Source organism: Orbicella faveolata, unplaced genomic scaffold (assembly GCF_042242905.1).
Source record: "Orbicella faveolata isolate gen_17 unplaced genomic scaffold, um_ofav_v1 contig_50, whole genome shotgun sequence".
Classification (NCBI taxonomy): Eukaryota; Metazoa; Cnidaria; class Anthozoa; order Scleractinia; family Merulinidae; genus Orbicella; species Orbicella faveolata.
The window spans coordinates 228,708-300,796 of record NW_028301581.1 but is presented as its reverse complement, the minus strand read 5'-3'; the positions used below and the strand labels follow the sequence as shown (position 1 = coordinate 300,796).

The 72,089-nt window shown below is 38.4% G+C and overlaps 2 protein-coding genes, 2 long non-coding RNA genes and 1 pseudogene across 8 annotated transcripts in view; 3 read left to right on the top strand and 2 right to left on the bottom strand.

The window, feature by feature from the left end:
* The first annotated feature begins 19,558 nt into the window (after positions 1–19,558).
* LOC149095488 (uncharacterized) lies at positions 19,559–20,818 on the top strand (annotated as a pseudogene).
* A 5,367-nt stretch (positions 20,819–26,185) lies between these two features.
* On the bottom strand, positions 26,186–31,769 carry LOC149095487 (uncharacterized). Its single transcript, XR_016204857.1, has 2 exons — positions 31,224–31,769; positions 26,186–26,281 (listed from the first exon to the last, which is right to left on the bottom strand). It is a non-coding gene; the product is annotated as an uncharacterized LOC149095487 (long non-coding RNA).
* A 13,547-nt stretch (positions 31,770–45,316) lies between these two features.
* On the top strand, positions 45,317–51,274 carry LOC149095486 (uncharacterized). Its single transcript, XM_089281867.1, has 3 exons — positions 45,317–45,650; positions 48,261–48,527; positions 50,444–51,274. Exons 2-3 carry the CDS (start codon positions 48,459–48,461, stop codon positions 50,729–50,731), a joined length of 357 nt encoding a protein of 118 aa, XP_089137993.1. The 5' UTR covers positions 45,317–45,650; positions 48,261–48,458; the 3' UTR covers positions 50,732–51,274.
* Positions 51,275–51,326: 52 nt separating this feature from the next.
* Positions 51,327–59,555, top strand: LOC149095485 (uncharacterized). 5 transcript variants are annotated; one of them, XM_089281862.1, is made up of 7 exons: positions 51,334–51,918; positions 52,293–52,349; positions 53,055–53,102; positions 53,349–53,395; positions 55,830–55,872; positions 57,643–57,690; positions 58,946–59,555. In XM_089281862.1, the coding sequence occupies exons 1-6, from the start codon at positions 51,790–51,792 to the stop codon at positions 57,658–57,660; spliced, it is 342 nt and encodes a 113-aa protein (XP_089137988.1). In that variant the 5' UTR covers positions 51,334–51,789; the 3' UTR covers positions 57,661–57,690; positions 58,946–59,555. The 5 variants fall into 5 exon arrangements, with proteins under 5 accessions (XP_089137987.1, XP_089137990.1, XP_089137989.1 ...); XM_089281864.1 differs by lacking the exon at positions 53,055–53,102 and having other exon boundaries at positions 51,329–51,918; XM_089281863.1 differs by lacking the exon at positions 58,946–59,555 and having other exon boundaries at positions 51,332–51,918; positions 57,643–57,691.
* A 12,261-nt stretch (positions 59,556–71,816) lies between these two features.
* Positions 71,817–72,089, bottom strand: part of LOC149095484 (uncharacterized) — a 4,724-nt gene continuing 4,451 nt past the window's right edge. The window contains exon 2 of the long non-coding RNA XR_016204827.1: positions 71,817–72,089. This exon is cut by the window's right edge and continues 1,666 nt beyond it. This is a non-coding gene — a long non-coding RNA (uncharacterized LOC149095484).

Below are 72,089 nucleotides of genomic sequence, written 5' to 3'. Positions count from 1 at the left end.
CCACTGGGCTTTCCCTAATAGTTCTCACTTTATTTCTTGCGCGTAAGAAACACATAATCCACTGGACTTTCCCTAATCGTTCTCACTTTATTTCTTGCGCGTAAGAAACACATAATCCACTGGATTTCGCTAATCGTTCTCACTTTATTGCTTGCGCGTAAGAAACACATAATCCACTGGAGTTTCCCTAATCGTCCTCACTTTATTTCTTGCGCGGAAGAAACGCATAATCCACTGGACTTTCGCTAATCGCTCTCACTTTATTTCTTGCGCGTCAGAAACACAAAATCCACTGGACTTTCCCTAATCATTCTCACTTTATTTCTTGCGCGTAAGAAACACAAAATCCACTGGACTTTCCCTAATCGTTTTCACTTTATTTCTTGCGCGTAAGAAACACAAAATCCACTGGACTTTCCCTAATCGTTCTCACTTTATTTCTTTCGCCTAAGAAACACAAAATCCACTGGACTTTCGCTAATCGTTCTCACTTTACTTCTTGCGCGTAAGAACGAGATACTCCACTGGACTTTCCCTAATTGTTCTCACTTTATTTCTTGCGCGTAAGAAACACAATATCCACTGGACTTTCGCTAATCGTTCTCACTTTATTTCTTGCGCGTAAGAAACACAAAATCCACTTGACTTTCCCTAATCGTTCTCACTTTATTTCTTGCGCGTAAGAAACACAAAATCCACTGGACTTTCGCTAATCGTTCTCACTTTATTTCTTGCGCGTAAGAAACACAAAATCCAGTGGACTTTCGCTAATCGTTCTCACTTTATTTCTTGCACGTAAGAAACACAAAATCCAGTGGACTTTCGCTAATCGTTCTCACTTTATTTCTTGCACGTAAGAAACACATAATCCACTGGACTTTTCCTAATCGTTCTCACTTTATTTCTTGCGCGTAAGAAACGCATAACCCACTGGACTTTCGCTAATCGTTCTCACTTTATTTCTTGCGCGTAAGAAACACATAATCCACTGGACTTTCGCTAATCGTTCTCACTTTAATTCTTGCGCGTAAGAAACACAAAATCCACTGGACTTTCGCTAATCGTTCTCACTTTATTTCTTGCGCGTAAGAAACACATAATCCACTGGACTTTTCCTAATCGTTCTCACTTTATTTCTTGCGCGTAAGAAACGCATAACCCACTGGACTTTCCCTAATCGTTCTCACTGTATTTCTTGCGCGTAAGAAACACATAATCCACTGGACTTTCCCTAATCGTTCTCACTTTATTTCTTGCGCGTAAGAAACACAAAATCCACTGGACTTTCCCTAATCGTTCTCACTTTATTTCTTGCGCGTCAGAAACACAAAATCCCGTGGACTTTCCCTAATCGTTCTCACTTTATTTCTTGCGCGTAAGAAACACATAATCCACTGGATTTCGCTAATTGTTCTCACTTTATTGCTTGGGCGTAAGAAACACATAATCCACTGGAGTTTCCCTAATCGTCCTCACTTTATTTCTTGCGCGGAAGAAACGCATAATCCACTGGACTTTCGCTAATCGCTCTCACTTTATTTCTTGCGCGTCAGAAACACAAAATCCACTGGACTTTCCCTAATCATTCTCACTTTATTTCTTGCGCGTAAGAAACACATAATCCACTGGACTTCGCTAATCGGTCTCACTTTATTGCTTGCGCGTAAGAAACACATAATCCACTGGACTTTCCCTAATCGTTCTCACTTTATTTCTTGCGCGTAAGAACCACAAAATCCACTGGACTTTCCCTAATCTTTCTCACTTTATTTCTTGCGCGTAAGAAACACAAAATCCACTGGACTTTCCCTAATCGTTTTCACTTTATTTCTTGCGCGTAAGAAACACAAAATGCACTGGACTTTCTCTAATCGTTCTCACTTTATTTCTTACGCGTAAGAACGAGATACTCCACTGGACTTTCCCTAATTGTTCTCACTTTATTTCTTGCGCGTAAGAAACACAATATCCACTGGACTTTCGCTAATCGTTCTCACTTTATTTCTTACGCGTAAGAACGAGATACTCCACTGGACTTTCCCTAATTGTTCTCACTTTATTTCTTGCGCGTAAGAAACACAATATCCACTGGACTTTCGCTAATCGTTCTCACTTTATTTCTTACGCGTAAGAACGAGATACTCCACTGGACTTTCCCTAATTGTTCTCACTTTATTTCTTGCGCGTAAGAAACACAATATCCACTGGACTTTCGCTAATCGTTCTCACTTTATTTTTTGCGGGTAAGAAACACAAAATCCACTGGACTTTCCCTAATCGTTCTCACTTTATTTCTTGCGCGTAAGAAACACATAATCCACTGGATTTCGCTAATCGTTCTCACTTTATTGCTTGCGCGTAAGAAACACATAATCCACTGGAGTTTCCCTAATCGTCCTCACTTTATTTCTTGCGCGGAAGAAACGCATAATCCACTGGACTTTCGCTAATCGCTCTCACTTTATTTCTTGCGCGTCAGAAACACAAAATCCACTGGACTTTCCCTAATCATTCTCACTTTATTTCTTGCGCGTAAGAAACACATAATCCACTGGACTTCGCTAATCGGTCTAACTTTATTGCTTGCGCGTAAGAAACACATAATCCACTGGACTTTCCCTAATCGTTCTCACTTTATTTCTTGCGCGTAAGAACCACAAAATCCACTGGACTTTCCCTAATCTTTCTCACTTTATTTCTTGCGCGTAAGAAACACAAAATCCACTGGACTTTCCCTAATCGTTTTCACTTTATTTCTTGCGCGTAAGAAACACAAAATCCACTGGACTTTCCCTAATCGTTCTCACTTTATTTCTTGCGCCTAAGAAACACAAAATCCACTGGACTTTCGCTAATCGTTCTCACTTTACTTCTTGCGCGTAAGAACGAGATACTCCACTGGACTTTCCCTAATTGTTCTCACTTTATTTCTTGCGCGTAAGAAACACAATATCCACTGGACTTTCCCTAATCGTTCTCACTTTATTTCTTGCGCGTAAGAAACACAATATCCACTGGACTTTCGCTAATCGTTCTCACTTTATTTCTTGCGCGTAAGAAACACAAAATCCACTGGACTTTCGCTAATCGTTCTCACTTTATTTCTTGCGCGTAAGAAACACAAAATCCACTGGACTTTCCCTAATCGTTCTCACTTTATTTCTTGCGCGTAGGAAACACAAAATCCACTGGACTTTCCCTAATTGTTCTCAGTTTATTTCTTGCGCGTAAGAAACACATAATCCACTGGACTTTCCCTAATATTTCTCACTTTATTTCTTGCGCGTAAGAAAAACATAATCCACTGGGCTTTCCCTAATAGTTCTCACTTTATTTCTTGCGCGTAAGAAACACATAATCCACTGGACTTTCCCTAATCGTTCTCACTTTATTTCTTGCGCGTAAGAAACACATAATCCACTGGATTTCGCTAATCGTTCTCACTTTATTGCTTGCGCGTAAGAAACACATAATCCACTGGAGTTTCCCTAATCGTCCTCACTTTATTTCTTGCGCGGAAGAAACGCATAATCCACTGGACTTTCGCTAATCGCTCTCACTTTATTTCTTGCGCGTCAGAAACACAAAATCCACTGGACTTTCCCTAATCATTCTCACTTTATTTCTTGCGCGTAAGAAACACAAAATCCACTGGACTTTCCCTAATCGTTTTCACTTTATTTCTTGCGCGTAAGAAACACAAAATCCACTGGACTTTCCCTAATCGTTCTCACTTTATTTCTTTCGCCTAAGAAACACAAAATCCACTGGACTTTCGCTAATCGTTCTCACTTTACTTCTTGCGCGTAAGAACGAGATACTCCACTGGACTTTCCCTAATTGTTCTCACTTTATTTCTTGCGCGTAAGAAACACAATATCCACTGGACTTTCGCTAATCGTTCTCACTTTATTTCTTGCGCGTAAGAAACACAAAATCCACTTGACTTTCCCTAATCGTTCTCACTTTATTTCTTGCGCGTAAGAAACACAAAATCCACTGGACTTTCGCTAATCGTTCTCACTTTATTTCTTGCGCGTAAGAAACACAAAATCCAGTGGACTTTCGCTAATCGTTCTCACTTTATTTCTTGCACGTAAGAAACACAAAATCCAGTGGACTTTCGCTAATCGTTCTCACTTTATTTCTTGCACGTAAGAAACACATAATCCACTGGACTTTTCCTAATCGTTCTCACTTTATTTCTTGCGCGTAAGAAACGCATAACCCACTGGACTTTCGCTAATCGTTCTCACTTTATTTCTTGCGCGTAAGAAACACATAATCCACTGGACTTTCGCTAATCGTTCTCACTTTAATTCTTGCGCGTAAGAAACACAAAATCCACTGGACTTTCGCTAATCGTTCTCACTTTATTTCTTGCGCGTAAGAAACACATAATCCACTGGACTTTTCCTAATCGTTCTCACTTTATTTCTTGCGCGTAAGAAACGCATAACCCACTGGACTTTCCCTAATCGTTCTCACTGTATTTCTTGCGCGTAAGAAACACATAATCCACTGGACTTTCCCTAATCGTTCTCACTTTATTTCTTGCGCGTAAGAAACACAAAATCCACTGGACTTTCCCTAATCGTTCTCACTTTATTTCTTGCGCGTCAGAAACACAAAATCCCGTGGACTTTCCCTAATCGTTCTCACTTTATTTCTTGCGCGTAAGAAACACATAATCCACTGGATTTCGCTAATTGTTCTCACTTTATTGCTTGGGCGTAAGAAACACATAATCCACTGGAGTTTCCCTAATCGTCCTCACTTTATTTCTTGCGCGGAAGAAACGCATAATCCACTGGACTTTCGCTAATCGCTCTCACTTTATTTCTTGCGCGTCAGAAACACAAAATCCACTGGACTTTCCCTAATCATTCTCACTTTATTTCTTGCGCGTAAGAAACACATAATCCACTGGACTTCGCTAATCGGTCTCACTTTATTGCTTGCGCGTAAGAAACACATAATCCACTGGACTTTCCCTAATCGTTCTCACTTTATTTCTTGCGCGTAAGAACCACAAAATCCACTGGACTTTCCCTAATCTTTCTCACTTTATTTCTTGCGCGTAAGAAACACAAAATCCACTGGACTTTCCCTAATCGTTTTCACTTTATTTCTTGCGCGTAAGAAACACAAAATGCACTGGACTTTCTCTAATCGTTCTCACTTTATTTCTTACGCGTAAGAACGAGATACTCCACTGGACTTTCCCTAATTGTTCTCACTTTATTTCTTGCGCGTAAGAAACACAATATCCACTGGACTTTCGCTAATCGTTCTCACTTTATTTCTTACGCGTAAGAACGAGATACTCCACTGGACTTTCCCTAATTGTTCTCACTTTATTTCTTGCGCGTAAGAAACACAATATCCACTGGACTTTCGCTAATCGTTCTCACTTTATTTCTTACGCGTAAGAACGAGATACTCCACTGGACTTTCCCTAATTGTTCTCACTTTATTTCTTGCGCGTAAGAAACACAATATCCACTGGACTTTCGCTAATCGTTCTCACTTTATTTTTTGCGGGTAAGAAACACAAAATCCACTGGACTTTCCCTAATCGTTCTCACTTTATTTCTTGCGCGTAAGAAACACATAATCCACTGGATTTCGCTAATCGTTCTCACTTTATTGCTTGCGCGTAAGAAACACATAATCCACTGGAGTTTCCCTAATCGTCCTCACTTTATTTCTTGCGCGGAAGAAACGCATAATCCACTGGACTTTCGCTAATCGCTCTCACTTTATTTCTTGCGCGTCAGAAACACAAAATCCACTGGACTTTCCCTAATCATTCTCACTTTATTTCTTGCGCGTAAGAAACACATAATCCACTGGACTTCGCTAATCGGTCTAACTTTATTGCTTGCGCGTAAGAAACACATAATCCACTGGACTTTCCCTAATCGTTCTCACTTTATTTCTTGCGCGTAAGAACCACAAAATCCACTGGACTTTCCCTAATCTTTCTCACTTTATTTCTTGCGCGTAAGAAACACAAAATCCACTGGACTTTCCCTAATCGTTTTCACTTTATTTCTTGCGCGTAAGAAACACAAAATCCACTGGACTTTCCCTAATCGTTCTCACTTTATTTCTTGCGCCTAAGAAACACAAAATCCACTGGACTTTCGCTAATCGTTCTCACTTTACTTCTTGCGCGTAAGAACGAGATACTCCACTGGACTTTCCCTAATTGTTCTCACTTTATTTCTTGCGCGTAAGAAACACAATATCCACTGGACTTTCGCTAATCGTTCTCACTTTATTTCTTGCGCGTAAGAAACACAAAATCCACTTGACTTTCCCTAATCGTTCTCACTTTATTTCTTGCGCGTAAGAAACACAAAATCCACTGGACTTTCGCTAATCGTTCTCACTTTATTTCTTGCGCGTAAGAAACACAAAATCCACTGGACTTTCGCTAATCGTTCTCACTTTATTTCTTGCACGTAAGAAACACATAATCCACTGGACTTTTCCTAATCGTTCTCACTTTATTTCTTGCGCGTAAGAAACGCATAACCCACTGGACTTTCGCTAATCGTTCTCACTGTATTTCTTGCGCGTAAGAAACACATAATCCACTGGACTTTCGCTAATCGTTCTCACTTTATTTCTTGCGCGTAAGAAACACAAAATCCACTGGACTTTCGCTAATCGTTCTCACTTTATTTCTTGCGCGTAAGAAACACATAATCCACTGGACTTTTCCTAATCGTTCTCACTTTATTTCTTGCGCGTAAGAAACGCATAACCCACTGGACTTTCCCTAATCGTTCTCACTGTATTTCTTGCGCGTAAGAAACACATAATCCACTGGACTTTCCCTAATCGTTCTCACTTTATTTCTTGCGCGTAAGAAACACAAAATCCACTGGACTTTCCCTAATCGTTCTCACTTTATTTCTTGCGCGTCAGAAACACAAAATCCCGTGGACTTTCCCTAATCGTTCTCACTTTATTTCTTGCGCGTAAGAAACACATAATCCACTGGATTTCGCTAATTGTTCTCACTTTATTGCTTGGGCGTAAGAAACACATAATCCACTGGAGTTTCCCTAATCGTCCTCACTTTATTTCTTGCGCGGAAGAAACGCATAATCCACTGGACTTTCGCTAATCGCTCTCACTTTATTTCTTGCACGTCAGAAACACAAAATCCACTGGACTTTCCCTAATCATTCTCACTTTATTTCTTGCGCGTAAGAAACACATAATCCACTGGACTTCGCTAATCGGTCTCACTTTATTGCTTGCGCGTAAGAAACACATAATCCACTGGACTTTCCCTAATCGTTCTCACTTTATTTCTTGCGCGTAAGAACCACAAAATCCATTGGACTTTCCCTAATCTTTCTCACTTTATTTCTTGCGCGTAAGAAACACAAAATCCACTGGACTTTCCCTAATCGTTTTCACTTTATTTCTTGCGCGTAAGAAACACAAAATGCACTGGACTTTCCCTAATCGTTCTCACTTTATTTCTTGCGCCTAAGAAACACAAAATCCACTGGACTTTCGCTAATCGTTCTCACTTTATTTCTTACGCGTAAGAACGAGATACTCCACTGGACTTTCCCTAATTGTTCTCACTTTATTTCTTGCGCGTAAGAAACACAATATCCACTGGACTTTCGCTAATCGTTCTCACTTTATTTTTTGCGGGTAAGAAACACAAAATCCACTGGACTTTCCCTAATCGTTCTCACTTTATGTCTTGCGCGTAAGAAACACAAAATCCACTGGACTTTCGCTAATCGTTCTCACTTTATTTCTTGCGCGTAAGAAACACGTAATCCACTGGACTTTCTCTAATCGTTCTCACGTTATTTCTTGCGGGTAAGAAACACATATTCCACTGGACTTTCGCTAATCGTTCTCACTTTATTTCTTGCGGGTAAGAAACACAAAATCCACTGGACTTTCCCTAATCGTTCTCACTTTATTTCTTGCGCCTAAGAAACACCTAATCCACTGGACTTTCGGTAATCGTTGTCATTTTCTTTCTTGGGCGAAAGAAGCACAAAATCCACTGGACTTTCCCTAATCGTTCTGACTTTTTTTCTTGCGCGTAAGAAACACAAAATCCACTGGACTTTCGCTTATCGTTCTCACTTTATTTCTTGCGCGTAAGAAAAACATAATCCACTGGACTTTCCCTAATCGTTCTCATTTTATTTCTTGGGCGAAAGAAACACATAATCCACTGAACTTTCCCTAATCGTTCTCACCCTATTTCTTGCGCGTAAGAAACACATATTCCACTGGATTTTCGCTAATCGTTCTCACTTTATTTCCTGGGCGTAAGAAACACAAAATGCACTGGACTTTCGCTAATCGTTCTCACTTTATTTCTTGCGCGTAAGAAACACATATTCCACTGGACTTTCGCTACTCGTTCTCACTTTATTTCTTGCGCGTAAGAAACACATATTCCACTGGACTTTCCCTAATCGTTCTCACTTTATTTCTTGCGCGTAAGAAACACATAATCCACTGGACTTTCCCTAATCGTTCTCACTTTATTTCTTGCGCGTAAGAAACACATATTCCACTGGACTTTCGCTACTCGTTCTCACTTTATTTCTTGCGCGTAAGAAACACATATTCCACTGGACTTTCCCTAATCGTTCTCACTTTATTTCTTGCGCGTAAGAAACACATAATCCACTGGACTTTCCCTAATCGTTCTCACTTTATTTCTTGCGCGTAAGAAACACATATTCCACTGGACTTTCGCTAATCGTTGTCGTTTTCTTTCTTGGGCGAAAGAAGCACAAAATCCACTGGACTTTCCCTAATCGTTCTGACTTTATTTCTTGCGCGTAAGAAACACAAAATACACTGAACTTTCGCTTATCGTTCTCACTTTATTTCTTGCGCGTAAGAAAAACATAATCCACTGGACTTTCCCTAATCGTTCTCATTTTATTTCTTGGGCGAAAGAAATACATAATCCACTGAACTTTCCCTAATCGTTCTCACCCTATTTCTTGCGCGTAAGAAATACATATTCCACTGGATTTTCGCTAATCGTTCTCACTTTATTTCTTGCGCGTAAGAAACACATATTCCACTGGACTTTCGCTAATCGTTCTCACTTTATTTCTTGCGCGTAAGAAACACAAAATCCACTGGACTTTCCCTAATCGTTCTCACTCTATTTCTTGCGCGTAAGAAACACATATTCCACTGGACTTTCGCTAATCGTTCTCACTTTATTTCTTGCGCGTAAAAAACACAAAATCCACTGGACTTTGCCTAATCGTTCTCACTTTATTTCTTGCGCGTAAGAAACACAAAATCCACTTGACTTTCCCTAATCGTTCTCACTTTATTTCTTGCGCGTAAGAAACACATATTCCACTGGACTTTCGCTAATCGTTCTCACTTTATTTCTTGCGCGTAAGAAACACATATTCCACTGGACTTTGCCTAATCGTTCTCACTTTATTTCTTGCGCGTAAGAAACACATATTCCACTGGACTTTCCCTAATCGTTGTCACTTTATTTCTTGCGCGTAAGAAACACATATTCCACTGGACTTTCGCTAATCGTTCTCACTTTATTTCTTGCGCGTAAGAAACACATATTCCACTGGACTTTCGCTAATCGTTCTCACTTTATTTCTTGCCCGTAAGAAACACAAAATCCACTGGACTTTCCCTAATCGTTCTCACTTTATTTCTTGCGCGTAAGAAACACATATTCCACTGGACTTTCGCTAATCGTTCTCACTTTATTTCTTGCCCGTAAGAAACACAAAATCCACTGGACTTTCCCTAATCGTTCTCAGTTTATTTCTTGCCCGTAAGAAACACATATTCCACTGGATTTTCGCTAATAGTTCTCACTTTATTTCTTGCGCGTAAGAAACACATAATCCAGTGGACTTTCCCTAATCGTTCTCACTTTTTTATTGCACGTAAGGAACACAAAATCCACTGGACTTTCCCTAATCGTTCTCACTTTATTTCTTGCGCGTAAGAAAGACAAAACCCACTGGACTTTCGCTAATAGTTCTCACTTTATTTCTTACGCGTAAGAAACGCATAATCCACTGAACTTTCCGTAATCGTTCTCACTTTATTTCTTGCGCGTAAGAAACACATAATCCACTGGACTTTCCGTAATCGTTCTCACTTTATTTCTTGCGCGTAAGAAACGCATAATCCACTGGACTTTCCCTAATCGTTCTCACTTTATTTCTTGCGCGTAAGAAACACATAATCCACTGGACTTTCCCTAATCGTTCTCACTTTATTTCTTGCGCGTAAGAAACACAAAATCCACTGGACTTTCCCTAATCGTTCTCACTTTATTTCTTGCGCGTAAGAAACACATATTCCACTGGACTTTCGCTAATCGTTCTCACTTTATTTCTTGCGCGTAAGAAACACCAAATCCACTGGACTTTCCCTAATCGTTTTCACTTTATTTCTTGGGCGTAAGAAACACATAATCCACTGGACTTTCCGTAATCGTTCTCACTGTATTTCTTGCGCGTAAGAAACACAAAATCCACTGGACTTTCCCTAAACGTTTTCACTCTATTTCTTGCGCGTAAGAAACACAAAATCCACTGGATTTTCCCTTATCGTTCTCACTTTATTTCATGCGCGTAAAAAACACAAAATCCACTGGACTTTCCCTAATCGTTCTCACTTTATTTCTTGCGCGTAAGAAACACATATTCCACTGGACTTTCGCTACTCGTTCTCACTTTATTTCTTGCGCGTAAGAAACACATATTCCACTGGACTTTCCCTAATCGTTCTCACTTTATTTCTTGCGCGTAAGAAACACATAATCCACTGGACTTTCCCTAATCGTTCTCACTTTATTTCTTGCGCGTAAGAAACACATATTCCACTGGACTTTCGCTAATCGTTCTCACTTTATTTGTTGCGCGTAAGAAACACATATTCCACTGGACTTTGCCTAATCGTTCTCACTTTATTTCTTGCGCGTAAGAAACACATATTCCACTGGACTTTCCCTAATCGTTGTCACTTTATTTCTTGCGCGTAAGAAACACATATTCCACTGGACTTTCGCTAATCGTTCTCACTTTATTTGTTGCGCGTAAGAAACACAAAATCCACTGGACTTTCCCTAATCGTTCTCACTTTATTTCTTGCGCGTAAGAAACACATATTCCACTGGACTTTCGCTAATCGTTCTCACTTTATTTCTTGCGCGTAAGAAACACCAAATCCACTGGACTTTCCCTAATCGTTTTCACTTTATTTCTTGGGCGTAAGAAACACATAATCCACTGGACTTTCCGTAATCGTTCTCACTGTATTTCTTGCGCGTAAGAAACACAAAATCCACTGGACTTTCCCTAAACGTTTTCACTCTATTTCTTGCGCGTAAGAAACACAAAATCCACTGGATTTTCCCTTATCGTTCTCACTTTATTTCTTGCGCGTAAGAAACACAAAATCCACTGGACTTTCGCTTATCGTTCTCACTTTATTTCTTGCGCGTAAGAAACACAAAATCCACTGGACTTTCCCTAATCGTTCTCACTTTATTTCTTGCGCGTAAGAAACACAAAATGCACTGGACTTGGGCTAATCGTTCTCACTTTATTTCTTGTGCGTAAGAAACACATAATCCACTGCACTTTTCCTTATCGTTCCCACTTTACTTCTTGCGCGTAAGAAACACATAATCCACTGGACTTCGCTAATCGTTCTCACTTTTTTGCTTGCGCGTAAGAAACACATAATCCACTGGACTTTCCCTAATCGTTCTCACTTTTTTCTTGCGCGTAAGAAACACAAAATGCACTGGACTTTGGCTAATCGTTCTCACTTTATTTCTTGTGCGTAAGAAACACATAATCCACTGCACTTTTCCTTATCGTTCCCACTTTACTTCTTGCGCGTAAGAAACACATAATCCACTGGACTTCGCTAATCGTTCTCACTTTTTTGCTTGCGCGTAAGAAACACATAATCTACTGGACTTTCCCTAATCGTTCTCACTTTTTTCTTGCGCGTAAGAAACACAAAATGCACTGGACTTTGGCTAATCGTTCTCACTTTATTTCTTGTGCGTAAGAAACACATAATCCACTGCACTTTTCCTTATCGTTCCCACTTTATTTCTTGCGCGTAAGAAACACATAATCCACTGGACTTTCCCTAATCGTTCTCACTTTTTTCTTGCGCGTAAGAAACACAAAATCCACTGGACTTTCCCTAATCGTTCTCACTTTATTTCTTGCGCGTAAGAAACACATATTCCACTGGATTTTCGCTAATCGTTCTCACTTTATTTCTTGCGCGTAAGAAACACAAAATCCACTGGACTTTGGCTAATCGTTCTCACTTTATTTCTTGTGCGTAAGAAAGACAAAACCCACTGGACTTTCGCTAATCGTTCTCACTTTATTTCTTGCGCGTCAGAAACACAAAATCCACTGGACTTTCCCTAATCGTTCTCACTCTATTTCTTGCGCGTAAGAAACACAAAATCCACTGGATTTTCCCTATTCGTTCTCACTTTATTTCTTGCGCGTGATAAACACATATTCCACTTGACTTTCGCTAATCGTTCTCACTTTATTTCTTGCGCGTAAGAAACACAAAATCCACTGGACTTTCGCTAATCGTTCTCACTTTATTTCTTGCGCGTAAGAAACACAAAATCCACTGGACTTTCCCTAATCGTTCTCACTTTATTTCTTGCGCGTAAGAAACACAAAATCCACTGGACTTTCCCTAATCGTTCTCACTTTATTTCTTGCGCGTAAGAAACACAAAATCCACTGGACTTTGGCTAATCGTTCTCACTTTATTTCTTGCGCGTAAGAAACACATAATCCACTGCACTTTTCCTTATCGTTCCCACTTTATTTCTTGCGCGTAAGAAACACAAAATCCACTGGACTTTCCCTAATCGTTCTCACTCTATTTCTTGCGCGTAAGAAACACATAATCCACTGGACTTTCCCTAATCGTTCTCACTTTATTTCTTGCGCGTAAGAAACACCAAATCCACTGGACTTTCCCTAATCGTTCTCACTTTATTTCTTGCGCGTAAGAAACACAAAATCCACTGGACTTTGGCTAATCGTTCTCACTTTATTTCTTGTGCGTAAGAAACACATAATCCACTGCACTTTTCCTTATCGTTCCCACTTTATTTCTTGCGCGTAAGAAACACAAAATCCACTGGACTTTCCCTAATCGTTCTCACTCTATTTCTTGCGCGTAAGAAACACATAATCCACTGGACTTTCGCTAATCGTTCTCACTTTATTTCTTACGCGTAAGAAACACATTATGCACTAGAATTTCCCTAATCGTTCTCATTTTATTTCTGACCCGTAAGAAACACATCATCCACTGTACTTTCCGTAATCGGTCTTACTTTATTTCTCACCCGTAAGAAAGATATCATCCACTGGACTTTCCCTGATTGTTCTCACTTTATTTCTTACGCCTAAGAAACACGTAATCCACTGGACTTTCCCTAATCATTTTCACTTTATTATTCCTTGCGGGTAAGAAATACATAAGCCAGTGGACTTTGCCTAATCGTTGTCACTTTATTTCTTACGCGAAAGAAACAAATCATCGCCTAGACTTTCCCTAATCGTTCTCACTTTATTATTTCTTTCGCGTAAGAAGCACAAAATCCACTAGACTTTCTCTAATCGTTCTCACTTTATTTCTTGCGCGTAAGAAACACATAATCCACTGGACTTTCGCTAATCGTTCTCACTTTATTTCTTGCGCGTAAGAAACAAATCATCCACTAGACTTGCCCTAATCGTTCTCACTTTATTTCTTACGCGTAAGAAACACATTATCCACTACACTTTCCCTAATCGTTTTCACTTTATTTCTTACGCGTTAAAATCACATCATCCACTGGACTTTCCCTAATCGTTCTCGCTTTATCATATCTTACGCGTAAGAAACACAAAATCCACTGGACTTTCCCTAATCGTTCTCAGTTTATTTCTTACGCGTAAGAAACACATCATCTACTGGAGTTTCCTTAATCGTTCTCACTTTATTTCCTATCCGTAAGAAACACATCATCCACTGGCCTCTGCCTAATCGTTCTCACTTTATTTCTTACGCCTAAGAAACACGTAATCCACTGGACTTTCCCTAATCATTCTCACTTTATTATTCCTTGCGGGTAAGAAATACATAATCCAGTGGACTTTGCCTAATCGTTGTCACTTTATTTCTTACGCGAAAGAAACAAATCATCGCCTAGACTTTCCCTAATCGGTCTCACTTTATTATTTCTTACGCGTAAGAAGCACATAATCCACTAGACTTTCCCTAATCTTTCTCACTTTATTTCTTAAGCGTAAGAAACGCATCATCTACTGGACTTTCCCTAATTGTTCTCACTTTATTTCTTACGCGTAAGAAACACATCATCCACTAGACTTTCCCTGATCGTTCTCACTTTATTTCTTGCGCGTAAGAAACACATAATCCACTGGACTTTCCCTAATCGTTTTCAGTTTATTTCTTACGCGTAAGAAACACATTCACCCTATTATTTCTAAAACCTTAGAAACGCATCGTTCTTATTCATCATATCTCTTCTCAAACTCTACTTTATTCGTTTGATGCTTCATATTTAGTTTATGTGGGACTATATACACCAACAAATAATATTCTAAACAATACGGACAGAACCAACGTGTAACTTCCATATATATTACTTTAATAATCGGTTCAGTTTATTCCAAAATGATTCTTTTTTGTATACAAAGTAGAACCTTTTATTCGAAAATTTACTTGATACAAATGAGTATACTTCATACTTGTTCATACAATATTGGCACATAATTTTATCCATTCTATTAATATGAGTCAATCATGGGACACAAGTCAATCAAGCCAAAGTGTAAGCCAATCGAGCCAATCGAGCCAATCGAGTCAATCAAGTCAATCAAGCCAAAGTCAAACCCAGAGACTAAGTCAATCAAGCCAATCAAGTCAGAGTTCAATTTGGGATTCTCAACCTTCGGGTGAAGAATGGTTGCCATCAGACTACGAAGAAACTGATTCAGACTAAAAACATATGGAGAGAAAACAAGATATATTATTGGTGATGGAATTGAGTGAAACAAATAAGTTTAATTGTGGAAATGTTATCCACGAAGAAATGATCAAAATGGACTACATCAATTGTCCATTTTGCGATGAAGAATTACAACAGCCAACAATTAAAATAGTGTCATGTTGTGAAAAACAAGACATGATAAATAGCAAGGGTACAAATGTATGCCGCAATTGTGGTACAGTAAGTGGTTATGATACAGCCAGTGAGTACGTTGATTTTCATGAAAACAAGTACAAGATTGTCAAGAAATCGATTTAACAAAGAAAATATCATTTAGACAATGTGTTAAACGATATCACTAGTAAAAAATGGATGGCAGTTATCAGTACACAATAAAAATAGAATACATGATATTTTCCGAAAAATAGACAGGATAATGCCACAAATTAATGGTGATCGTAAACGAATGATTAACATTAATTTTATTCTAAAAAAATTTTCGAATTTTTGGATTTACCGACTGATAATATACCAATAACGAGGTCCAAAAAACTTTGCTGATGTTGAATATTATTGGAGTAAAATAATTAATCTTATTCACTTGTGAACAATTTATTAAACTTATCCTCAAACTTGTCGTATAATGGACACATGTCTATTATGATAGTATTTCTACAAAGCTTTCAACTCTGATATCTCAGCTTCGGTTAAATTGTTATCGATATGATTGAAATTGAAAGCAGTCTTTGATGCTTTCATATATATGGTTTAGATATTATTTAATCCAATTCAAAATATGTCCCCAACCTTTTTTTTCTGCTGCTACCATAGCGTGAAAAGCATCTCCACCAATTGCATAAAGGTTTGTTGTGAACCCCATTCGATATGTATTTTTGAAGATGTAGGTTGAGGAAAACAACGTGTTGTTGTTATTGTACCAGGCATTCCTGCAATTTCGGCATTTATATTTTCACCGTTTTTAACAACCCATATCATGAATTGTTTATTTTTGAAATTATTTGTTATATGGATAAATAGTTGTTCGTTACGATTGAATGTGATTGTAAGTCGGTAAGTTCTACCACCACTACCACTACTGTCTAAACGATTCAGTATTCTTACATAGAATATGTCTCTCTGAGTATTTACAAACGCGCCAAAATTCTCTGAAAAATTAGTATCATGTTTGATAACGAAAAACATGGAGAAATCTTTCTGGACGTCGATATTGACATTCATTTCGCCATAGAAACCACGGAAACGGTAAGTTAAATTGAAAACAGAAAATGGTATACTACTTGGTGAACCAGTCCGAGTAGTCACTTTCAAATCGTCCAACGCAGTCACACTAGGACCACTTCTTTTGAACTCTTCTGGATCTAACAAGTCTGCGTAAAATTCGAATAATCTTTTTAACACCTCGTCGTGCAATGCCACTCGGGCTATTTGTTTTTCAGCAACGTATACTTTTGTTGTCAGTTCAGTGATGTTGTAGTTGAAAGGATCGATTTTGGTTTGCATTTCTCTTCTGAAAAATTTTACAAGATTATCTTCAAACTCATTCAACTGTTTGATATTCACAGTATCATTATTTTCGACACCGTCTTGGACATTTTTTTATCTGATTTTTCATGTCAATATTTTCATTAAAGTTTGCCGTTTGAAATTCAACAGCAGTTTTGAATGTCAGTTTGCCATTTTCTAAATAATACAGCTCATCGAAGACATCTTAGCTCAGAGCGCTCTGTTTTCCCTCGATCCCATAAATAACCAAATGACCACGCCCCTGAGATGGACTGTTTGTAATACCCTGACATTTCAAGTCAACGTTGAATATGAACTCGCAGCGTGTTACACTACTTGTCCTCTTAGATTTAAGCGCTGCTTTTGACACCGTGGACCACGCGATTTTGCTAAAACGCTTGACCACTGATTTTGGTATAGGCGGGAAGGCTTTAGAGTGGTTCTCGTCGTATTTGTCGGGACGCAGCCAGCGTGTTTTGTTTGAGGGGGCTACATCTGGTAGCTTCGATCTGCGTTTTGGTGTCCCGCAAGGCAGCTGTCTCGGCCCGCTTCTGTTTGTGGTTTACGCCTCCAAGCTCTTTGAGATAGTACAAGTCCACCTGCCGAATGCGCACTGCTTCGCTAACGACACGCAACTTTACTTGTCTTTTAATCCTAACAGGCCTATGGATCAAGTGAAGGCATTGGAAGCTATGGAGCGATGCATTAGTGACTTACGTAAATGGATGTACCGGGACAAATTAAAGATCAACGATGATAAGACTGAATTTCTTGTTATCGGATCGAGACAACAGTTGCTGAAAATTAATCACAGTTCAGTCCGTGTTGGCATGATCGATATTAAGCCTGTTAAGGTAGTGCGTAATCTAGGCGCCTGGTTCGACTCGCATTTTTCTGTGAAGGTGTTTTATTAAAGCATCCTTCGGGGAGAATGAAAAAGTCATTTGGTGACAGATCCTTCACTGAGTGTGTCTGCGCCCACTCTGTGTAACGCTCTTCCTGTTAGCCTCCGCATGATCAAATGTATTTCCACGTTTAAGTCAAATCTTAAAACTTATCTTTTTAAATTAGCTTTTAATATTTCTTTTATGTTTATTTAATATTTTAATATGTATATATAAATAAATGATGTAGTGTTTTTTTAATTATTTTTAAATTTTATTGTAGATTTTTAATACTTGTATAGTTTTAGGTTATTTATTGTTGTAATGCGCTTTTGATCAGCTGGTATGTTAAAAAGCGCACTATAAATGAATAAATTATTATTATTATTATTATTATTAACGTAATTGTATTCAGGTGGAGTTACATCGTACTTATGGAAGTGAATGATGAATCCACTATATTTCGAAAACAGCCTGATTGTTTGTTGACTGATACTCAGTTAGGAAGAAACAACTGACACTGTCACCTGATCCATAGCTGGTGGGAAGAATTCAATCACCAAAGTGAATTCACCCTCAGGAAGTAGATACATGTTGAATCCCAGTCGAAATGCATACCAGTTTTGTGCGTCTTTTCCAATTCTGAAACTGTAAGCTTTTTTACTAATATCATGAGGTGAATCAGAAAAGTCTTCGATACCATCAACAATAATGTTACTCTCACGTGTTGATTGATTAACATCATCCATAAGATATTGGAAAACACTTTTTTTGTTTGTTGAGTCGCTGATATGTGAGTCATTTATTTTTTTTGTAAAACTATCAGTCAGCGTTATAATCATAGCCCCGTTGACTTGGTTTACGTACCTGATATTGGTGGCTGACAGCACGTTGTGGGAGTCAGTGGATAAGTTGATGATTTTGTTGTTACTCCTGTCTAAATCAGCAGCCATTTTATTTGAACCATCAAGTAAAAGCGTTTCATTTTCGTTTGCTTTGGTTGTTAACTGTTGATAATTGACTGCATCATTGTTGTCGCTGCCAGGTGTAATGTTTATTATTTTGTTGTTCCCCATATCTAAATCCACATATTCATGGAAGTTCCACCGTTAATATTCAATTTATGACCAGTCTGACAAAAAGATGATGACGATGATAAAAAAGATGGTGATGATGATCTTGATAAACATCCAATAATTTTAAAATTTCAGTACTCCACCTACAGAGTATTAATAAAATTGAAAACAGGCTACCAACTAGATCTCACCCAATCAAATTTTCACGAGCTCGTTGGCTTTCTTAAAGATGCTGAAAATTATGGGTCACGAATGCCTGATTTAAGTCAAGATACAGAAATGCTAAACATACACTGTGATTTGGTTAATATCAGCCTTGTTAATGGAGGAGATACAGATATAATTTAATCTTTCTCAACCAGTATCCTCAAACCGTCATTTAGTTTCACTATGGAACCGCAAAGAGTCACATTTAATCCTGTGAATAAGAACACCATTTCGAGAATGAGAATATATATAACCGATGGCAAAAGACGACAGATAAATCTTAATGGCGCAGATACAGCTTTTAGCTTACTGTTGAAAAGAATTGTCGAATTTATTTATATGAAATCGTATGAATTCAAAAGATTTTACCATCCTCAAATGGGTAAATTTGTGTAAAAACACAAACGAAACGGTTTGATTGTTGACAATATATTCAAACCGATAAGAAGTATAGCATCATCTGTATTCCAAAATGTTGCCAAACCAATCGCGAAAAAAGCAATAAAATCTGGCCGGAGTAGAACACGCTGGTGAGCGTTTGGGTAAAAAAAGCAGCAGAGAAATCAGGTGATCTGATGATGAAACGACTAAGAGGTGTGAAACAAAAAACACCAACACTTCCAACGATAAAAGAAGAAAGTAGAGATATAATATTGAATCGTTTAATATCAGGAGAAGGTGTAAGGAAAAGGAAAGGAAAGGGACTACTGCTCGGAAAAACAGTCCATTCAACTCAATTCCAATACTTGGTCAAATATTATAAAACACGAATTTTTATCTAAACTAATAGTATAATGGCTTTTAGATCAAGTCAAATGTTACAACGAAATGAGTTTGTAAGATACCAGTCAGATGATGCAATCAGAGCACCAGCTAATGGTGAACACCAAGATAAAAATGGATACAAATTTACAATCAATGACAGATCAGCGTTTTACGATTGGTATAATGCTTATTTTAAAAATTCTGTTTCAAGTACCAAAACTCGCTGATGGAACAGCTTATGGTGGAGGTGATAGAATTACGGTCATCAATGGCTCACACTCTTTCATCAATCATCTGATGATCAAATCTGCTGGTAAAATCGTATATGATACAGATAATCTCCACAAGGTCAGTTTTGTGAAGAATCTATTGGAGTATTCTGATGATTTCAGCAGATCAGTTGCAAAAAACGGTCTTTGGTATTTGGATACTAGCCATCAGATTGCTAATGCTAATCAGAATGCAGGATTTGAAGCAAGACGAAGGTTAACAGTGGGAAATGCTGATGTCAATGTTATTATTCCTGTCAATAGATATTCATTCTTCGAAGTGTTAGAAGATAAGATGCTAATACCAATGCAATTACAATTCAATATAACACTTCAGAATGATGATGAGCTAATTCAAAAAGCAGATGCTGCCGATGATGGAAGAGTCGCCATTAATCGTTTTCTATTATGGGTGCCCAAATTAATTCCAAAAGATAGTCTATATGACAATTTTGTCAGCTCATTTTTGAAAGAAACTAAATGGTCCTATCTGAGATCGTCTATCAAATGTCCGCTCCAGCACAAGCAAGTGGTTTTGATCAGATTTCAGCAAGTGTGGATTATGTTAAGCATATATTTGTATATCTCCAAAGAAATAAAACAAATGTCGTGGCAGAAAATCCTTACTTATTTGATACTTATAAATTGAATGCCGCTGATGCTAATAGTTATCTGACGACATGTACATTAGAATATGGAAGTGGAATATTTTATCCAGAAACTGAGTATGATACAGAAACTAAGGTGAGAATTTTTAACGATTTGTCTTATGCTGCAAGAAGAAATGATTTTAATACTGGTACACAACTGAATCTTGCAAATTTTAATGGTCTTTATGGTATGATATATTTTGATTTAACAAACCAAACAGAAAAAGTTACAAGGGATCCCAAACAGTTAATTTTCAGATACAAAATAAATGCTGCTCCAGCAGCTGCATTCAATGTTGACGCAATTGTCTTTTACGAAGAGATGCTGGTTGTGATTAACAAAATTGGTAATGAGTTAGTTATTGTGTAAATAAATAGAATAGCAAAGATAGAAGTTAGTTAGTTATTCCTCAATACGAGGATGTTTTTCAAAATACATATTTTATATAATCTATATAATATATGACGCAATTATTTGAAATAAAGGTGAAATTATCACCAAATCAGAAAAAGAATCTTGCTAGTGCATTTCATAAGCGTGAAACCATTGTTCTCAGGCTTTCAAAAGATGCACTAACTGGAAATGACGTTTTGTACGTTGCACAAAATGTGCCGAAACGATTGCACAAGAATAAACAGCTGAATAAAGGATTGGACATCAAACTTGCTAAGACTAATATCAGAAACGAGGTTCGAGGTAGTCTGTTGACAAGCATATTAAGTTTAGGTCGTACTTTTGCACCTACCATAGCAAAGAAAACCTTGCAAGCGATTGATTGGGGAATTAAGAAAGCAACTCCTGTTATTCAAAAAGTTGGATCTGAAGCAATTAATTAATTATCAACCAAAGTGAGATCAAATTACAAATATAAAACTGACAGAATGGATCTTGATGCTGACATGTACAAAGGAGGTGCAATTGATATCCAAAAAGCGATTGGCAAAATACCAAAACCAAAGGCTGGATGGACACCAGGAAAGTACAAATAAATGGGACCATATAATCCATTGAATAAGCAATTAGAATACAACCCATGTACCGGTGAGTTCTCAAATGGTACGTACAACCGTGCAATAAGGTGGATGAGATAGCTGCTGATCACGATATTTGTTATGATATGGGAAAAAAAAAACAAAGGTGATTGTGATTGGCAAATGGTTTCATCACTGGATGAAATACCATATGGTGAAATGCCAAAGAGGGGATCAACAGCACGATTCTTGATTGATCGATAAAAAACAGAAACTGGGTCTTGGGGTATCAAAAAACGGAAGAATCCGTCGAGTGAAGTGAGCTGGCAAGAAAAATTAGCTGATGAATTACACAAACCAGTAAAACGTAACTTTACTCGACGGCGTGTAACAGTCAATCATATTGATGAAATATGGTGTTCTGATTTAGTTGAAATGCAGCAGTTCAGCAAGTGGAACAAGGGCTACAGATATCTTCTGATGGTTTTAGATGCGTTTAGTAAATACGGCTGGATTGTACCGTTGAAGGATAAAAAAGGTGAATCTGTAACTGAAGCATTCAAATCCATTATCAGAGAGGGAAGAAAACCTGAGTACTTATGGACTGATGAGGGTAAAGATTATTATAACAAGCATTTGAAGGACTTGTTGGATAAGAATAACATAACACTGTATTCCACGGTAAATGAAGAAAAATCATTGTGAAAGATGGAATAAAACAATAAAAACCAAAATGTGGAAGCAGTTTACTATTTGGGGTAATACAGTAATCAGTATTTGGATATTCTACCCAAAATATTAGAACAGTATAATAACACCAAACATGGTTCAATAAAAATGACACCTGTTGAAGCTAGTCAGGAAAAAATGAAGGAATTGTATACTTTAATCTGAATAGTAATACAGAACCATCATCAAAACCGAAGTTTAAAATCGGTGATAAGGTTAGAATAAGCAAAGGCAAGAGAAAAGTATTCGACAAAGGATATACCCCTAATTGGACTGAGGAAGTATTTACAATTGATAAGATCCAATATGCGAATCCAGTCACTTACAAATTAAAAGATCTCCACGGTGAAGAGATAACAGGCAGTTTTTATGACCCTGAGCTGTTAAAAGCCAAACAGCATATATTCAGAATTGAAAAAATCATAAGGAGAAATCATAAGAAGAAGCAAGCGTTAGTAAAGTGGAAGAGATACAGTGATGATTTCACCAGTTGGGTACCACTAAAGGATGTGCTGAAAATATAAACGTTAATCGAGTAATGTATATTAGCGACATTACTTGGTTGTGGTGAAAATAGTATAGCCTATATATACAGATAGATCGTCTATCAGATGTGTTATTTTTGCCATATCTGCTTTTGCTATTATGATAGCCAAAAATACTATTGTTTCTGGCTATATGTATATTTTATATAAAGCCATATATTCAAATGAATACTTGGAGCCGTCTAACTTTGAAAAGGCATATTTATAGCCATATTTTTTTATCGCAAGTCATTTTCACTGAACCAGCACTAGCATGAAGCTTTTTTCCAGCACTGGATAAACTTTTGAAAATCATAATCGTCCCATCGGAGCGGTTTATTGATTTGACTTTTTTCTTATTCAAATGATTATACTTCACAAAAGAATAATCTCGATTTTTTGCTGCTTTCTTACTATTCTCACTTTGTGATAATAATTGTAAATTACACAGTCTATTATCAGTTTTCACATCATTAATATGATCAATGACTTTATCACTCGGAATTGAACCGTTGAGACATTCCCATATAAATCTGTGAGCTAGCATTGAGTTTTGTTTGAATCCCAGCCCGCTGACAGAACAACGATTATATCCACAATGATTTAAGCTGCACCCAGCTATTTTCATTGTTCTGGTATTAATAACCTTGCCAAGATTCGACGCGGCATATTTATTATACAAAGGATGAACCTTATATATTTCAATTTCATTTTTCATACTCATACTACCAATATATCAATAACGTTTCTCTGTTATATCAAATTCAAAAGCTCTGTTTTGCCACTTGGTGAATAAGTTTTTGATTTGCAGAGGCCTGAGATAGCCTAATTTATGCTGTTTCTGGCTAAAGGAGTTTTTTGATTTCCAGAGGGGTGGCAAGAGTACTTTTTGGTCATGACCCGACTTCGCGAAGGGTTTCTAGTAGAAGGATTTTTTTTGATTTCTAGAGGGTTGGGAGACATGAAATTTGCCAATGAGAGGGCTTAGGACAAAACATACCCTAAGAGGCCTGAAAATGCATTTTTCGAGTTGAGGCCCGGCGAGGGTATTTTTTGGGTTTCTAGGGGAGTGGGTATGCCGTTTTTTGCATAATGTCCTAGTACCGCCATTTACTATACTACTTTCGGTTTTCAAAAAAATCGCCAGAAGAAAAACGTTTTGAAAACTTACTTATGAGCAGTCTGGCCGAAATATTAACTCACTTAGTGACTATAACTAGAAAGTTGCCGAGACCGGGCTAGGCACAGCGTAATTTTGACCAACTTTGGGTCGATTTCCAGGAATTTCCCAGCCCTAAGGTCTCTAAGCTGATTGGAGAAGACTTTGGTTTTAAGTGAAATGGCCAGAAGAAAAATTTTTGAACGTTTACTTATGAGCAGTCTGGCTGAGATATTAAGTCACTTAGTGACTATGACTGGAAAGTCGCCGAGAGCGGGCTACGCGCAGCGCTATTTTGACCAACTTTGGGTCAATTTAGAGGAACTTGGGTGATATTTCCCAGCACTAGGGACTTTAAACTAATTTTAGTAAGACCTTGGTTTCTAGAGAAATGGGCAGATAAGAATTTTTGACCACTTACTTAGTAGCAGTCTAGCAAAAATATTAACTCACCTAGCAACTATGACTAGAAATTCGCCGAGATTGGGCTACCGGCAGCGCGATCTTGACCAACTTTGGGTGGATTTCCAACAACTTGGGCGATATTTCCCAGCGCTAGGGACTCTAAACTAATTCGAGAAGACTTTGGATTCTAGTGAAATGACCAGAAAAATATTTTTGAAGTTTTACTTATGGACAGTCTGGCCAAAATATTAACTTACTTAATGACTATGACTAGAAAGTCGCCGAGACCGGGCTAGGCGCAGCGCGATTTATACCAAGTTTGGGTCGATATCCAGGAACTTGGGCGATATTTTCCAGTCCTAGGGACTCGAAACTAATTCCAGAAGACCTTGGTTTTCAGTGAAATGGCGAGAAAAGGTGTTTTGAACGCTTACTTATGAGCAGTCTGGCCGAAATATTAACACACTTAGTGACTATGACCAGAAAGTCGCCGAAACCGAGCTACGCGCAGCGCGATTTATACCAACTTTGGGTCGATTACCAGGGACTTGGGCGATATTTCCCAGCCCTAAGGAGTCTAAAATAATATGAGAAGACATTGGTTTTCAGGAAAATTGCCAGACGAAAAATCTTTGGACGCTTACTTATCAGCAGTCTGGCCAAAATAATAACTCACTTAGTGACTATGACTAGACCGGGCTACGAGCAGCGTGATTTTGACCAGAAGAAAAATCGACCAGAGGAAATCGACTAAAAGTTGGTCAAAATCGCGTTGCGCGTAGCCCGGTCGCGGCGACTTTCTGGTCATAGTCACTAAGGGAGTTATTATTTCGGCCAGACTGCTCATAAGAAAGCGTTCAAAACTTTTTCTTCTGGCCATTTTATTGAAAACCAAAGTCTTCTCGAATTTGTTTAGAGTCTTTAGGGCTGGGAAATATCGCCGAAGTGTTTGGAAATCGACCCAAAGTTGGTTGATTGGTTGATTGTTGAGTTGTTGAGTTCTTTTCCATAAATAACCAGAAGAAATGTTTGAAATTCATTACAAAACTGATTGGGGGCGAGGTCTATAATCACGGTGAAAAATGGTTAAGGGCTCTTTTCATGACTGGATATGTTGTATGCAAGCTCACTAACAAGATTCAACATCTGAGACGTTGTCAGATGTGATACTGTCAAGCAAACCCAACTCTTTAAACAATGTGTGGCCATAAATTTACTTTGACTTTTATCCAGAATGCCTGGGATTTAATGGGCCGGACGTCCATAAATTTCTACAAGTAATTAGGCAACAAGAATTGCAAGCTTCGTTAATAAGGGATTTATTACGCAACTGAAAATGTTCAGAAAAATGCCACGATCACAAACTGGAGAAACATTGCAAACTTCAAACGCGCAATTCTGGTTGAAAGCCGACTAGTCGCATACTCACGCCTGATGTTAAACAAAACAGAAGGGAAAAAGAGTTGGAAAGAAAACAAAACGAGTGTTTCGTGTGATCAAAGCAAGCTCTTTCAGAAACGCCATAACACTAACGAAAATCTTTAACAGTGATCGTGGGGGATCATTCTGGACAGTGCCCGGTCCAATACTTAGGGAATACTGTGCCAGCAATGAAGCAATTTGATTGGTTAATCTGAGTTCTTAACCCTCTGAACTAACTTAGTGATGAAATATAAACTAGTTATGTAACGTTTTCTCTTGCTATACATTGGAATATCCCACTTGTATTCACTTGGTATATACAAAGAAAATACAAGTGACACAAGAGAAAGCGCTGCATAAGCGTTGCGTGCGAAAGGATACCCCCTATTCCCTCCCCGTTTACACCTGCTATGCAGGATGTATACATGGCTTATCATTATAAAAATAACAAAAATATCATTACAGCCGTAAGATAATGTTTTCAGTGACACGGCTGCAAAGGTAACAGAAAAGAAATACCACAATGTACAGCAAACACAAATTAATTTTTATTCCTAAAACATTCCAAAGCAAACAGAGGATGGTAATATTATCTAAAAAAAAGCTGGAAACACATCCATATCTACGAAGAGGAAAACAAAAGGAGCAATGTCAATAACAGGCCAAAATACTCAATACTTCTCATGAACGCTACTATTAAGCTGCATTTAGCCAAGTCTTGCCATCACCTCGAGTATTCGTTTTTTTTTTTTCAATAAAAGGTCATTTACAATGCGAAACAGCATCTCGGTAATCGATCAACAGATTATTACAAACAATTCCTGCTCTAGCCAGTGCCAGAACCTAAGGATTAATTCACCATGCATATGGAATGTCATTCATTTTTATCTTGTTCAGTGTCAAGTAAACTGCAATATTAATTCTCAATACTGATGTTCATTGAGCTCCATCTTGCTCATTTCAGAACTAAGATAGTAATTCTCCACATTAATTGTCATTCAGTTTTATCTTGCCCAGTGTCAGAACTTAAATAGTAAATCTCCATACTGAATGTCGTTCAGTTTTATCTTGTCCGTTGGCAGAACTGATATTGCAATTCTCCATACTGATTGCTGTTCAGTCTTATCTTGTCCAATGTCAGAATTGATATTGCAATTCTCCATACTGATAACTGTTCAGTTTTATCTTGTCCAGTGTCAGAACTGATATTGTTGTAATTCTCTATAATGATTGTCGTTCAGTTTTATCTTGTCCATTGTCAGAACTGATATTGTTGTAATTCTCCATACTGATTGTCGTTCAGTTTTATCTTGGTCAGTGTCAAAAATGATATTGTTGTAATTCTCCCTTCTCATTCTCATTCATTTCTATCTTGTCCACTGTCAGAATTGTTATTGCAATTCTCCATACTGATTGTCGTTGAGTTTTAACTTGTCCACTGTCAAAACTGATATCATTGCAATTCTCCATACTGATTGCTGTTCAGCTTTATCTTGTCCAGTGTCAGAACTGATATTGTTGTAATTCTCCACACTGACTGCCGTTCAGTTTTATCTTGCTTAGTGTCAGAACTGATATTGTTGTAATTCTTCATACTGATTATCATTCAGTTTTATCTTGTCCAGTGTCAGAACTGATTTTGCTTTAATTCTCCATACTGACTGCCGTTCAGTTTTATTTTCTTCGTTGTCAGAACTATTTTTTTTAATTCTCCATACTGATTGTCGTTTAGTTTTATCTTGTAAAGTGTCAGAATTGATATTGCAATTCTCCATAGAGATTGTCATTCAGTTTTATCTTGTCCAGTATCAGAACTGATATTCTTGTAATTCACCAAACTGATTGTCATTCATTTTTATCTTGTCCAGTATCAGAAATGATGTTGTTGTAATTCTCTACACTAACTCCTGTTCGGTTTCATCTTGTCCTCTGTCAGAACTAATATTGTTCTAATTCTCCACGCTGACTGCGGTTGAGTTTTATCTTGTCCATCACCAGAACGATTGTTTTAATTCTCCATAGTAATTGTCATTTAGTTTTATCTTGTCCGGTGTCAGAGCTGGTATTGTAGTAATTTTCCATACTGATCGTCATTCAGTTTTATCTTGTCCAGTGTCAAAACTGATATTGTTGTAATTCTCCATCCCGACTGTCGTTCAGTTTTACCCTGCCCATTGCCAACACTGATATTGTTCTAATTCTCCATACCGATTGTCAGTCATTTTTATCTTGTCCAGTGTCAGAACTGGTATTGCTTTTCTCCATAGTGACTGTCCTCCTTTTTTATCTTGTCCAGTGTCAGAACTATTCATGTAATTCTTCATACTGCATGTCGTTCAGTTTTAACTTGTCCAGTGTCAGAACTGATATTGTTGTAATTCTCCACAGTCTCCCGTTCAGTTTTATTTTAATCAGTGTCAGAACTGATATTGCTGTAATTCTCCATACTGATAGTTGTTCAGTTTTATGTTGTCCAAGTTGGAACTGATAGTGCTGTAATTAACTTTGTTATATCTCTTAGTTAGTACACGTGCTGTGATTGGTCAATTTATCAGGCCGTACTCTCCTGTACAGCACACTAAAATTTAAAGCTGGTTTTGTTGAAAAACTGTTTTGTGATTTATCGCCAAGTGTTCCTGACTTTTATAGCAAGTAAACATTTAAGACTTTTTTTACTCTAAATTGTGTATTGAAGCATGCTAACAACTTAAAAACAATTTCAAATTGACTTGTTTTGATTTTGAGGTGCATCAGAAATTTGAAGGCATTCCGCTTAAATAGAAATCATTCCTGAGCCCGTCATACACACAATGGAGATATAATAAATATCTTACTAACCTCGTTCTCTCGGTCTGTACCGTAAGTTACGGATCCTCGTTTTTTCCCCTTCGATTTATGGCCTGCGTGCTTTGCCCTTGAGCCATAAATTAAAGGGGGAAAAAACTCGGTCCGTAACTTATGGTACGGCCCTCAAACTCGGTTAGTAAGAGGTATATACCGATTGTCATTCATTTTGTATTTTGTCCAGTGTCAGAACTGACATTGTTCTAATTTTTCACACTGACTGCCGCTCAGTTTTATCTTGTTCAGTGTCAGAACTGATATTGTTATAATTCTCCATACTGATTTTTATCCAGTTTTATCTTTTGCAGTGTCAGAGCTGATATTGTTGAAATTCACCATACTGATTGTCCTTCATTTTTATCTTGTCCAGTGTCAGAACTGATATAGTTGTAATTCTCCACATTGACTCCAGTTCAGTTTTATCTTGTGCCGAGTCAGAACTGATAATGTTGTAATTCTCCGTACTGACTGCCGTTCAGTTTTATCTTGTCCGTTGTCAGAACTTTTGTTGTAATTTTCCATACTGATTGTTGTTCAGTTCTATCTTCTCCAGTGTCAGAATTAATATTCCAATTCTCCATACTCATTATCCTTCATTTTTGTCTTGTCCATTGTCAGAACTAATATTGTTGTAATTCTCCGTACTGACTACCGTTCAATTTTACCTTGCTCGTTGTCAGAAATCATATTGTTCTAATTCTCCACAATGACTGCCGTTGAGTTTTCTCTTGTCTGTTATCAGAACTATTGTTGTATTTTTCCATACTGATTGTCGTAAAGTTTTATCTTGTCCAGTGTCAGAACTGATATTGTTGTAATTCTCCATACTGATTGTCGTTCTGTTCTGTCTTGTCCAGTGTCAGAATTAATATTACAATTTTCCATACTCATCCTTCATTTTTATCTTGTCTATTGTCAGAACTGATAATGTTGTAATTCTTCATACTGATTGTCATTCAGGTCTATGTTGTCGAGAGTCAGAATTAATATTGCAATTCTTTATACTGATTGCCCTTTGTTTTTATCTTGTCCAGTGTCAGAACTGATATTGTTGTAATTCTCCCTACTGATTCTCATTCATTTTTATCTTGTCCAGTGTCAGAGTTGATATTGCAATTTTCCATACTGATTGTCCTTTAGTTTTGTCTTGTCCAGAGTGAGAACTGATATTGTTGTAATTCTCCATACTGATTGTGTTGTTCAGTTTTATCTTGTCCATTGTCAGAACTCATATTGTTGTAATTCTCCATACCGATAGTCATTCATTTTTTATCCAGTGTCAGAACTGATATTGTCCGGTGTGAGAACTGATGTTGTTGTAATTCTCCATGTTGATTGTCATTCAGTTTTATGTTGTCCAGTGTCAGAACTGATAATGTTGTACTTCTCCACACTGACTGCCATTCAGTTTTATCTTGTCTGTGTTCAGAAGAATTGTTGTAATTCTTCATACTGATTGTCCTCCAGTTTTATCTTGTCAAGTGTGAGAATAAATATTGCAATCCTCCATACAGGTTGTCGTTCAGTTTTATCTTGTCCAGTATCAGAACTAATATCGTTGAATTCACCATCCAAATTGTCATTCAATTTTATCTCGTCCAGTGTCAGAACTGAGATTGTTGTAATTCTCTCTACCTAGTGCCATTCAGTTTTGTGTTGTCCAGTCTCAGAACTGATAATGTTGTACTTCTCCACACTGACTGCCATTAAGTTTTATCTTGTCCGTTGTCAAAAGAATTGTTGTAATTCTTCATGCTGATTGTCGCTCAGTTTTATCTTGTCAAGTGTGAGAATAAATATTGCAATTCTCCATACAGATTGTCATTTAGTTTTATCTCGTCCAGTGTCAGAACCGATATTGGAATTCTCTATACTGATTGTCCTTCATTTTTATCTCGTCCAGTGTCATAACTGATATTTTTGTAATTCTCCTCACTGACTGCCATTCAGTCTTACCTTGTTCCTTGGTTAATCATTTTAACCTTAGTTGGAAGTAGATTTTTAATCCTAGTTCTAGTTTAAAACCTTAGTTTTAGTCTCACGTTTTTATTTTTTATTACTTCTGTATTTTAGACATTAATTTTAATGTATATTTTAGACTTGTATTTTTTAGAGGACCCTCCTGGAAACCACCTTTAGGTGATTGGAGGCCTCCTTTTAAAATATTAGTTTATTATTATTTTTTTATTATTATCATTAAATCCTCAGTAGTTACAAGACATCGTATTGATCACAGTTTCAGGAATATTAATAACATATCCAAATTAGGGAACTCTTTCCTCAATACCAGTGCTTTCCTTATCACCACAAATGTTCCCAAAGTAAGATTTGCAATGCTGTCAGATAAATGTCACATAGCAGATAGCAGTGGCTTCATTCATTTCTACCCATTCATTAAACTTAAAATTTTCAACAGATTTTCCTTCTTTATTAAGGAAAAAACAAAGTTGAGATAACAGTGACCCAAAATCTTCTCCAGCTTTTACAAGTATTAAACCAGTCGTGCTGAATATTTTCCTTGACTCTTCTTCAAAATCCCAATTTTCCCTAAATTAACAAAAAATTCATTGACCTTAGAAGAATTTTTTCCTGACCATTTCCTGACATGGTGTGACACCCCTGTTTTAACTATTACACAGAAAGCTAAACCATAAAATTTATCGAGAAATGAGGCTCCCAACCATCACCCAATTCACAGATTCTGACATCAGACTTATTACCTTAGAAAAACCACTTCACTAACAACTGGTTCAAGTTCAGCAGTAACTTTCCTTGAAACCCTCAACAACTACCATCCCTCTATCAAATTCACCATAGAAGTGGACACCAATACAGTTGACTCTTGTTATAGTGCACATCCTTGAGATCGTCATTTGTTGCCGTTATAGCAGGGCTGCCTGCAGTAGAGGGGTGAGATGAAAATGACTCAATACAAGTCATATAAACCCACATGCAGTGCACATACTGCTTTGTGCTTTTAAGCAAAAAATTGTAATATATGTAGTATAGGTCAAAATAGTGTACAAACTACCAGTAGTAAACACTCCAAGACAACAGAACAATGACAAATCACTCAATACATTCAAGGTGTCCCTCGTAACGATTGAGAAACACTAAAAGAATCAGTGTGGGATCATATGAAGTGTTCACAATTTTGCAATAGGGATAGGATAATAGCCATAAATCAATGGCTGCTCCATCATTCAACTCTCTGCCAGACAGTGTCAGAAAATTGACAGATTAATTTTCATTCATTAAGGCCATAAGACACCGTCTGTTTCAGAGAGTGATTAAGATTTATTATTAAGATTTAATAATAAATGCTATTTTCATTCGAACACTTAGTAGTTTGTAGTCCATTGTATTAGTTTTAATATTAGCTTTAATGTTTCAGTTTTAATATCCTATTATATTTTTTTTCTGAGATTTTTACAGTTGGTGTGATATCACAGGATTTTTACCGACTTAACTAAGTGCAGATGTAGTTATATTCTATTTTGCCAATTTTGACATCTAAATTATGGTTTTTCATATAGAGCCTCTATCAGTAACATCAGGCTGTCCATAATAGCAGGGGGTCTGCAAGGCAAGAGTTGTCTGTAGTGTGCTACCAGTTATTGCAAAAGAAAGGCTGCAAACTAGAAAGGAAAGATCTCTCGCCTTATTGTAAAAGCCTTGCCAACTTATTACCACTAAGGCAATGGATCAACACCGTATGCTACACAAAATGACAGCAGCTGCCAACAATTTTTCTCTTAAAAACATGAAAGATGACTGATTGATACTTTCAGCAGGGCTCGACTTTCAGGAAAAAACCTTAGGGCCAGCTGGCCCCTTAGTTTTCATATTAATTTTAGTCACCAGCAAAAGTATTTCAGTCAGCAAAAAGCATGGAAAGGTAGTTGCCAGTGAAAAAATTGGGTTGCATTGGTGACCCCAGCAGTCACAACGTTGAGCTCTGATCAGCTTACAAGCACCAATCCTCGCCCACGCCGAAATCTGGGGAAGTTCTCTCTCTGATGTTGCGGAGGAAGGAAGGTTTCAAGAGCTAATCAGAGAAACTTCTCCAAGCTAAATGCAATGCCACATGGCCAGGGCAAAGGCCACAAAAAGACTGCAAGTCAGATGAAAATGATGACCAGTCTTCACAATGCCCTGTACCCTACAGGGCATGATGAGTCCATTGTTGCTAAGACATGTTTTCTTTGTTTCTTCTTTTAGTCTTCGACCACAATTTGGATGCATTTTGTGTTTAAAAAAAATCAGTTCATAGGCCATCATCCTGTTCAATATAACTAAACAAAATCCAGTAACAAAATTAATTAAGGACCATGGCACAGGTGTAGCTTATTCATCTTTTTTATTTAAGTTTGCAATAAATTATTTTCATTTGCATGAAAATAATTGAGTGATGTTTCTTCTATGCACCTTTCATTATTATATACCAGTAATTTGTCATCATATCATTATTGTGGAAATTATTTCATTTCATTTTAATTGTTATGTGTACCGGTTTGTACCAACTGATTCCTATAAATGGCTTGTTCTTTTCAGGGTGTTTTCACGAAAGCTGTCAAACAAACTATTTCTTGATGAATATAACATAATATTGTCTACTGCATACAATATTTCATAAAGACAACTATTTCAGTTTAATTATTACTTTAGCATATTTAGCTTTGTATCATCTCATTACACCAGGATCTCTCATTGCCAACAACAATTGTAATCTATTGGCAGTGTTTAAAACAGCTATTTCATCTACCAAAGGCAGCCCTAAAAGCTGATTACTGAATAACATTCCCTAACAGTCCCTGGTGCAGTTGCAATTTTAAGATCCACTGGACAACGTTTTATGTCCAAAGTCAAGCTGGCTTCACCTCTTGACTGCAAGAGAGGAATTATGCACACATTAGTGCAACAGACCTTTGACTTGGGCATGGCTGAAAAAGCTGAGGGTGGGCTGATTGCAGTAGATAGATAAATCAGGTACACAAATGATTGACCTGAAGGGGAATGAAATTGTATGTTCCAATCAAGCAGCCATGTAAGGTGCAAGACTTAGCCAAAGTTTCTGTCAACATCAGCCTGTTGAGAAATATTTTTCACACTTGATTTGCAAAAAAAATGTGACTGTATGTTTCAGCATGCTGCAGTTTGTTGTTTTCTGTTGAAGTCATCTCAACTCAAACGATGTTTTTGAATTAAAGTCAACAAAAGCAAATCATTCTGTAAAAGCTGAGCGTTGAGGGCAGGAAGGTTAATGTATATAATATTACTCGGCATTCTTTACCAGGATAATTGAGTCATAGAACGACCAACCACTTGTCGTTATAGCAGGCAATTTGTCAACTTTCAAAAATGAACTTGAAGTTCATTTAGGTATTTGGGGGCATGAAATGGTGACATCCCAACATTACAATGGACACGGCGTGCAGTATGCATAGTGGTGAGGCAGAGACTGGCCGTTCTCTTAATACTGGAATCTTGAAAGCCAATAACTAATATCTCATGATTAAACTTTCACACAGGTCCTCAAATTCACAGGATTCTGCCAGCTGGCCCACTCACATCATAATCAATCAATAACCTCATGTTCAGCTTGATTGTTGAATTCATCAAAACTTCAGGACAACTCGGATTAATATTAATCCATGGATTATAATAATAATAATAGATTATTATAATTCAGTAATAGATTAAGGCAAGGCAAAAAAATTGGAAGGATTAGATTATTAATATCATTTGGATTAATATTAATCTCAGAAATTAAAAAGTTGCGACAGGCCTGCAAAACTCCCATTTTACCCAAATGCGTATTTTTTGCCTTTAGCGTTTGTCATGTACTTATGCATTGTTTAGACTCATTTTTATTGCAAGATTTGTTTGAAGTCTCTACATGTTTGCTTTCAAGGGACAAAATACGAAGCTTTCCGTGAACATTTTACTTACTTGCATTATATATTATGACGCCAGGCCAGGCTGTGATAAGAACTGTTTGCAAGCAGTAGGTACATCCTTATCACAGAAATCATACTATTTGTCCTCGAATGGTTTTCTTCGGAGATGCTGTAGCTTTACTTCAAGAAAGCTATATGTTTCTCTACATACAAATTTTATGGACTGTTGAAGCAGTTGAACAGTTCGCATCATTGTCCCAGGTTAGAAGTGGCAACATTCTCATTACAGTGAATAACAAGACATGTATAAAGTATCATTATCAACGCATACAGGATATATTATCAGCAAGGTCACTTGCCAACATAATGCTAGGGTTCTTCCGTACAGCTGAGATTGGCGGCAGCTCTTCAGTAAGTCAGGCGCGCTCGTGGACCTCACCAGCTAACCAACCAGCAACAATAGCCCCTTCTATGACATCAATCCTGAAACCCTGTCCTTCATCACAAACTCCTACTCTAAGTCCAGTATATACGTAGACGGTCCATTTTATGAAATGCTCCCAAGGAAATGGCAATCTCTATGGATCCAACTCAGAAAGGCTGAGTCTTTCAGCAATAACTGGAAGGGATTCACAGATTTCCTTTGATGACGTGCGTACTGACATCCATTTCACTTTGTTATTTTTTAAGTTACTCAAGATCTTTATTCTATTCTACATTAAGAATTTTCATGGCCCTGCAAAAAAGTCAGTTGCAACTGTACTGTATTACCAGCAGAGCTGACACAACTGCCAACTTCTGCTACTAAAATATCATAACCATTAATAAAGATTGCAAAAGTTGACTGAGTGTAACAACATAAAAGAGTTTTCTTCACAAACTACTAGCACAAGAAGCATATCCATTGTGGTTGGAATAGAATATTTTCTTTATTGACAGACTTGTACAAATTTGTGCTGCCAAGTCTGTGTCATATGAACGAAATATTTCCACAGCTTATATAGTTATGTAAAGCGATTGATACCATTATTTAACAAATTGCCAAGAGATAGTGATAAGGATGCCTTAGATTGTTAAATGATGTCAATCTTCAGAAGCTTTGGTCAAAGATTAATCTTAGGTAGGAATAATATTAATGCCACAAAGGATTAATAGGAATCCTATGTAGGATTGATATTTATCAGATTAATATTAATCTTACATAAGATTAATATTAATCCTGATTAATTAAGGCATGGCTCGAACCTCAGTAAAGGATTATAATAATCTATTACTGGATTATAATGATCTATTACTGGATTATAATAATCCATTGCTGGATTATAATAATCATTAGGATTAACATCAATTCGATCGATATTAATGCGAGTTGTTCTGAAACTTGACCCCTTAAAATAACATGTTTCTGTGGCATAAAATGGTTGCTTAACTGAGGAATACAGAATCTTTTCAGGGTATTCCTGATCTGCATCAGTTAAGATAGCAATATTCATAACTTCAAATTCACAGTTCTGGTGCTTTTGAAGGCAAAAATTCCTTGATCACACTCTGCTACTAATACACAAATTTGCTGCCTCTCGTCCCTTCTGACACCAGATTGAAGCTTGACATATTCAAGAGGTGAGTGACACTAACACAAATAAAACCCAGGAAGCCATAGATATAATTCTGCCCTTTGTTATAGATCCTTTGGGTTAAACATGCGATGCTTTATAATCTTCTTTAATGAAAAGTTGTTGAGACCATAGGATTTGCATAAGAGGGGAGCTGGAGGTCTGCTCATCTACCATGACTAATCTTCAGTAAAATTTTGTTCTTGCAGAGTAATTTTCAAATTCTTTTTGTCTCAAAATTTCTTTTGAGACGAAAAGGCATGATGTAAGATTGCTGTTTTTCCACTTAGTTGAAACATACCATTTCTTATATTGAGGCCTTACATTCATGCATTCAAGCATACAAAGTGTGGTTATGTGTACATGTACATCTGCGCACTCTGTGTGATCCCTGCCTTGCAGAGGACTTTTCACAGCTTTAGACTATTTGGTCTAACCATCCCTGATTGCTCAGAGCGTGAAATGTTAAACTGAATGATAGAGTATATTATTTTCAAATCAGTACTCTATCGTCTCTCTATAAAAATTAAAATAAAAAAAAAAGATTATGGGGAATTTTTATCATCTAATCCTTACAAAGACACTTGTAAACAGCTGTTTCTGCCTTTTTAAAGCAACAGTTAGCTTTTTGTTGCATGATCAAGTAAAGGGGAAAATTTTAGCACCTGGTGCACTGCAGGTGTTGAAATAAACCCCTTAAACCTTCTTATCAAAGAATAAGCAAATGAACAAGACTGACAACATTAACTTCATCATACAATGCACTTTGAATGTACTGTAATCTACCTCAAGCAACTTAAACCAAACCAAGTATTCACACTCTGCATTCCGACAACACGCAGGGCTGGTGATTCATTTTGCATCAACTTGACGCTGTTGTGCTGTCCTGAAACTCCACAAGCTCCATCGCCACTTGCAGTTTTCTAATAACATCATCACTGATCCCATCCTATGCAGTTGAATTTCTCAAGTAGTTTCCCATATAGTTGTCATGAATCATGCCTGTTTTAAAATACCTCCAAGAATATTTCATATTAAGTTTCATGTTCTATACTAAAAATGCAAAGTACATTAACATTTGTCACAATCACAAATATATTCTGCAATAAAATTAGAGCAGAGGAAGGGGAAGGTGGGGTTATCCATCCTGACTTCTTTCCTGACTTTTTTCATTTCAAAGCTGGACCTAAACAGGTTGAAAGGCTGGCCATTTTCTTTCGCATGTGTTGGAAGATTAGACACTGACAAAATATGTTGACTTCGACATCTTGCTTTTGAGTCTTGCAAAATTCTGGTTGGTATTAAATTACAAGTCATGAGAGTTACATGAGCTCTTTAAGATCCAGTCACTACAGACCTTCGATTTCATATTAAACTCCTCACTCTTATCACCATTTTAGATGATCAATCTGATCAAGAACAGACTTAAAATTAATTATGAGCGAAGTATCCACCATACCAATACATGCCAATCTGGATGCACAACTTCAAGTTTTACTAATTTAGAGGTTTTCTGTTTCTCATTGCTATCCCAAACTTAAATCCACCCAATGAAGGGAAGTTTGCTTAAAAGTTATTTATAATATAAAATTTTAGGTTTGACCAGCAAAGCTGCTTGGAGACTCTTTATTATCTATGGACGTTCCCTTAAAATAGCCTGTGGCAGTCTGGCCAACTTATAAATTTTGTCTTTTCCATATCCATTAATGCTTCCCAAGCCAAAGTCCCATTATAAGGTATAAACTGTACCAGACAAATTCACTGGAAAAGGTGGGAAAGGACTATACTTAAGCGTTACCTACCAGTAAGTCCTAAGTCAATTCATTGCCAGCTGCTAGCATCAGTCAACTACATGTACATGTATCTAGCCAGCTTAAATTTGGCTGCTCGAATATCCAAATTGATGTATGGTCTGCCTTTGAGATGTTGAATCAGAATTCTTCATGATTTAAAGTTGACATCACAAGTGTGCACTGTTGACAATAACTTTTTTGCCAATGTTGGGAAGGGGTAGTGGGAGGTTGTGCGGGGGTAGGAGCTGATGGCCTAATGGTAAATCAGTTGGACTCTGGATCAATAGGTCCAAAATGGAGCCCAAGCCAGAGTTGCTGTGTCATGTTCTCGAGCAAGACACTTGACTCTCCCAGTACCTCTCCCCTCCAAGGAGTGAAAATGGTACTGACCGATTGTAGGAGCAACCTGACAAAAACAAGGGGTAACCTGTGATAGACTAGAATCCCATCCAGAAAGAGAGTGGCAATACCCCTGGGCATTTCATGTTGCAGAGACCAAAGGTAAGCACCAGCACTGATGAGCCATCTGGCTCATCCATATCCCGAAGGGGTGGAACAGAGTTCCCTGCCCTGCAGCCGGTGAAATAATCACTAGAGTGTTCTCATTCCGAGCCGCAAAGACCAGACGAGGGATTTGATTTCCTGTTTAAAGCAAACCTTTTCCCATAAAAGTTTAACCCCCTTGACTGGATGTACCAACAAAACGTTCAAGTGAGGGAGGGAAAAGGACATTGGTTAATATGCATTTCAAACAGACAGCTACACTGCAGACGGCTGGAAATGTAAAATGACAGCTTGGGACCAGGGTAATGGTGGATCATGGAATGAGGAGAGGACATCGGAGAGTGATGCTCCTCGAGTGCGGCTGTACAGGCAAGTTGATTCAAGAACCCACAATGAAGGATGATCCCCCAGTGGTGATGTGGTTGGCATGTGGTGTTGTGGTAACCAAGGCCACTATTCAGATTTCTGAAGGAGCCATTTCTTATTATAGAAAAAAGACAGGCAGCCTTTGTAACAACAGTTATTCCTTTTGATATTTAAATGCCACATCTGATAGGGATGAAACTCAGCTTTTGATATTTGTTGAAAATTGGGAGAATAATGCATTCCATGCCCAGTAGAAATAATGTTACATGTTCCAAGCCATAATGGCAGTAGGTGGGGTGGAGAGTGAGACATGGTGGCAGATCTTTCCTTCATGTCAGTGACATTTCTGTCCTTCAGGCATTCAGTTCAAGATGCTCAAGTGTATATCTTGCAGGAACTACAGTGCAAGGATTTTCTGGCTGTGATGAAGCAAAATCATCCATGCATTCAGAAAAAGTACCAGGTGATGAAATGACACATCTTGATGAAGAGGTGGCTAACAGCAATCGCATGAACTGAGGAGGATTCAGGTTATCTGCCCAAAGGTGTCACAACAACAAAGATGCCGCACATGCACCCCTGCCCACGCGCGCCAAACTTTGCCTCCAACCATGCGCTCCAGTGCTGCGCCATCACCACATCTGCATTGCCTCCACCTTTGCTGCTGTAACACCTTTGTGCAAAAGCATGGTGAATCCTCCCCACCTCATGTGACTGATGTAAGCTACTTCTTTGTCGAGGTGTGTCACTTCATTGCTTGAGACTTCTCCTAAATACATGGAAGATAATGCTTCATCACAACTAGAAAATCCCTGCACTGTAGTTCCTGCAAGAACACACTCAAACATCTTGAGCTGAATGCCAAAAGGATGGAGACGTCTCTGAAATGATAAAAGGATCACCAACCATGACTTTCTTTCCACCCCATCTGCTGCTGTTATAGTATAAAACATGTGACATCATCCCAACCAAGCATGCAATACATCATTTTCCCAATTTTCAACAGCCAATCAGAAGCTGCGCATCATCCAAATAAGGTGTGTCATCTGAATATCAAGCACGAATAACTGTTGTTTTATAACCTATCTTTTTCCTATAACAAAAAGACTCATTCAGAGGTCTGAATTCTAACCTTGGTGACCACAATAACATGTGCTAACCAAATCACTACTGAGGAATTCTCCTTCACTGTGGACTCCTGAATCAACCTGTCTGTACCACCAGACTCAAGGGGTACCATTCCCTGATTTCCCACCCCATTACACAATCCACAACTGCCCTGGTCCCAATCTGCCATTTCACATTTCCAGTCGTCTGTTGCATAACTGCTTGCTAAAAGTGCATGTTAACAAATGCCCTTTCCCTCCCTCACTTAAACGTTTCATGGTATATCCAGTAAAGGGTGTTGGACTTAAATGGTGAAAGGTTTGTTTCAAACAGGACACCAAATCCCCCTGCCAGTCTTTGTGGCTAAGAATGGGTACATTCCAGTGATGTCTTCCCTGGCTACAGGGCACGAAAGTCTGTTCCATTCCCAAGGGAACAGAGAAGCCAGATGGATCATCAGCACGAGTGCTCCCCTCCAGTTTCTGTAACATGAAGTGTCTAGGAGTGTTGCTTCTCCCCTTGGATGGGATGCTAGTCCATTGCAGGTGACCCCCAGCAATTGTCAGGTTGCCCTAACAAATTGGCCAGTACCATTACACTCTTGGGTGGAGAAAGGCATTGCAAGGGTAAGGTGTCGTGCCTGAGAACATGACACAGCAACCCCAGCTTGGGCTCCATGTTGGACGTATTGATCCAAAGTCCAACTAACTAACCATTAGGCCATCAACTCACCACCCCAACCTACAACCCCCGGCCGGCCCACCACCCCTTCCCAACATTGCCAAAAAGTAATTGCTGACAGTGCACACTTGCGATAACACCTTTAACTTGAGAAGAATTCTGACAAAACATCTCAGTGACATGCCATATATTAAATTTGATATTCAAGTAGCCAAATTTAGCCTGCCTTGATACATGTAGTTGATTATTAGAAGTAGTGAGCGAACTTAGGACTTACCAGTAAGCAATGTATATAGACTACAATCGTTTCTCTTTTTGCTGCCTGGCTCATTCTCAGTAGAGTAACCAGTGAACTCTTAATGTATTCTCTTCCTATGGTTAGACGTTTGTTTTGCTTTATCCTGTTAATTTGGTCAGGGCTCGACACTAATGGTAGCCAACTTGCCACAGGCTAGAGTAGGAATTAAGTTTTGGCTACAGAGCTGGGCACTATTTTTTCAACTTACTGGCCTGGTGGCTAGTGACAACTTATATGCCACTAAACAAAACAAAAATTGCTAGCCAAGTGTTGATGTTGACTGGGTGCAATAACAGCAGAATCACTAGCAAGACTTGAAAACACAATGCAAGCGACTCTCTTTAATACATTATGGAATTAATTTTAAAGGAAAAAATACACAATGCAATTTTGCATCTGAAACCTCTTGACCAGTTGACATACAGTTGGCACACCTTGTGTCACGCTTGACTGGTAATGTTAAACACAAGGGCGAACCAATTTATGACCGAATTGCACTGGTTTCAATTTTGTTCAATGGCCTCATGTTTTCCTCACATCAAATCTCTCAAGCCAACAGATCACAAAGAAAAATCCAGTGATTTTCCTGAAAAGACTTTAAGGACTCTTTGATACCTCCTTGTAAAAATATCCAGACCCCAAGACGTCATTGTAAAAACTGTCGAGACTTCTTCAGTCTCTTCACAGACAGGAGCTGTAGAATTCAAACTGTTTCAAAGGCAGCATTAGCAAAATTTGACTGCTAATAAAGGTCAAAGGAAATAAATCTTTCTCACGTAATTATTTCTGCAGTGGTAAGTTCTGTCAGTATGGAAACAACAACAAATCACCTGTATGTTGTTACGCTAAATGAAATGTTATCCCTTTACAGTTCTGCACGATTTTGTACATGATTTTATCAGGGTGCTCATGTTTTGTGCTACTAATTTGTAACAAGAAAAGAACATTGATGTATGCTTTCAGAAAATGCTGTCTTGTTTGTCAAATATTTCTTTCAACATAATAACATGCTCAGTTTTTATACCCTTTCAAGTACCAAACAACGAAAAGTAAACATGATAACACCACAATGAAATTCTTACCTTGTTTCCGAGAAAAGTGTTAGTGTTTGTCTTCATTGAGGAAGACAGCAACTAGTTTGGCCAATTTCATTTTGTTTACTAGCCAAAGTGGCTAGTGGAAATCAGAAACCTACTGGTCAAAACAAAATGTCTCCTAGTCTGTGGCAAGGTGTCTACCATTAATGTCGAGCCCTGTGGCTAGTAGGTTTCTGATTTCCACTAGCTGCTTTGGGTTAGTCTCAAGCAATGAACTGACACACCTCGACAAAGAAGTAGCTTACACCAGTGACATGAGGTGGAGAGGATTCACCATGCTTTTGCACAAAGGTGTTACAGCAGCAAACGTGGAGGCAATGCAGCTGTGGTGATGGTGCAACACTGGAGTGAATGGTTGGAGACAAAGGTTGGCGTGTGTGGGCAGGGGTGCATGTGTAGCATCTTTGTTGCTGTGACACCTTTGGGCAGACAACCTGAATCCTCCTCAGTTCACGCAATTGCTATTAGCTACCTCTTCATCAAGATGTGTCATTTCATCACCTGGTACTTTTCCTCAATGCATGGATGATTTTCCTTCATCACAGCCAGAAAATCCTTGCACTGTAGTTCCTGCAAGAGATACACTTGAGCATCTTGAACTGAGAAAATCATGCACAAAATCGTACAGAACTGCAAAGGGATAACATTTCCTTTAGCATAACAACATAAGTGATTTGTCATTGTGTCCATACTGACAAAACTTACTACTGCAGAAATAATTACGTGAGAAAGATTTATTTCCTTTGACATTTATTATTAGTCAAATTCCACTAATGCTGCTTTTGAAACAGTTTGAATTCTACAGCCTCTGTCTGTGAAGAGAGTGAGGAGGCCTTGACAGTTTTTACAATGATGTCTTGGGATATCGATATTTTTTACAAGGAAGTCTCAAAGAAAAACAGAGTTCTGAAAGTCTTTTATTGGAACTGGTTTAGTAGTAGTATTGGCATTATTGGACAATCTAGTCCATAATTTTAGCGTGTGTTAGTAATTGTACATTTCCTTAAACATTTTCTGAGATGGCTTTGGAGTCCAATTCGTGATCGGCGGATGCAATGACAAGAACCACAGACATAAGTGGAATCAGTGGATGGAGCAAGGGCCCTGGCCTTCTGACGTTCTCTCCTGGTATCCGCTGTGATGTGCAGAAGCTTTTCTCCCTCTCGTAGGGCTTTGGTGCAATTTGTTTTCCACGCACTCCTGTCACTGGCAAGAGTCTCCCATGAATCGATTGGAGCTGGTTTACACACAAAGTAATTACCAACAATAGGTATTAAAGAGAGTCGCTTGCATTGTGCTTTCAAGTCTTACTAGTAATTCTGCTGTTGTTTTACCCAGCCAATGTCAACACTTGGCTAGTTAATTATTTTTATTTGACTAGTAACATAAGGTGTCACTAGCCACTAAGCTAGTAAGTTGAAAATCTAGTGTAGAGCAACCTCGTTCCCAGGGTCTCTAATCTTACCGCCCTCTAGAGCGAGCGACGAGAGACCCTGGCTGGGTCTGGTCACATCCCACTTTGACAATTGAGAACATCAGGGAGGGGTCCTCTGTAATCAGCAATTTGTTGCGTTGAGCTTTGTCGAATTCAAAGTATTGCCCTGCGACTGCCATTATCTATGGCGTTTATCAATACTTAGCTTTCAGGCTGAAATTTCGAATAATATCTACTCCAACGTTTACCTAAAGGTTAAGCAAGTCTGTCTCAGGCAATTTAGTGGTCGTGATTTTCAGTGTTGCCGTCTTACCCACTGGATTTATGGAAAGTCACTCATATTTCAACTGTGGGCGTCGAGCAGCACAATTTCATCCCGTACTACTTGTTGTTTCTCCTCTCAATGCACACGATCAAATTGGTGCAAAAAACATAAGAATGTCTCCAGGAAAACGTATAACTTTCCCAAAGTAAAGCTACGACAGTCTCTGAAGAGAAGCTGGACGAAGATAAATATGATATTCGTGCAACGCACTTTGCAAACAGTTCTCATCAAATAGCCGGGCCCGGCGTCACCTGCGGTGTCACAATATCAAATGCAGGTAAGCAATATCTTCGTGGAATATTTTAATCTTTGTCCCTGGAGAGCCAATACTTAGAGCCTTAAAACATATCTTGCAATAGAAATGAACCTAAACAAAGTATAAGCACGGCATGGCAAATTACAGAGGTGTCAAACTCTGAGAAGCGATGTGCACTTAACAGCGGAAACCATGCAGACCTGTGACCTCTAAAAATGCTGTAACATAATCAAACGACTCCGCTCAACTGATAATTTCCATTTCTTCTTGCAACATGGCCAACCAGGGTCTCTCTTCACTCACTCCAGGGAGCGGTAAGATGAGAGACCCTGGGAACGAGGTTGAGTGTAGAGCCCTGTTGGTAATTTTTTTCATTCTTTTTCAGAACAAGAGCAAGACAACAAAACACAATTTTGCTATTCCATTTTTGGGGGCTATTTAATTTCCTTTCTTCTGCTAACCCTCTTCATTCACCTTCACCTATCTCTTTTGTGACTAGGTGTCACACAATGCCTCACCCCTCTTTATTGCTGTATCTTATCCACAAAAAATTATTCTGTTCCACGACATATGGTTCTATACATGCTAACTTACAGGCAGCATCCACTACCTGTTAAGTACACTAATATAATGCAATATCAAACAATCTAACTATCAGTGAGCAATGGACAATAAACACACTCGAGGCAGGAAAGAATATTTTGCAAATCCACCAAAATGCGAGCAACAGCGATGAAATGCTGCAAGAGAACAAGGAACTTTGGGGAAAAAATCAAGAACCGACCAAACAAATATCTACTTTCCATTGAGGTATGATGGATACTTCACTAAGACTAAATTTATAGTTTGTAGTTCGCTCAAGTATATACCGAAGGGCCTAGCTCACAAGTTGATCTTGTGACCATAATTTTCAGTGGAATGAAGCACTGCTCATAAAGCCCGTATCCAGATTTTACTTGTTCATAACCATAACCTGCAAAATTAAAAACATTTTGTGATCTTACCGTGAAATAGCATGCACAACTTGGGCCTTTCAATTCAAGCTAGGGTTGTAAAGCAGCGACAGCTACTGTAGTGACCTGGTTAAACATAGATATCAAAGCTAGGCTTCCTTCAAATGACCCTAAACTAAACATGAGCAACATCTTTGGTCAAAAGCACGATGAAATAACTGTAGCTTACTTGATTTAAAAACTCCCGCGTCTTCCCCAAATTGAATATTTGAACACATTCGGACTAACCTCCTCAGGAGTAGGCCTACACCGAGTGGTTGCGAGTACAGTCTCGTTTGACAGCGGTTTCTGACAATGGAAAGGGACGTACTAGAAATCTGACCAATCCTCGTTTAGCTTAAAATTTCCCAATCTAAATCCAACATGGCGGACGAATTTCTACTTATGGGGTAGTTTGTTCCCCTAATCCTGAAGCGTCGAAAGGCTGTTTCTTTCAAAGCTACTTTCCTTGACAGAAGGGGTTCAAGAAGGCAAGCTATTTCTTTGTCCTTAGGCCGTCAGAGTAGTGGAGGAGCGTTTACTACTCATGAAAATCGCCGAATACAGCAAGAGATAAAGTGGACTAAGATCAGAGATCGCCTTGGTTATGTTGCCATTGAGAAATCTTCCCTTCCAACTGGGGCAGTTTGTATTTGGTGCCTGAAAACTTCAACTGCAATAAGATGCCGTTACTGTGGGCCTCAAACGTTTTTGTGTCGCGAATGCGCTAGGAAACTTCATTCCAGTATCACCACATACCATGTTTTAGAGTTGTAGAAGGTACAGCAATGACCTGATCATCTCTTTATTTAAAAAAATTAACTCACTTTACTTAAATGTACATTTATACGTACATGTAGTTGTTGCAAACTATTAGCTTTAATATATAAGCTTACACCGTGTTTAAAACATCTGTGTAGTAAAATACGTTTTATCCAAGAACAATCACACAGAAATTAATCTTAACCCCACCTAGTTCAGAAGTAACCTTATCTGCCAACACTATTAATTCAAACTTCAGTCTGCTATCTGCTAATGACTGGCAGCGATGTAGCAGGATACATCCTGCTACATCGTGATAGTTTACGTGTAAGCTGGTTTAAGGCCGTTGGCCGTATATGTTAGCCAATGTTATAAAACTAACAAATTGTACTAGTGTACTAATTATAGCTAGAAACAACCAGAAACAACAGATCAGTTATAATTGCTAGCACTATATTTTTTACATTGCCACTAAAACTTTTGAATGTTTCATCATAATCTATTTACCCTTGTTTAATCATATGTATTTTTATTTAGCCTAGTATATTACTTCCAATATAGTTGTATGCACTTAGGAGCCTGCCTGATTTCTTGCTAGGTTAGTTAGGTACCCCAAATTACAGTGCAGCTCAGATATATGCAAACTACGCATACGCATTTTATACGACCATATTTTGCATATACGCGTACGTCAATACGCGCACATATGTGCGTGTATATGCCCACATATACACGTATATACGTGCATATATGTCTCTTTGTTATGCATTCCCATAGGTTTCTTTATGTGAAGCATTGTTAGTCAAACAAAGGACATTATATTTCTGGGAATGAAAATGCTTCAAAGCGAAATTTGCATATTGTTAAAACATCGTGCCAATCAATGAAAGCTATTATATTTTGAGTTTTCAATCACTTCGCAAATTCGCTGACAAACTACGGTTTATTAACACTTGCTTGATCTTTAGCTACCAAAAATGGGAAGAAAATTGAAGCAGTCACTTGAACTCCCTATTTTAACACGTGAACTCTATGTTTTTACAAGTAAAGATCTATGTTTCAGCACGTGTCGGCAAGTTGTTTGCAAATGTTTCTTTGTCTGAATTAAGCGTTCTGAAGATCCTAGTCAAAAAAATAAAATCTCTGGTTATATTTGACACAGATCATTTATTCAAATGGTAAAATACTCTTTCCTTGACGAAAAAATTGTTTATCCAAGTTTCTATGGTGCGCTGCTCATGTTTAGTTATTTTTTCTGCAAGAAAAAGTTCTGTGTTTCGACACACATTGGCAAGTCATTTGCAAAATGTTTATTGTCTGAACCGTTCTGAGGATCCTTTTTGAAAAAATGATATCTCTGGTTCATTTAAACTGTGAAATAATCCTTCTTTAGTCAAAGAATTGTTTACCAAAGTTGCTATGGCGCGCTGCTCACATCTAGTTATTTTTTTTCTTCAGGGAAAAGTTCTGTGTTTCAGCATGCGTCGGCAAGTCGCTTGCGAGATGTTTACTGTTTGAAGGCTACTTTGAAGTATTCCGAAGACCTTGTGGAAAAATGATATCTCCCATTATACATGTACATGTATCTGACACAAACCGTTCATTCAAATGGTAAAATACTCGAAGTTTCTATGGTGCGCTGCTCACATTTTGTTATTTTTAATTTTCTTCAAGGAAAAGTTGGGTGTTTCAGCACACGTCTCCAAGTTGCTTGCTTGGACCCTTGTTCCCTTTGCGTCAAAAAAATGTTATCTTTCGGTTGTGTTTGCTCCATGAAGATGAAATTGCTGAAGCGTGTATCCCCGGTTCTATTTGACAAAAAAACAGTAAATTTATGATTTAACGGCAAAATACTCTCTCTTTTAATTAATATTCAGTCAGTTAATTTTGTGTCAAGTGCCCAATTGCAAAATGTTAGTTTCAGCTTACATTTTGCTAATAAGTCGTCTGAAGGCATATGTGCATATACTGTATACATGTGTTCAAAATAAAGAAAACTCTTTCTTGCTCTGGGGCAAGCTGTCAAGCCATTGAAAACAACAATGACCTGTCAAGAAAAGAAAAAAACAATAGGTTAGCTCATACATACATGTACTAATCAGGCATATGCGTATATACTGTATAATTATGTGTATATGCATACGCGTATGTGCGTATATATGTATGTATACGCACATACGCGTATTGGGCTGACGCGAATTACGCGTATTTTTTGGTTCGGATATATCTGAGCTGCACTGTAGTAGTACTGCAGCCAGTTAGAATGTGATTGTTATTATTATGATTTTGCACAGGATGGAATGTTTGTTCCTCTTTTTCTAAATCATTTCATTTTGAAAAAATTTAATCACCACTGCTTGTCTGTGGAGATTCAGAGTATCACCTGTATAGATGAATACGGTAAGATATTTTTTGGTATAAATTTGTATATATAATTACAAGTTTTGTTATTAGTATGTTAAAGTTGCATAACTGCAACATGGATAATTATTTACCAGTTTATCAATTACACGGTTTTGCATATAGGTAACCATCATTCCAAGAGAATTGCATTCTCAGTTTCAGGTGTGGTGCATCAAGTATTTTGTACTTGTAATTGATTGTTTCTTTTTGAAATGTGCATTCCAGGGTTTTTTCAAGAATAGCAGTTATTCCTATCAGTAAAGTTGGTGGGAAACAAAGGTTGGAACACTGCCTTAGTTTAAAAGCTGAATTACAGCCAGTCCTTGAAAGGACATTTCTCAGTGTAGGGACACTGATAGAGCTGGGATCCTCCTTTGCAACAATGAGAGAAGATGACCTTTTTAAAGAGATGTATGTAACATCATGGGAGAAACAAGACTGGATATGAGGAGCCAAATGAATTATGCTCTTGTTTTGTTTGCAACTGGAAAGGTAAGTATAATAGGCAGGTAATGCAACAAAATTCTGACAATCTTGATTTTGTTTTCGGTTCTCTGAAAATACTTTAGAGAATCAGTAAGAGAAATTTCCTTTTTTTCAGAGTTTGATCTGTACTCCAATTTTCAATTTAGTTGAACCTAAGGAGTAGAGTTTATTGTCTGTGTTATCAAAATGTCAGTAATATTATAGAAGTGGAAGTTATTTGAATTCTGGTTTCCATGCCAGGGCAAAGTATGTGAATCCATACCATACTTTTAAAAATATGTGATATTTATGAATGTGGGTCTTATAAAAGTTGTGAAATTTAACAAATTGACACTGGTTTTTTAAGTATCTGTCCTCTTATTAATGGTAAATTGCATCATAAAGTTCATTGTCAAAGTAGTCTGCAGATCCACTTGCCTTCATCCATACAACTTTGACAATGTAATATTTATGACCAAATTTATCATCAATAAGAACACAGATGAATAAGAGTCTGCTTGCTGTGTTTTTTATTTTCATTACAGTGAAACCTGTATTAGGCGGACACCCTTCTAGTGATTGCTAGGCAGACACCCTTACTAGTGTCTGCTTAACACAGGCTGTCAGCTCAAAACAGGTTCTAGTATGTTGTGCAATAATAGTCAATTATTAACCGTTTTGTAACACAGCTTAGCATGTAACATCAAAGAATAGCTAAGACTGCTCATAGCACAATGTCCAGTTGATCACTGCATCAATCTGGAATAATCACTCAGCTTAAAAACGATATTGCTGAACAATGTACAGGAGTCTCAGCTGAACCTTTAGAAGTAAAATGAGCCCTTTAAGTGTCCGCTTACTGCAGGTTTTGTGCAACAAAATGTCTTAATATTGGTGTCTGTATCTGTTTAATTAAGAGGTGTCTGCTGAATGCCGGTTGATTTTTAATTACTGTAAATGTGGGAAAAAAGTTTTGGGACTTATTAAAGCTGGTGTCCACTTAAAAGAGGGTGTCTGCTTAATATGGGGTCTGCCTAATACAGGTTTCACTGTTAACAAAATCCAAAATTGTCAAATGGAGGCTTCACTAGAGGAAAACACTGGTTAAAAGCTAAATTGAATTAAGCCAAAATGATCCATAGAATCACGGCCTTTATTCCACTGGGAAATTCCTGAAAACATACTGAATTATTCCCAAGTTTAGTTTATTTTCATCAAATACTCGAACACAGCAAAAAAAGGGTTCTACTGTATTGCGGTAAATTTTCATGCCAAACTACAATAATTTACCCAATCTTTTTCACTTCACAGTTGAATTCATTATATTCACAAGCTGATCTTCAGGCTAGCTATCTGTTAATCCTGTTTAGATGCAATTTTTGGCTATATTGAGAAAGCAAAATCATATGCTAAATGTCGCTGAAACTGTTCACGATGATGTCAGCTGTGAGTCTGTACTCCTACTGATGATAAAAATACATGTAAGCCAGTGATCGTGCAAGAAAGTAGGCAGTCATTGTGAACAATTAAATGTACTTGTAAAATTGAGTCTCTCTATAACCACTGACAACAGATGAAGATGGGCTACAAACACAAGACTATATATTTTTGATTGTGACTTGATCTTTGTACAGACAGTTTTGTTGAGCAGACATACATTGCTATGGAGATTAAGAATGAGATCAATGGTAGTAATATAGAATGAAATTTATGAAACCTGGGTTTCAAAACTCCCTAGACTGTTCGCTGGGAAACAGTTATATGTTACGGATGTGGTCATGGTATTTAAGAATTGAGTCATAGAGGGTTATTCATTAACAGTAAGAAAATAAAAAAATCTTACAACATGTACTTTTGGCAGATTATTTGTAATAGCTTTACCTTAGACTGACATCAATAAAATACCGCAAGGGAACTTAATTTTGAAATGTGTTTCCTTGTAGATACTAGGGAAACTCCAATTGAAAGAAGCCTATCTTAATATAGTAGAGAGCCTCTTCTCTGAGAAAGTAGTGCCCAGGCACATGCAGCTTCTGGATCAAGATGAAGGGAGGGCAGACAGTGCTGTTGATTATAATGAGGAGGAAGTGGCAGAGATGACGGCGGTGGTCAACAGGATTGTCCAAAGTTGTTCCGTTGTTCCTGAAAAGGTCTTGCTTAATTTGGTTTTGGTTTATTATATACTTTTGGATAACATGTCAAATGCAATAACTTATAATTTGCTTGAGTGAAAAATAATGTACAAATGACACAATCCTGAGTTACATGTAAGTCAGGCTGCAGGAATTAATCACACATACATGTAAGACACATTGCTCATTATAGCTTAATACTGTTTAACCAATCTCATTTTGGCTATGTAATTGTATTTTTTTTTTTCAGACAAAGCATTTCTTTATCCCAAAAACATCTTTAATCAAATGCAAGTGTGGCGATGTCTTAGGATTTAAAGTACTTGTAGATGAAGTACTTGTTTTCACTGGGAAGAGGATGTGTGGGACGACTGACTTTGCCAGGAAGAGGACAGTTGTCAGGATGCTTGCACATTCAAAGGCGCCTTTTTTCAACCGAGATACTAATCAACAGTGATGAAGGTATATGCGTATAGAGAAGACTTGTGACATTCTTTTAACAGTATTTTTTGATGGTGATAGTAAACAACACACCAAAGGTGTCCAGGGCTAGGAACTGAGGATATATGATGTCACAGGTCAATGAGTGACTGCCACTGTGACTAGCATTTACTGTTCCCCTGGTTCCATTTGACTGTTATTAGTTATGCAGCCTGAAGACAGTGATGTGTTGGACAACTATAATGATAATCTCATGACAATCTGCATGCGTGCATTCACTTTGTCTATAGCTGTCAGAGCTAACTAAATATGATCATGTTGAATTCCAACTTGAAAATTTACAAATTCACCATTGATAGTGATTCCGTTTTCCTCAAACAGTATGCAGAATTTTATTATTCCAAGTTGTTGTTTTGTACAATGTAGATTGATTTAAGAAATGTACCAAGATTGATAACTCAGATGCAGAGCCCTTATACAGCTTATTGAATCTTTTGTTTGGTGGCATTCGTGTTTCTGTCATGGTGGTGGTTGCATTAGCCCCCTGAGTAATAAGTTTGAACTGTTGTTAAAGTTACTAGATAACATTATCTGTCAAAAATATATTTTCTTTGATGTTTTTGTATTATCATTGTTTTTACCTCCTTGTCATGTTTAAAGCCTTTTTTGAGATAACAATAACAGACACCATGAAATAATTTTTTGGCTTTTTTGAAATGTGGTCTATATACCAACTTGGGAATAAAGTCAATGTACAGAACTCACTTTTTCTGTTTTGTTTTCAAACATTCGTTCAGCATATGAAGAAACCAGAGAATCAAGTTTTTGGGGATGTCCTCAAAGAGGTAAAATAATTAAAATTGATCAAGTTATAACTTACTAACAGTTAGTAATAATCTTAACAACAAAAGAATGTAGTTCCCATTAACAGCTGTGCTGTCTGTCTTTATAAAGTACTGCCAATTAAAAATTAATTTTTAATCCTTCTCTTTTGCCATATTGTGAGACATTACGCCTGATCTCAAAAAAAAAAAATCCAGGACTCATAGAATTATAAATAATAAATTTAAAGTCTTGTGCTACACAGTTCCATCACCTATGTCAAGTGCTAGCAATATTGACAAAGATGCTCGTGGCCCATGTTAAATTATCACTTCTTGTAGAATCCATAAATAAATAAAGAAAAAAATGCTGTAACACACTGTATGTTGTTTTAAAGAGTGAAGAAGCAGCCAGTGGAACTTCAGTTCCTGTGGATACCATTTTAAATGACAAGGTAATATTTAGCTTCTCACTTTAACCCATTGACTCCTAATTTTTATATTCTAGAACAGGGAAGCGGATGGTTTATTCACTGTTGAAATGACGTAACTACACAATGTTTCATTTATGCACACAACCTTAACTTGTTAAAGATGTATGATTTTAACAATTTTTCTGGGGGCCCACATGGGAATTTGTAGGTATTTTGAACTTTTCTTAAATTCACAAAACTAAAAATGCAGCAGGACTTGTAAACATAATTTTTGAAAATAGTTTTCCAAGGGGTCTTTCAGGTAAAATAAAATAAATTATAAAATTTCACTCCTGCATGTTGCATGATTCTTCATATTTACAGGCAAGAGCACAAAAGTAATTATATTGAGTATTAATGAATTTTTTATAATCAATTTCTGTAATATGTTAATAAAGTAAGTTCTAGATTATTGTTTTTATAGGTATCAACCCCTTTGGAGACTGTTGTTGATGATGACGAAATTTTACTTCAGAATGTTCGCCAAATACTGAAAATACCTTTTTGGAACAATATTATGCCCTTTTATCGTGACAAAGTTAGAGCAAATTATGTCCTAAAAAGGACTTGACTGTCTATCAAAATTAATGCTATAAATAACAGTTCTCTTTGTCATACGCTTTGTATGTTCAAACCATGACAAATGGTTATAATTGACTGTGGTCTTTTCATCTTTGATACCTGCAGAAATGGAATCTCATAGGTCTAAAGGGCCAGAAACTGGAAAGGAAGAAGGTGATGAATTATAAATTTTATTTGGCAGTATAAATGCACTTTAGAAATGCAATAGTTGCGCTACTTTCTGATGGCAATGATATATCTCTAAGTTATAATAATTAAAATTAAAATATTTATTTCATGATATTTTTATTGAAATGAGAGGTACTGAAAGAAACTATACAGAATTCTATACAAATGTCTAACTAGTGGCTCAAACAACTAAGTATTCTGTCTCAATTTTGTTGATTTCTATATATTTAGGTACCAGCAGTAATGCCAGAATGGACCAGGATGATGTGGACAAATTGGTAAATCTGTTTATTGGGATTAGCTGTGTATTAAAGCACTACAGTACTGACGTTTTTTCAGTTACCACAATGTTTTACACTAAAGGTTTAAGGTTACCGTATACCTTCAGGGGTGTCTCGCGTCCAAGCGATGTAGCGCGTCCGGTTTAAGCTGTAGATACCTAAGCCCCTATATCAAATTAAAGCTTATAGAGCTGGCTATCAAACCGTACCAAAAATTTTGAAATAAAATGAATTGCCAATTTTTTCACGGTCACTAAATGCAAGCGTCCTAATCACCTCTTGGAAGCTACAAGTCAAAGCGAATTTTGTTTTTCGCCAATTTATTTTTTTCCTCGGTTTCAGGACAAAAAGCGCTAAAAAAGCGTGTCTGCGTTTTTCCATATTCAATTGTAGTAAAAATTTACAGAACATTTTCCAAATAGGATTTAAAAAATGTGAAGTGATCATAAAAAAATCGCTCTAGGAGAAAAAATATTTCGAAATAAGCAATTCGCAGACACGTTTTTGTTTTTTATGTGTTAATCTAGCTACTGTCCAAATTTGAGGGCAAACAAACAAATTCCGTTTGAGTTGTAACTCTTTAAAGTGTCTGCTTCAAGCGAAAAAACTTATCCGAGAAAACAGCGCTAAGAAAAATATCTTGCTTCGCAAACAAACTCCGCCCACAAACGCCTTCAACTGGGTTCTCAGATCACTGAGCCAATCAGCGCTTGAAAAATTTACTACCATTAACTCGCGGTGAAATTTACGCGTGAATCTGCAAAAAAACCTTGCGTTTCGCAATGCGCTCAAGGCGGAGAAATAATTTTTCTGCAGTTGGGTTTTTCTTGAAGCTGGTTTGGCAAAATGGGGAAGACGAAAAAGGATACGAACGCTAGAGTAGCTGGGCGACGAGAACAAACAAAAGAAAGCGCGGCAGAGCAAATGTGCATGGATAATGTTACAATGGATCTCAATGAGTTGGACGATTCATCGGTATCGAACTCAACAAAAGAGTCACTGTAAGCATCGCTGTTATCTCTGTTGAGTTCCCAAATTTTACACAACCTTTCTCTTCTCTTGACTCGATCTTTTTGCCCGCTTGATACGTCCGTAACTTCATCCGCGAGGCCAACTTTCGCTTCTTCACTCATTGATATACATGTATTTTTATTCATTCTTCGCTCTTTCGAACTGGTAAACGGAGTTTTCCGTGGTCCATGTTTACTTATAACTTAATAGAATTACATCTAACACGAAAAATGCTTGGATTAACAATGCTGATTAACTGAGTAGCCAGCCAATTCGTGGTATCCATATCGGTAATATTCCCGCGAAAGTAGTCTCGGTTGATTGCATACACGTTATAGGGCTGTCAATCAAGAGGGAACTTGTACTTCCGGCCATAACGTAAAACATCCATTTCTCCGCCAATATTAGGTTTTTTTCAATTTTGTTTTCAGAAATTAGAGATTACTCTTCGACCATTAGTTTCAACCAAAAATCCAAATTTGATGTTGGAAAGTAATTCCTTGCAGAAGTTTGTAATCAAATGATGTAATTTGGCAATAAGGTGGATGAAAAGGAATGAAAACTTCTCTTCTAAAAAATGGAAAAACAATACAATGCCTTGTTAGATGGCTTGTGTTTGTAGCCTTTAGAATGCGAGCTCTGATTAGCTTATTATACGGCATTATTCTCCCGTAATGCCCACGGGTCGATTACGGGCCTGCTAAACTGAAGCAAAAAGCCATATAATAAACATCTTATTAACCTCGAACATTCAGTCCATAAGGAAAAATCTCAAGCCACGGCCTTGCCGTATTGACTTTACTATTAGGGAGTTTAAGAAGCTACGACGACGACGCCGAGGAAAACGTCGATTAAAAAATGAATTTATATGTTACCTACGAATCTCGTGATACTCTTAAGTCATTTACTTTGTTTATGACTGTCAAAAGTATCACGAAACTGAATCTGGGACACAGAGATAAATTTGAAATAGAAATTTCAAACCTTAGCTGTTGTGGTTTACGTTGTTCAGACAACGCGGAATTTGGCCATTTCACGTTCTTGTTTTGCAGGGGACGGCAAAGAAATGTACCAAGAATCATAACGCGCGTGCACAGCCATTGTTCTGCTCATTAAACCTTTTGTTTAGCGACGTTGCCGTTGCCGTCGTGGCTTTCTTAAACTCTCTATTGCTCGGTTAATGCGGCATGGTCCCGGTTTGAGATTTTCCCGTAAAGACCTCACTCTCGGTTAATTAGTGGTAAATATTACCATCCCAATGCGAAATTCATCAAATGTGACTGACTGATCACATGTGATGAGTTTTTAGAATCATTTAATACAAGTGAAAACTTAAGTATGAACTCTGCCTAGTAAAATATCAGTTGTTTTAGTTTCACAGTACTTGTTCATGATTCTTATATCAACATCTGATCAACAGGCTTTGGATGAAGAGTTCACAAAGGCTGCCCTGGTTAGAAAAGGTAAATGTCATAATATTTATTTATTTCTTAATGTATTAATTTAGTCAGTAAGTCAGTCAGTCAGTCAGTCAGTAAATCAGTCAGTCAGTCTTTCAGTTACTGATTTATTAAGGTTAGGCTGCGTTAAAAGGCAACAAAATAAGCAATATATTGCAAAATTACCATTTATGTTGTGGTGCACATAAAGTAAAAACACCAAAAGCAGCCTCCATGAAGCATTTTCATTGGTTATTTTTAAGGTGGCTCCCTAGGGTAATTACGAACACCCTCCCTATAGAGCGCGAGTTAGAAAACGAAACTTAGTTAATTTCTCTTAAAGTTTTACCCGAAGAGATTTACCAGTATGGGTACTGTTAAAATAAGGCTTATGTTTTGGTTGTCAACTTTTGGATTAACGCCGTTACCATGGCAACATCTAATCTAATGACAGGCAGATGTATTCCTCATTTTGACCTAAACTCCTTAATATTTATACTTTCCTTTGGTGAAATTGTTTCATACTTCTCCACATCATGGAAACGATACTGCCTGACACTTTGAATTGGTAAAAAGTCAAGGTTGTTCAGACGGTTTTTCCAATAATCTGTAATTTGTCATTATTCTAAATATATTAGATTAGCTCTGAGAGATTTTCACAAAAATAGGGTATTTTATTGGAATTGTTTGTGGTTAGAACTGAGCCAAATTAAAGAAAAATTCACCCAAGGGAACGCGAGAAAGTTAGCATTTATTTGGTCACGCTGACGTCAAAAAAATCAGGAAAACACGCGTGGTGTCACGCGTGGTTATTTATTTAAGTGCGCGCTCATGAATGAATGAAGGATGGACTTGATTGAGATTGTGCTGTACGGCATGCGCAACGGCGTGTGCGGCCTCTACGAGTCTTAACAAAAATGGCTTCGTTCACCAAAACCAGGGAATTTATTCTATTCTACCACATAGGCTTGATTAATGACGAGGATTTCTTTCTCCTGCATCCATTTTACATCTGCGAGACCTATGTAGATTTGCCTCTCAGGCTTAATTTCAACCACAAAACAAAATAATACTGATAAAAAGCTCGATTACAGCAGGATCAGGGTGTTTGTACAACGTGATCAGCAAGAAAAAAAGTTTGATCCTAATAAAATACATTTTGAACAGCAAAAAACAGTTATAGCTCAGCTCAGTACATACGGAGCTCGTCATCTGCGACTGTTCGGCCCGGTACAAATACGACTGTCGCTCACGGTAGATGGTTAAATCGTTTAAATTTTCTGCAGAAATGACAAAGAAACATTTATTTTGGACGGAATTTTATGATTCCATACTTTATCTTCGAACTAGGCTGTTTAAACAGTGAAAAAAACGTTAAAATGAGGAGTAAACAGCTGGCTTACACGAGGGAAAAGCAAGGCCGGAAAGTCGTACTGGAACGCGCGTCATGACGTCAGTGGAATTGATCTTTACTATTTGCCGCCTTTCTTGTCCCTAATTTATAATTGCTCATCAGGCATTTTGGATGATGGTATCAAAGAAGTAAATTATTCAAAGTGAAAGCATGATGTTCGGACTCCAAAAGGTAGTCGTTGGTCACATGATTTAAAGGAAAATGCATATTTCATTACGCACATCAGTACTGCTATCATAATTAGAATCTACCCTGGTACACATGTTATACGACCCCATTTTTGTTTCTCTGTGGTCGTTGTAAAGGGGTTACATTTTATGGTTTTTAATAACAGTAACAGTAATAGTGATTTAAATTGACTCAGTTCTTTGTTGTTTTAGGTGCTGACAAGCAGTTAGTAGATGGCCTACACCAAGGTCTTACAACAGGTATTTTTACATCAAAGTAAATGTGGAAAAATGAACTGAACAAAATGGCACCAATAGAAAATGAATGGTACTGCAGGGCAGGAAAACAATGAAATCCTGTTGCTCAGTGGGCCAGTACATTTCAGTTTTCAGTTGCCCCTACTAAAATATTAATTGCCCAATAAGTCTGCTTTGTTCATTCCTTATCAACTAAAGGCCGCCGCACACTAGCCGATTTTTTGTCGGCCGACAAAAAATCGGCTAGTGTGCGGCGGCCTTAACAAGACTGCTGAGGCTAATTTCACTTGCCCACCGGACTATCAATCTTCCATTTTCACTAGCCCAAGAGCAAAATTTACTTGCCCTGGGCAATCGCAAGTGGTGTTTTTTTTCCTGCCTTGTACTGAAGCTATCAGCAAGGCTACCTAAAGCAGCTTTCTCCAAAGACAAACGCACTTGGGATTGTTTTAAAAGTATAACGTTTCCAGCAATTTGCAAACTCAACCTAGGAAACACCAAACATAAATTCTTTGATAGGCTGCCCTCCCTCTCCTCTTCCAATGCTGTAGCAACACAAAACAACTCCATGTGGGTAATTTTGCAGTAAGCTCAACATTTAAAGGGGTGGAGCAGAGCAAAACTAATTACTTTTTAAATACATAAATTGTCTCTAGCTGTAGAAAGGAGTGGAACTAGTATGGGCACAATGAAGCATTTTGAATTCCAGTATACAGAGATCAGCTCAACAGGCCGTTAACTACATGTTAAGACAGGAATAGAACTTAAGTGGACGGTTTGGAGGGCACTGAAATAGAGCCTTGCAAATATTTCAAAATGAAGCCCTCGACCCATTTCTGACCTGCATGGAATTTGGCCACTTCGAAGAAAAATGACCAATCGGAGCCAGGGAAGGTGATCTTTTTCGTATACAGACCAGTGTCGTTTAGGAGTCCAGAAAATTTGAAACCAATTGAGAACGAACACAGTTGAATTTGTGAAGCACCGAAACCTCTATGCTGCCTACTCTACGGATCCCATATTTCCTGGCCAACTATGATTCATAATTACATATTATACACAGTATTTTAACTTGAAAGAGCCAAAGAAAAGACACTTAACCTTTAACGTTCTTGATTCATTAACGAGGATGGTTCCCCTTATTCTCAATAAGCGTCTTCATTGGATACTTTTCTTCAAAGTTGCTAGGATCAAGTAGTCAACAGACACAACAAATAAGAACAAAGGCACTCACCTTTTATAATTTATTATCTTCTAGGCAAGAGGAACCGTAAAGGAAAAAGTTGGAAGAAAAACCTTGAAGAGGATTAATCTTTTTCTCTGACAATTCAGTTCTGGGAACTGTAAATCATTCATCCAACTGACTTTGTCTCGTAATTGTACTAACGAAAGGCCTTGCGGAGGATGCAATTAAGGTGGCTACGACTGCATGGTCAAACAAGATTGATAATCATATCTTCCTTCGAATAGCTAAATAATGTCGAAATGCTCTTTTCATCAATTTTAACCATCGTTCCCGTTCCCGTTCCTGACAAATGTAGATCGATTTTTACTTTTTTCAGGTGTGGTTTAACATGAAATTGGATTTTTTTTACACTACTGAGAAAAGCGTTAAGTCAGTGATTTATATTAAAACACTAATATTACTGGTTTACTTAAAATCGAATATAAATAGGGCTTATTTTACAACTCCTGGCAAATGTTTTTCAAGAACAGTGCCAATGAGGGATATTGGCTGTTATCGCATTATTCAGCTTGTACTCAATAGTGTTTGTAAGTAAGAGCATTGCACATTCTGAAGAATTTCACACTACCACGGTCTCTGTAAATTTCTCTATTTTGTTATAATAAAGCTTCCCACAATGCCACCTTATTTTAGTGTTGTATTTCCCCAAACTCTTTTCACATAATCAGTATTTAAGGTGGCTCCCTATAGTTTTACGATCGCACGCGCACTGAGGACGAAAAGTCGAGTAATCCGCGCGCGCTGAAAGGAGAACGTCAGTGTTTTTGGATATTTTATGAAGTCAACATGAGCACAAAAAGCAAAACTGACAGTGAATATTTTCTTTTGGTATCAAACATGTGGGACGACATGGCAATCATTTACTCTTCAGCTGTAAAGCATGTCTCGTCCCCCTCTCCGCCGAAAAGTAGTACTTTTCCATAGTGAGCCACCCTCCTCCATGTGGACTCGAAATCTCCTATTACAGAATTTTTTTGTTAGAACTTTCAAATTTTAGCGTCAAATTTCGTACTTGAAACCACCAGAGATTGGTGCACCTCCGGTTGGTGTCCAGTGTAATTAACACATGCGCACTTACAGTTAACTGCAAATAGCCTGTTCCAGGCGTTTGGTTAGTGAGGAACGGCGGAATGAAAACATGAGAAATATTCGTTGGTGTTTTATTAATCGACCATCGAGCGGGGGAGCCGCGAATTAATCTAGAACCCAGATCTTCCAAGACCAAGCAGAAGGGAGATTTCACTTCTCAGGGTCAAACAGAGTGAAATCTGCGTATGAGATTAGCCGCGAGCCACTCGAGTTTAATTCTATCATGAAATCTGATTGGCCAACAGAAAACAAAAGTTGCTGTGTCACAGAACCGTTTTCTGGCTCGAGTTCGCTGACGTTATTTTTCGTTGTAGACAAGCGACAGGCGGAAATACGTCTGCATTCGCAGGCTGTAGAGCACTTTAAAATAATAAACACTGTAGGCTTCCCAAATACCGGAAGGGGGTGCAGTATTCCTTGGATTCATTGGCAGGCGCGTGCCGTCCAGTTCTCTAAATCCTGACCCCATTTCAGACCAATAAATGTCACTTTTCATACCCTTTTCTAGGCTTGACCTCTAAAATGCTGTTTTCAAATATGCATGACCGTTCAGTGTATTCTGCGAGGCAAATCGCGCTTTATCGTGGTATTAAAATTGATTCCTCTCGTTTTTGTTTGAAGATGATAAACTCGACAAAAAGAGACATAAATTTCAAGTAATGTCTATATTATGGTTTATTTAAAATTACGCCATACTTTCGCGGACCAAACCGGCGAAATCACTCTACCCATTTTCAAACCAAAACGGTTCACAAGCCATAGCCTTCAAAAAGGCGGCACATACCTTATATAGGGTAGAAACCCCTCTCCCCACGCCCTGAATTAGCTTCTTCTCAGTAACAACAGCTCGAAAGTAAGGAACGCATCTTTAGTAATCAACGAATTAACAGTATGCAAAAACATCTCGATCGAGATAGCGAAAAGTCTCAAGTATGTACAGTGAAACCTGTGTTAAGCGGACCCCATATTAAGCGGACACACTCTATTAAATGGACACCTGCTCAAGTCCCACCTTTTTTTCTTACATTTACTCCAAAATAAACGTGCATTCAGCGGACACCTCAGTTAAGCGGACACGGACACCAATATTAACCCATTTTGTTGCACAAAACCTGTAATAAGCAGACACTTCAAGGGCTTTTTAATTCTGAAAGCCCAGCTCAGACTCCGTCAACATTGTTCACCGATGTCATATTAAAGCTAAGCAGATTATTCCAGATTGATGCATTGAATGACTGGACATTGTGCTACCGGCAGTCCTTGATCTTACAATATGTTACAATATGTTACAAACGGGTTAATATTATTGCACAATATATTTGAACCTGCTTAGAGCGAACAACCCATATCAAGAGGACATTAGCGAGGGTCCAAAGGGTGTCCGCTTAATACAAGTTTCACCTGTATTAACGTACACCAAGCAAGTAAAGAACAGCAAGTAAGTTAAGTACACCAAGCAAGTAAAGTACACCGAGCAAGTACGGTAAGCCAAGCAAGGAAAGTACATCAAGCAAGTAAAGTACACCAAGCAAGTAAAGTACACCAAGCAATTGAAGTAAATCAAGCAAGTAAAGTACATCAAGCAAGTAAAGTACATCAAGCAAGTAAAGTACATCAAGCAAGTAAAGTACACCAAGCAAGTAAAGTACATCAAGCAGGTAAAGTACACCAAGCAATTAATGTACATCAAGCAAGTAAAGTACACCAAGCAAATAAACTACAATAAGGAATTAAAGTACATCAATCAATTACAGTACATCAAGCAATTAAAGTACACAAAGCAAGTAAAGTACACCAAGCAATTAAAGTACACAAAGTAATTAAATTACACCAAGCACGTAAAGTACACCAAGCAAGTAAAGTACACCAAGCAATTAAAGTACATCAATCAACTAAAGTAAATCAAGCAAGTAAAGTACATCAAGGAAGTAAAGTACACCAAGCAATTAAAGTAAATCAAGCAAGTAAAGTACATCAAGCAAGTAAAGTACATCAAGCAAGTAAAATACATCAAGCAAGTAAAGTACATCAAGCAAGTAAAGTACATCAAGCAAGTAAAGTACATCAAGCAAGTAAAGTACATCAAGCAAGTAAAGTACATCAAGCAAGTAAAATACATCAAGCAAGTAAAGTACATCAAGCAAGTAAAGTACATCAAGCAAGTAAAGTACATCACGCAAGTAAAGTACACCAAGCCGGTAAAGTACACCAAGCAATTAAAGTACACCAAGCAAGTAAAGTACATTAAGGAATTAAGGTACATCAAGCAAGTAAAGTTCACCAAGCAATTAAAGTACATCAAGCAATTAAAGTACACAAAGCAAGTAAAGTACACCAAGCAATTAAAGTAAATCAAGCAAGTAAAGTACATCAAGCAAGTAAAGTACATCAAGCAAGTAAAGTACATCAAGCAAGTAAAGTACACCAAGCAATTAAAGTAAATCAAGCAAGTAAAGTACATCAAGCAAGTAAAGTACATCAAGCAAGTAAAGTACATCAAGCAAGTAAACTACATCAAGCAAGTAAAGTACATCAAGCAAGTAAAGTACACCAAGCAAGTAAAGTACATCAAGCCGGTAAAGTGCACCAAGCAATTAAAGTACACCAAGCAAGTAAAGTACATTAAGGAATTAAGGTACATCAAGCAAGTAAAGTTCACCAAGCAATTAAAGTACATCAAGCAATTAAAGTACACAAAGCAAGTAAAGTACACCAAGCAATTAAAGTAAATCAAGCAAGTAAAGTACATCAAGCAAGTAAAGTACATCAAGCAAGTAAAGTACATCAAGCAAGTAAAGTACACCAAGCAATTAAAGTAAATCAAGCAAGTAAAGTACATCAAGCAAGTAAAGTACATCAAGCAAGTAAAGTACATCAAGCAAGTAAACTACATCAAGCAAGTAAAGTACATCAAGCAAGTAAAGTACACCAAGCAAGTAAAGTACATCAAGCCGGTAAAGTGCACCAAGCAATTAAAGTACACCAAGCAAGTAAAGTACATTAAGGAATTAAGGTACATCAAGCAAGTAAAGTTCACCAAGCAATTAAAGTACATCAAGCAATTAAAGTACACAAAGCAAGTAAAGTACATCAAGCAAGTAAAGTACACCAGGCAATTAAAGTACATCAAGCAAGTAAAGTACACCAAGCATGTAAAGTACACCAAGCATTTAAACTTAAGTTCCAGAGAATCGACCCAACGTTGGGTCAAACTCACGCTGCGCGTGAGCCGGTCTAGGCTACTTTTTCAGTCATAAAATGAAGTGGGGCTCTATTTTGGCCTAGAAGCTCGAAACTGAGCGTGCGATCCCTTTGCGTCTGTCAATTTTACCGAAAATCAAGCCCATTACGAGTTAGGTAAGAGTCCCTGGGTCTGGAAAATTTCCCTCAAGTTGCTGAAAATCGACCGCTGAGACCGCCTTACGCGCATCGTGATTTTGTCCAACTTTGGCCCGATCTGCCGGAACTTCGGGGATATTTTCCAGTCCCAGGGACTCTAAACTAACTCGTGATGGCCTTGGTTTACAGTGAAAGGGAGAAAGGAAAAATATTTAAAGGCTCAGTTTCGAGCTTCTACGCCGAAATATAGCCCCACTTCATGTTAAGACTGATAGAGTAGCCGAGACCGCCTCACGCGCATCGTGATTTTGACCAACTTTGGCTTGATTTGCCTGTACTTGGGAGATATTTTCCAGTCCTAGGGACTCTAAACTAACTCGTGATGGTCTTGGTTTTCAGTGAAATGGACAGAGAAAAAATATTTGAACGCTCCGTTTCGAGCTTCTAGAGCGAACTATAGCCCCTTTTTATTTTAACACTGATAGAGTAGCAAGACCGCCCTACGCGAATCTTGATTTTGAGCAAATTTGGCTCCATTTACCGGAACTTGGGAGATATTTTCCAGTCCGAGGGACTCTAAACTAACTGGTGATGGCCTTTGTTTTCAGTGAAATGGACAGAGGGAAAATATTTGAACGCTCGGTTTTGAGCTTCTAAATCAAAATATAGCCCCACTTTATTTTAAGACTTATAGAGTAGCCGAGACCGCCTTGCGCGCATCGTGATTTTGACCAAATTTGGCTCGATTTGGCGGAACTTAAGGAATATTTTCCAGTCTCAGGGACTCTAACCTAAGTGGCGATGTCCTTGGTTTTCAGTGAAATGGACAGAGGAAAAATATTTGAACGCTTGGTTTCGAGCTTCTAGGCCGAAATATAGCGCCACTTCATTTTAAAACTGATAGAGTAGCCGAGATCGGCTTACGCGCATCGTGATTTTGACTAACTTTGGCTCGATTTGCGGGAACTTGGGGGATATTTCCAATCCCAGGAGCTCTAAACTAACTGCTGATGGCCTTGGTTTTCAGTGAAATGGAGACAGGAAAAATTATTGAACGCTCGGTTTTGAACTTGTAGGCCGAAATATAGCCCCACATCATTTTCAGAATGATAGAGTAGCCAAAACCACCTTCCGTGCATAGTGATTTTGATCAATTGTGGCTCGATTTCCCGGAACTTGGAGGATATTTTCCAGTTCCGGGAACTCTTAACTAACTCCTGATGGTCTTGGTCTGCAGAGAAATGGACACAGATAAAACGTTCGCACGATCGGTTTCGAGGTTTTCGGCCGAAATACAGCGCCACTTCATTTCAAGACTGATAGAGTAGCCGAGACCGCCTTCTACGCATCGTGATCTTGACCAAGTTTCCTCGATTTGGCGGAACTTGGGGGATATTTTCCAGTCCCGCGGACCCTAAACTAACCCCTCATGGCCTTGGTTTGCAGAGAAATGGACACAAGTAAAACTATCGCACGCTCGGTTTCGAGCTTTTAGGCCGAAATATAGCCCTACTTCATTTTAAGACTAAAAGAGTAGCCGAGACCTCCTAACGCGCATTAAGATTTTGACCAACTTTGCCTCGATTTGCCGGACTTTTTACGCATCGAGATCTTGACCAACTTTGGCTCGATTTGCCGGAACTTGGGGGATATTTTTCACTCCCGGATTTTCTAAAGTAACTCCTGATGCCTTTGGTTTGCAGAGAAATAGACACATGTAAAACGATCGCTCGCTCGGTTTCGAGCTTTTAGGCCGAAATATAGCCCCACTTCGTTTTAAGCCTGGAAGAGTAGACAAAACCGCCTTGCGCGCATCGTGATCTTGACCAACTTTGGCTTGCTTTCCCGGAACTTGTGGGATATTTTCCATTCCCGGAGACTCTAACCTAACTACTGATGGCCTTGGTTTGCAGAGAAATGGACACAGGTAAGAGGATCGCACGCTCGAACTCGAGCTTTTAGGCCAAAATATAGCCCCACTTCATTTTAAGCCTGAAAGAGTAGCCGAGACCGCCTTACGTGCATCCTGATCTTGACCAACTTTGACTTGATTTTCTGGAACATGCGGGATATTTTCCAGTCCCGGGGACTCAAAACTAACTCCTGATGGCTTTGGTTTGCAGAGAAATGGACACAGGTAAAACGAACGCACGCTCGGTTTCCAGCTTTTACGCAGAAATATAGCCCCACTTCATTTTAACACTGAAAGAGTAGCCGAGACCACCTTACACGCATTGTGACTTTGACCAAATTTGGCTCGATTTCCAAAAACTTGGGGGATATTTTCCAGTCCGAAGGACTCTATACTAGCTCCTGATGGGCTTGGTTTGCAGAGAAATGGACACAAGTAAAACGATCCCTTGCTTGATTACGAACTTTTAGGCCGAAATATAGCCCCACCTAATTTTAAGACCGAAAGAGTAGCCGAGACCGCCTTGCGGGGATCGTGACCTTGACCAAGTTTGGCTCGATTTCCTGGAACTTGGGGGATATTTTCCAGTCCCGGAGACTCTAAACTAACTCCTGATGGCCTTGGTTTGCAGAGGGATGGACAGAGGTAAAAAGATCACACGCTCGGTTTCGAGGTTTTAGGGCGAAATATAGCCCCACTTTATTTTAAGACTAAAAGAGTAGCCCAGACCAACTTTGGCTCGCTTTCCTTTCGATTTGCTAGATTTCGGCCTAAAAGCTCGAGACCGAGCAAAGATCGTTTTACCTGTGTCCATTTCTGTGCAAACCAAGGCAATCAAGAGTTAGTTTAGAGTCCCTGGGTTTGGAAAATATCCCCCAAGTTCCGGCCAATGGAGCCAAAGTTGGTCAAGATTACGATGCGCGCAAGGCGTTCTCCGCTACTCTTTCAGTCTTAAAATGAAGTGGGGCGATATTTCGGCCTAAAAGCTCAGACCTGAGCGTGCGATCGTTTTACCTGTGTTTATTTCTGCGTAAACAAAGGCCATCAGGAGTTATTTTAGAGTCCCCCGAGACTGGAAAATATATCCCAAGTTCCGGCAACTCGATCCAGAGTTTGTCAAGAATACGATGCGCGTTAGGCGGTGTCGGCTACTCTTTCAGTCTTAAAATAAAGTGGGGCTATATTTGGGCCTAAAAGCTCGAAACCGAGCATACGATCATTTTAGCTGTGTCTATTTCTCTGCAAACCAAGGCCATCAAGAGTTCGTTTACAATCCCCGGGACTGGAAAATATCCCCCAAGTTTCGGCAAATTGAGCAAAAGCCGACACCGCCTTAAGCGCATCGTGATTTTGAAAATCTTTGGCTCGATTTGACGGAACTTGGGTGATATTTTCCAGTCTGAGGGACTCTAAACTAACTCGTGATGGCCTTGGTTTTTAGTGAAATGGACAGAGGAAAAATATTTGAACGCTCGGTTTGGAGCTTCTAGGCCAAAATATAGCCCCCCTTCACTTTAAGAGTGAGAGAAGGTAGCCGAGACCGCCTTACGCGCAGGGCGATTTTTACCAACTTTCGGTCGATTTCCAGGAACTTGCGTTATATTTTCGAGTCCTGGGGAATCTAAACTAACTCGTGATGGCCTTGGTTTTCAGTGAAGTGGACAGAGGAAAAATAGTTCAACGCTCTGTTTGGCTCGGTTTCGGGCTTCTAGGCCGAAATATAGCTCCACTTCACTTTAAGAGTGAGAAAAGGTAGCCGAGACCGCCTAACGCGCACGGCGATTTTCACCAACTTTGGGCCGATTTTAAGGAATTAGCGAGATGTTTTCCAGTCCCAGGGATTCTAAAGTAACTGGTGATGGCCTCGGTTTTCAGTGAAATAAACAGAGGAAAAATACTTGAACGCTCGGTTTCGAGCTTCTAGGCCAAAATATAGCCCCACTTCACTTTAAGAGTGAGAGAAGGTAGGCGAGACCGCCTTACGCGCAGGGCGATTTTTACCAGCTTTGGGTCGATTTGCAAGAACTTGCGTTATATTTTCCAGTCCTGGGGAGTCTAAACTAACGCGTAATGGCCTTGGTTTTCAGTGAATTGGCCAGAGGAAAATTAGTTGAACGCTCGGTTTAGGGCTTTTAGGCCGAAATATAGCCCCAGTTCACTTTAAGAGTGAGAAAAGGTAGCCCAGACCGCCTAACGCGTACGGCGATTTTCACCACTTTTGGGCCGGTTTCCAGGAATTAGCGGGATATTTTCCAGTTCTGGGGACTCTAAACTAACTTGTGATGGCCTTGGTTTCAGTAAAATAGACAGAGGAAAAATATTTGAACGCTCGGTTTCGAGCTTCTAGGCCGAAATATAGCCCCACTTCATATCAAGAGTGAGAAAAGGCTGCCGAGACCGCCTTACGTGCAGGGCGATTTTCACCAACTTTGGGTCGATTTCCAGGAATTTCCGGAATATTTTCCAGTCCCGAGGACTCTAAACTAGCTCGTGATTGCCTTGCTTGTCAGTGAAATGGACAGAGGAAAAATATTTGAACGCTCGGTTACGAGCTTCTAGGCCGAAATATAGCCCCACTTCACTTTAAGAGTGAGAAAAGGTAGGCGAGATCGCCTTACGAGTAGGGCGATTTTCACCAACTTTGGGTCGATTTCCAGGAAGTTACGGAATATTTTCCAGTCCCGGGGTCTCTAAGCTAACTCTTGATGGCCTTGGTTATTAGAGAAATTGACAGAGAAACAATATTTGAGCGCTCGGTTTCGATCTTCTAGGCCGAAGTATAGCTACACTTTAATTTAAGAGTAAGAAACGGTAGCCGAGATCGCCTTACTAACTTTGGGTCGATTTCCAAGAATTTCGGGGATATTTTCCAGTCTCGGGGACTCTAAACTAACTCGTGATTGCCGTGGTCTTCAGTGAAATGGACAGAGGAAATATATTTGAACACTTGATATTGAGGTTCTAGGCCAAATTATTGCACCACTTCACTTTAAGAGTAAGAAAAGGTAGCCGAAAGCGCCCTATGCGCAGGGCGATTTTCACCAATATTTAGGTCGATTTCCAGGAACTTGCAGGATATTTTAAAGTCCCGGGGAATATAAAGTAACTCGTGATGGCCTTGGTTTTCAGTAAAATGGACAGAGGTAAAATATTTGAACGCTCCGTTTAGGAGCTTCTAGGCCGAGTATAGCCCCACTTTACTTTAAGAGTAAGAAAAGGTAGCCGATACCGCCTTACGCGCAAAGCGATTTTCACCAACTTTGTGTGGACTTCCAGGAACTTGCAGGATGTTTTCCAGTCCCGGGAACTCCAAGCTAACTCGTGACGGGCTTGGTTTTAAGTGAAATGGACAGAGGAGAAATATTTGAACGCACGGTTTAGAGCTTCTAGGCCGAAATATAGACCCACTTCACTTTAAGGGTGAGAAAACGTAGCCGAGACCGCCTTACGCCTAGGGCGATTTTAAGCAACTTTGGATCGATTTCCAGGAACTTGCGGGATATTTTCCTGTCCCGGGAGTTCTAAACTAACACGTGATGGGCTAGGTTTTCAGTAAAATGGACAGAGGTAAAATATTTGAACGCTCGGTTTAGGAGCTTCAACGCCGAAATATAGCCCGACTTTACTTTAAGGGTAAGAAAAGGTAGCCGACACCGCCTTACGCGCAGGGCGATTTTCACCAACTTTGGATCGATTTCCAGGAACTTCCGGGATATATTCCAGTCCTGGAGACTCTGAACTAACTCGTGATGGCCTTGGTTTTCAGTGGAATGGACAGAGGAAAAATATTTGAACGCTCGGTTTCGAGCTTCTAGGCCGAAATATAGCCCCACTTCATATCAAGAGTGAGAAAAGGTTGCCAAGACCGCCTTACGCGTAGAGCGTTTTGCACCAACTTTAGCTCGATTTCCTGAAACTTGCGGGATATTTTCCAGTGCTGGGGACTCTAAACTAACTCCTGATAGCCTTGGTTCTCAGTGAAATGGACAGAGGAAAAATACTTGAACGCGCGGTTTCGAGCTTCTAGGCCGAAATATAGTCCCACTTCACTTTAAAGAAAAGGTAGCCGAGACCGCCTGACGCGCAGGGCGATTTTCACCAACTTTGGGTCGATTTCCAGGAACTTGCATTATATTTTTCAGTCCTGGGGACTCTAAACTAACTCGTGATGTACTTTGTTTTCAGTGAAATGGACAGAGGAAGAATATTTGAACGCTCGGTTTCGAGCTTCTAGGCTGAAATATAGCCTCACTTCATTTTGGGACTGATAGAGTAGGAGAGACCGCCCAACGCCCTTGGTGATTTTGAGCAACTTTGGCCCGATTTTCCGGAACTTGGGGGATATTTTCAGTTCTACGGCTTCTAAACTAACTCTTGATGGCCTTGGTTTTCATTAAAATACAGACAGGTAATACGATCGCACGCTTGCTTTTGAGCTTTTAGGCCGAAAAATAGCCCCACTTCATTTTAAGACTGAAAGAGCAGCCAAGAACGCCTTACGCGCATCGTCGTCTTGACCAACTTTGGCTGCATTTCCTGCAACTTGGGGGATATTTTTCAGTCGCAGGAACTCTAAACTAACTCCTGATGGTCTTGGTTTGCAGAGAAATGGACACATGTAAAACGATCGCACACTCGGTTTCGAGCTTTTAGGCCAAAATATAGTCCCACTTCATTTTAAGAGTGTAAGAGTAGCCGAGACCGTCTTACGCGCATCGTGATCTTGACCAACTTTGGCTCCATTTCCCGGAACTTGAAGGATATTTTTCAGTCCCAGGGAGTGTAAACTAACTCCTGTTTCCCTTGGTTTGCAGAGAAATGGACACAGGTAAAGCGGTCGCACGCTTGGTTTCGAGCTTTGAGGTCGAAATATAGCCCCACTTCATTTTAAGACTAATAGAGTAGCCGAGACCGCCTTGTGCGCGTCGTGATCTTAACAACCTTTGGCTTGCTTTCCCGGAATTTATGGGATATGTTCCAGTCCCGGGTCCCTAAAGTAACTCCTGATGGCCGTGGTTTCCAGAGAAATAGACACAGGCAAAACGATCGCACGCTCAGTTTCGAGCTTTTAGGCTGTAATCACTGGAAAAGTTGAAAATTTACAGAGTATGTAAATAACATGTAATTAACATGTAAATAATCAAAAAGAGACTGTAAAGATTAATTTACATGATTTTTCCCCTTTTACATGTTTTGGAGGTTTCATGTAAAAAACATGTAAATATTTCAAGTGAAACATGTAAATGATGAAGAAAACACTGTAAATGTTTCAAAGCAAAGGGCTAAGATCATGTAAATAACATGTAAACTGTGCCTGCAAATACTGTAAATAGCCTGTAAATTTCTTGTGATTCAACCTGGAAACCCGTAAATAACATGTAAATTTAATACAGGGAGGCTGCCATAATACTGTAAATAACATGTAAATAAAAAGGGGAGGCTGTAAACAACATGTAAATAAAAAAAGGGAGGCTGTAAATAACATGGAAAATGAAAACAGGAGCCTGTAAATAACATGTAAATCGAAAAAGGGAGCCTGTAAATAACGTGTAAATCGAAAAAGGGAGTCTGTAAATAACATGGAAATCAAAAAAGGGCCCATAAAGAACATGTAAATCGAAACAGGGAGCCTGTAAATAACATGTAACTCGTAAAAGGGAGCCTGTAAATAACATGTAAATGGAAAAAGGGAGCCTGTAAATAACATGTAAATCGAAAAAGGGAGCCTGTAAATAACATGGAAATCGAAACAGGGAGCCTGTAAATAACATGTAAATGGAAAAAGGGAGCCTGTAAATAACATGGAAATCGAAAAAGGGAGCCTGTAAATAACATGTAAATGGAAAAAGAGAGCCTGTAAATAACATGGAAATCGAAAAAGGGAACCTGCAAATAACATGTAACTCGTAAAAGGGAGCCTGTAAATAACATGTAAATGGAAAAAGGGAGCCTGTAAATAACATGTAAATCGAAAAAGGGAGCCTGTAAATAACATGGAAATCGAAACAGGGAGCCTGTAAATAACATGTAAATGGAAAAAGGGAGCCTGTAAATAACATGGAAATCGAAAAAGGGAGCCTGTAAATAACATGTAAATCGAAAAAGGGAGCCTGTAAATAACTTGCAAATCGAAAAAGGGAGCCTGTAAATAGCATGTAAATGGAAAAAGAGAGCCTGTAAATAACATGGAAATCGAAAAAGGGAACCTGCAAATAACATGGAAATTGAAAAGGGGAGCCTGTAAATAACCTGTAAATTGAAAAAGAGAACCTGCAAATAACATGTAAATCGAAAAAGGGAGCCTGTAAATAACCTGGAAATTGAAAAAGGGAGCCTGTAAATAACCTGTAAATTGAAAAAGGGAGCCTGCAAATAACCTGTAAATTGAAAAGGGGAGCCTGTAAATAACATGTAAATCAAAAAAGGGAGCCTGGAAATAACCTGGAAATGTAAAAAGGGAGCCTGGAAATAACATGTAAATCGAAAAAGGGAGGCAGAAACCCTGTACGATAAATAACTTGTAAATAATAACTTGAAGAAAAATACATGAAATGTACTGTTTTATTGTAATCAAATCTGTTGACCTTAATTATAATAGTAGAAAACATGCAAATTTATACAGAATCAGAAATTTATTGCAATCAGAACAAACTCAGTAAAATTCAAATAGTTTTTATATGCCATGAATAAGGTTTACAATGTACACATTGCAACAAATAAAACATGTTTTCTTTTCTTTCTATCCATAACAAGACGACTTAAATGTAATTTTGTGCATGGCCAAAATATTTTAAAATATCATGACTGAGCTCCTTT

Coding starts and splice junctions, on each gene's coding strand:
- LOC149095486 (XM_089281867.1), top strand. CDS start 48,459: ATGGGAGAAACAAGACTGGATATGAGGAGCCAAATGAATTATGCTCTT. Junction 48,528..50,443: donor TTTTGTTTGCAACTGGAAAG/GTAAGTATAATA, acceptor GTTTCCTTGTAG/ATACTAGGGAAACTCCAATT.
- LOC149095485 (XM_089281861.1), top strand. CDS start 51,790: ATGTGGTCTATATACCAACTTGGGAATAAAGTCAATGTACAGAACTCA. Junction 51,919..52,292: donor TTGGGGATGTCCTCAAAGAG/GTAAAATAATTA, acceptor GTTGTTTTAAAG/AGTGAAGAAGCAGCCAGTGG. Junction 53,103..53,348: donor AGAAACTGGAAAGGAAGAAG/GTGATGAATTAT, acceptor CTATATATTTAG/GTACCAGCAGTAATGCCAGA.